This window comes from Marmota flaviventris, chromosome 9 (assembly GCF_047511675.1).
Source record: "Marmota flaviventris isolate mMarFla1 chromosome 9, mMarFla1.hap1, whole genome shotgun sequence".
Taxonomy (NCBI): Eukaryota; Metazoa; Chordata; class Mammalia; order Rodentia; family Sciuridae; genus Marmota; species Marmota flaviventris.
The window spans coordinates 13623389-13695278 of record NC_092506.1 but is presented as its reverse complement, the minus strand read 5'-3'; the positions used below and the strand labels follow the sequence as shown (position 1 = coordinate 13695278).

The 71890-nt window shown below is 36.5% G+C and overlaps 4 protein-coding genes across 4 annotated transcripts; all 4 read right to left on the bottom strand.

Annotated features, from left to right (window-relative positions):
- Positions 1–19634: 19634 nt before the first annotated feature.
- On the bottom strand, positions 19635–20567 carry LOC114099939 (olfactory receptor 5B3-like). Its single transcript, XM_027944486.2, has one exon. It carries the CDS (start codon positions 20562–20564, stop codon positions 19635–19637), a length of 930 nt encoding a protein of 309 aa, XP_027800287.1. The 5' UTR covers positions 20565–20567.
- A 6808-nt stretch (positions 20568–27375) lies between these two features.
- LOC114099937 (olfactory receptor 5B3-like) lies at positions 27376–28299 on the bottom strand. The gene has a single exon (XM_027944484.2). It carries the CDS (start codon positions 28297–28299, stop codon positions 27376–27378), a length of 924 nt encoding a protein of 307 aa, XP_027800285.2.
- Positions 28300–47813: 19514 nt separating this feature from the next.
- Positions 47814–48752, bottom strand: LOC114099821 (olfactory receptor 5B2-like). The gene has a single exon (XM_027944333.1). The coding sequence runs from the start codon at positions 48750–48752 to the stop codon at positions 47814–47816; it is 939 nt and encodes a 312-aa protein (XP_027800134.1).
- An 8521-nt stretch (positions 48753–57273) lies between these two features.
- LOC114099822 (olfactory receptor 5B3-like) lies at positions 57274–58206 on the bottom strand. The gene has a single exon (XM_027944334.2). The coding sequence runs from the start codon at positions 58204–58206 to the stop codon at positions 57274–57276; it is 933 nt and encodes a 310-aa protein (XP_027800135.2).
- Between the last annotated feature and the right edge of the window lie 13684 nt (positions 58207–71890).

The following is a 71890-nucleotide window of genomic DNA, read 5'->3' as shown; positions in this document are numbered from 1 at the left end:
AGATGGCAACAATATGAAATCCCTGACACACTTTGGCTTACTGTAGAAGATGGTATTCAAAGCCTTAGGAAAATTGGACTGGTAGAGTGGATTTGTTATTTTGAACCTGATGAACCTCTATGGGATGGTTGAGAAGTATACCTTTTACCACAGCTAGAAGAAGAAATATTTGTGAGAGGGAACCCAAGCATTATTGAATAGCTCTGTGATCACACTTACCTGTAAACAAGATCTTAAAATAAGATACAAGGCCACTGAATGGAGAAATTTTAAAATAATCAGAGTAATTGAGTCCCAACATGGCAGAGGCTGTCAGCACTCAACTGGCAAAGCCAATGTGGGTGTGATTACTGTAACAAACAGCAGATTCAAATTGGAAGTAAGAATAATATGTGCTATGCATTCTCATGGTATTTGCAAGATGATCATGTTATTCCTGGAGTAAAATAGAAATTAAACCTACCAAATTCTGATTGGTTGTGCATAAACAGAATGCCTAGATCAAATGAAAAACAATTGACCTGAATCTTAACACTAGAGAGTAACAACTTATGAATCAAGTTCCATTTGAGGAAGTTTGTAGATCATGGATCCCAGTACATGGGCTAAAATTAGACTGTTAAAATGTTTTCCTAACCTTGCACAAATTTTCAATGATTTTTTAAAATTGGGGTAACTCTTAATCTGGTAACAAAAATAACTACACTTTTTAATGAGTACTCAACAATGATTCTAGGAGTAGGGTTGTGGCTCAGTGGAGAGCACTTGCGTTGCATGTGTGAAGCACGGGGTTCAATTCTCAGCACCCATATAAATAAATGAATAAAATAAAGGGTCATCAACAACTTAAAAAAAAAACAATGATTCAAAACTACCACTAATTCTAGAAGCTTCCAAATATCCCCACGGCACATCAATAATAGAGGACCTTATGGAGGTGGGGCTACCATTGGAATTTAAGGTCAAGTCAATCTCACGGTGGACTACTTAGATCTCCAATCCCATTCTGTGGCTATTTCTATAATCCCAAATGCACAATTGGAGTATTCATACTTAGCAACTAGAATAAGCCAGGGCCTGGGGTTAGAAATGATGGTGGAAAGTGATGGATATTATTATCCAAAGTACATGTATGAAGACACAAATTGGTGTGACTATACTTTTTATACAACCAGAGATATGAAAAATTGTGCTCTATATGTGTAATAAGAATTGTAATGCATTCTGCTGTCATATATAAATTTAAAAAAAGAAAAGTGATGGTGATTATGATAGGAGATGCCAAGGGGAAACAAATATATAAATGCTTCTTCCTAGGAAAGAGTAAACAAAAATCAATGACTAAACTAAAAGCATATTTCTGGAGGAATTTTTGTGATTGGTGCAAATATTTAGGACTCTAAAGATGTGGTTTTGGTATGTTATATACTTAGCCATTAATAGATATTCAATCTTTGGAGAAAATAGAGGAACTTTAAGAATAAAAGTGAATTATGCAAAGTTAAATCAGATGTAGACTCAAATGGCAATTACATTAACAGAAGCCCTTTTATAGTTTGAGTAATTTTCGTGTCCTTGATATTTGGGATGCACCTATTTTGATCTGTCGGAAAAAAATATTTTTTTTATTCTCCTTGTTAATGAAGACCACCAGACATTATTTGCTTTCAGCTGGCAAGACAAGAAATTGACTTTCTTGTCCTACCTCATCATCTCCTCAGGCCCATGTGGTAATTCAATCCTCAAGGGAACTTGATCACCTTCCCTTTCACAGGATATCACACTGGCCTGTTACATTGACGACATTATGGTGATTGGGCCTAGTGGGCAAGAAGTAACAAATACTCTAGTATTATTAGTAAGGTACTTTAATACCAAGATATGGGAAATAAATGCAAAAAAAAAGTGTTGACCTTGTACCTCAATGAACAGGTAGAAGTTCAATAATGTAGAACATGTTTAGATTTTCCTTCTAATAAAGTAAAGAATAAGGTGCTACATCCTGCACATCTTTCAGCAAAGAAGAAGCATATCACCCCGTGACCCTCTTTGGAACTTAGAGGCATTCTGTTCTTTCTTTGTGTGTATTATCCCTGCCCATATACCAAGTGATCTGAAAAGCTCCTAGTTTTGAGCGGAGATTGAAACAAGAGAAGTCTCTCCAATAGTTCCTGGCTGCTGTGCAAAGTGTGCTGATACATATGAGCCATATCTCCCAAAAGATCCAATGGACCTTGAATTGCTAATGACAGATAGGAATGCTGTTTGGAACCTTTACTCTCTGTATGTGAACTTTAGTTCATAGTCCTAGGATTTTGGAGGAAAGTCCTGTGATTCTTTGTGGATATGTACTGTCCCCTTGACAAACAGAATTTGATCTGCTACTTGGGTTCTGCAGAGACTGAATAGTTAACCACAGGCCACCAGAGTTACCAGGTGACCTGAGCTTCTTAACATAAACCAGGTGTTGTCTGACCTGCCAAGTGATAAAATGAGGCATGCACCACAGGACTCCATTATCAAATGGATGTGATACTGCTTTAGTCAGCTTTGCTTTGCTGTGTCCAAAAGACATGACAAGAACAATACAGAGGAGGAAAAGTTTGGTTTTGGCTCATGATTTCAGAGATTTAGTCCATGATCAACTGACTCCATAGCTCTGGGCTCAAGGTGAGGTAGAACATCATGGCAGAAGGGGTTGGTAAGAGGAATGCAGCTCAGGACATGGCATTCCAGAAAAGAGAGAGAGAGAGAGAGAGAGAGAGAGAGAGAGAGAGAGAGAGAGAGAGAGAGAGAGAGAGAGCGCTCTCTGCTTATCATGGACAAAATATAAACCCCAAAGGCATGCCTTGAGTAACCTACCTCCTCCAGCCACACCCTACCTACCTACAGTTGTCACCCTGTTTTTTCTGTATCAGTGACTTAAGCCACTGATTAGGTTACAACTCTCATGAACTAATCACCTCATCTCTGAATGTTCTTGCATTGCCTCACAAATGAGTTTTTGGGGGACACCATACTTCCACACCACAAGAAGCATACACATGACTAAGAAACAAGCAGGCCCTGAATACAAAACTATTCCACTTTTACGTGGAAAAGTGGCCAAAATGGTCGTGGACACTACTCCTGCTGTAATGCCATCTCTCTCCAGCTACTCCTTTTCCTCATAAGGAATTAACTGCAATAAATTGACAAAAAATAGAAGATTTGGGTCTGCCTTATAGTTGGATGGATCTGCATGATATGCAGGCACCACCCATAAGTGGATAGCTATAATATTAAAAAAAACAATTGGGGACATCCCTGGTGAGCAGTAAAGAAACTTCTACTTGGTGGAAGAAGTTTGGGCAGCACATCCCATTCATTTTTTACAGGGAGAAAAAATGGACAGATATATGATAATATACCAGTTCCCATGTTCTAGTATGTGGTTTGCTTGGAAAGCATGAGATGAGAGAAATATGATTGAAAAATTAGTAAGAAAGAAATCCTGGGAAGAATAGTGTGGATATAACTTTTGAATGCTGAAATACTGAGTACAATGGCAATGTCTAAAAATAGGTAACCTAGAAGGTAAGGGATATGAATATTCAAGTGGAAAGTTTAATTCATTCTGTGGCTATAAATTAACCTTCCCTCATTCACCTCAGCTATTGTCCAGTAGGCTTGTGAACAAATGGCCGTTTGTAGCAGGGATAGAGCTTTTGCAAAGTCTCAACAACATAGGCTTCCTCTAACAGAGGATGACCTCTCTACGGTGAGCACTGAGTATCAGATTTGTCAGCACAGAGATTAGGCCTGTGTTCTTGATATGACATTGTACCTAGCAGTGACCAGTCAGCTATCTGGTGGCATTAATTAAATTCAATCATTGCCTTCATGGAAGGGTGGCATTTTTTCTTACTGAAAAAGACATTACTATAGATAGAGGTTTGACTTCCCTGAACATAATGCTTCCATCATAATTACCTTCCATGGAATAGCACTGTTGCCTATTCCACACTGTGTGGCTTGACCGAAAACTCACTTAGCAGAAAAGCAGTGTTGCAATGGGCCCAGGCTTATGGAATTGACCAGTCTACCATCATCATTTCCCCAAATCCTGAGGCAGTTTGTTTGGAAACAATGGTCGAATGGCCTTTTGGAGTCTCAGTTTTAATTCCAACTGGTGCACTACCTTGGTCTAGGCAGGGTTTTCAAGGAGGATTTGTATGTTCTAAATCATCATCCAACATATGGTTATTTTTCTTAAATCTCTATGATTCATGTTTCCAAGTATCAAGGAGTAAAAATTATGCAGTATCAATGGCTGGAAGGATGTTTTAGAAGGAGATACAACAAGGACCCTATTATATTTGAAGTTTTCTGTTTGACTTCTTTGGGCTCTTCATGTCTCTGAATCAGCCACTAAAGAAAAGATTTACAGTTCTGACATGATTTATACTGACTACAAAGCAGAAAATAGACTACTACTTCATAAGCGAGGTAGGAGAGAGAATATCTGGAATATAAGAGATCCCGTATGTACTGGTTTAGCATCATCATTCTTGGTGATTTTAGTTCAATAGAAGACTACAATAACTCTACTGTGAAGAATGATTAATATTTCAGCTCCTCAGGAATAAAGGCTTAGATCAACCACCAAGTAAAGAATCATGACCAGAAGTAGTTTCTGAAAGCAAGGTTATAACAGAATGGCTAGTTTAATTATATACTTATATAACATCTAATTATGAACACATAACCCATAAAAGACGAAAACCCTCTCCATGTGCATGTACGTGTGTGTGTGTGTGTGTGTGTGTGTGTATTCTTCCTTCTCTTATTCCATTATCTTAAATCATTAGGTATGTTAACTTTGGATCATAGTATTTAGATACTATATTGTTAACCTACTTAAAAAATTATGGGCTGTTGGGATCCCCCAAAAGCTCATGTGTTAGACAATGCATAAATTTTCAGAGGTGAAATGATTGGATTATGAGAGGCTTGACCTAATCGGTGGATGACTGATTCACTGGTATTGATTACACAGGTGTGACTAGAGGAGGTAGGTCACTGAGGGCATGCCTTTGGGATTTATAACTTGTCTCTGGTAAGGAGAGCTCTCTCTCTGCTTTCTGATTGCCATGTTCTAAGCTGCTTCCTCCACCATACCCTTCCACCACTATATTCTGCCTCACCTTGGGCCAAGAGGTATAGAGTGGGCCATCTCTGGACTAAAACCTCTGCAACCATGAGCCAAAATAAAATTATTTCCCCTTCAATTTTTGTTATCAGGTCTTTTGGTCACCTCTATTAAAAAGCTAACTAAAAATGGGATATCAAGAGTAAGTATGAAACCCACATAAATACAGTTACCTCATGCTAGACGAAGACACCAAAAACATAAATTGGAGAAAAGATGGCCTCTTTAATAAATGGTGCTAGGAAAACTGGAAATCCATATGTAGTAGAATGAAGTTAAACTACTATCTCTCACCATTCACAAAATTCAAAGTAAAGTGGAACAAAGACTTAAGAGTTAGATTAGAAACCCTGCAAATACCAGAAAAAAAAAAGTAGGCCCAACACTCTAACCAGCTTAGTAACTAACTTCCTTAACAAGACTCCTAAGACACAGACGTAAAATCAAAAATCAATAAATGGGATGATGTCAAATTAAAAATCTTCACAGCTAAGGAAGCAATCAAGGATATGAAGAGAAAGCCTACAGAATGGGAGAAAATCTTTGTCACCTTTACCTAAGATAGGACATTATTTCCAGGTTATAAAGAACTCAAAAAAAGTACTTAACACCAAAAGTATAATAACCCAACCAATAAAAGGGACAATAACTGAACAGGCACTTCACAGAAGAAATACGAATGGTCAACAAATATATGAAAAAATAGGTAATGTGTCCATCAGTTAGAGAACTGCAAGTTAAAAGTACACTGAGATTCCATCTTACTCCAGTCAGAATGGCAACAATCGAGAATATAATTAACAATAAATGTTGACAAAAGCGTACAATTACACATTGCTGGTAGAACTACAAATTGGTGCAACCACTCTGGAAAGCAATATGGAGATTGCTCAAAAAACTAGGAATAGAACCTCCATTTGACCCAGCTCTCCAATTCATCAGTATAGATCCAAAGGATTCAAAATCATCATACTACAGTGACACAGCCACATCAATGTGTACAGCAGCTCAATTCAGAATAGCTGAGCTGTAGAGCCAATCTAGATGCCCTTCAACAGATGAATGGATTTTTTCAATGAAGTATTACTCAGACATTAAGAAGAAAGACTTTATGACATTTGCCAGCTAATGGATGGATCTGGAGACTATCAAGCTAAGTGAAATAAGCCAATCCCCAAAAAAACAAAGGTCAAATGTTTTTGCTGATATGTGGATGCCAACACACAATAAGGGGTGGGGAGGAGAAAAATAGAAATGCAGTAGATTAGACAAAGGGGAATGAAGAGAAGGTAGGGGGATACGGAAAGGAAAGATAGTGGAATGAATCTGACATAATTTTCCTATGTACACACATGACTACACCACAGTGAATTCCACCATCCTGTACATCTATAAGAATGGGATCCTAACTAGAAAAAATATATATCCCATGATTGAATAATTATATCAAAATGGATTCTACTATCATGTGTAACTAAAGGGAATCAGCAAAATAAAATTAAATATAATTTTTTTAAAAAGAATGAAACTAGTGGAGTAGAGGAAGAACACCAGCAGGAGGGAAGTGGGTATGGACTGGAGAAATACAAGGGAAATAAATTGACCAAATGATGTTCATGTACCAATAAATCTCACTGCTGTGTATAATTAAAATGCACCAATAAATTTTTTAATGAAAATAAATAAATAAATGTAAGACAAAAAAGTTAAGTGTGAACTACATTGCATTTTCTTTGTGTCCTCTAATGAGGAGATATCAATGTGTTTAGTTGTAATCAGGATAGTAGCTTCATGTGAGGTGGATGAATATGTCTGTTGTTATCTTTACTTGGAGAGTGTTTGTTCTAAAGGAATGTGAATAAGTGCAAGATAACAAAGAGTGTTTTTGTAGTTATGATTTTTATGTGTCAACTTAGTAGATGCTTTAGATGATTCACATTAAAGCCAGTGAATTTTGGGTGGGGCAATGGCCCACCAAAATATGGATGAACATTATCCAATCAATTGAAAGCCTGAATCTAAAATAAATATTGGGCTCCATGAGTAAGTGGGAATTCTCCAACACTACCTTAGGACTGATCTCACTCTCAACTCACTCTTCCAGGTCTCTTCCTGTGGCCTTAATCCAGTTCTCATGGGGCTCTCTGATGGCCACACAGCAGGTTCATCTTGCCCATCTCCATAATTGAATATGTCAATTTCTGTCTATGAAGAAACCTAACTAATACTACCATAGGATATTGAATACAAAATTGTGGTGAGAATCAAAAGGTGTACTACACAACACACATTGGAGTTTTATTCAACCATAAAAAATGAAATTATGTAATTTGCAGAAAATGGATGGAACTAGAGATCATTATGATAAATGAAATAAATTAAACTCAGAAGGTCAAGGGTCATATGTTTTCTCTCATATAGAGAGGAAAAAGAAAAGAAAGTATGGAGCAGGGATCTCATGAAAATAAAGGGAAATCAATACAGGAAAGGGACCAGGTAGTGAGGGAAGAAGGAGGGGATGAGCTGGGGAGCAATATGGACCACATTATGTCATTGTATAGTGTTCGTGTGCATATCTGTAACAACAACAAACCATCATTCCCAACCATAATGGACCAATAAAACATGTGGAAAGAATAAATAAATATCAGACTTTGAGACACACAGCCCCCAAAAAATATGCACAACAAAAACTAATCAATAGAAAATAAAGCTGTAATGGTAGATTTATTTGGTGAGAAATATCCAAAAGATGTATCAAAAAGAAATGACAAAATTACCAAAGTCTTTTTCTATCATTAATTACTTAATTGTATGTAGATTAAACTTTCCACATACAATAATAAATTAGAAAACACGATTGAACTGTTAATATTTACAAAAGGCCTAATTACATTAAAATGCACAAATAGTATGAAAGTAAAAATATAGGAAAAAATCTACACTTTGTGGTATTGGTAACTAAAAGAGCATTTTTTAAAGATTTTTTTTCTTTTTTTAAGGAAATATATTTTTAATTGGTTTTTTTTAGTTGTAGATGGACACAATATCTTTATTTTATTTATTTATTTTCTTATGTGCTTCTGAGGATCGAACCCAATGCCTCAAACATGGGAGGCAAATGCTCAACCACTGAGATACAACCAAAGCCCCTAATTGTTTATTTTATATATGACAGTGGATTGCATTACAATTCATATTACACTATAGAGCACAGTTTCTCATATCTCAGGTTGTATATAAAGTATATTCACACCAATTCATGCCTTCATACATGTACTTTGGATAATGATGTTCATCATGTTCCACCATCATTTCTAACCCCTTCCCCATCCTGTCCCCTCCCACCCCTGTTCCCTATCTAGGGTTCATCTATTCCTCCTATGCTCGCCCCCTAACCTCACTATGAATCAGATTCCTTATATCAGAGAAAACATTCGGCATTTGATTTTTGGGGATTGGCTAACTTCACTTAGCATTATCTTCTCCAACTCCATCCATTTACCTGCAAATGCCATGATTTTATTCTCTTTTATTGCTCAGTAAAATTCCATTGTGCATACATGCCACATTTTTTAATCCATTCATCTACTGAAGGGCATCTAGGTTGGTTCTACAGTTTAGCTATTGTGCTGCTATAAATATTGATGTGGCTGTGTCCCTGTAGTATGCTGTTTTTAAGTCTTTTGGGTAGAGACCAAGGAGAGGGATAGCTGAGTCAAATGGCATTTCCATTCCCAGTTTTCCAAGGAATCTTCATACTGCTTTCCATATTGGCTTCACCAATTTGCAGTCCCACCAGGAATGTATGAGTGTACCTTCTTCCCCACATCCTCTCCAATACTTACTGTTTATATTCTTAATAGCTGCCATTCTGACTGGAGTGAGATGATATTTTAGAGTAGTTTTAATTTGCATTTCTCTAATCACTAGAGATGATGAACATTTTTTCATATATTTGTTGATTGATTGTATATCCTCTTCAGAGAAGTGTCTATTCAGGTTGTTAGCCCATTTATTGATGGGGTTACTTGGTTTTTTGGTTTTGGGTTGGGTTTGTTTTTTTTTTTGTTGTTGTTGTTTTGTTTGTTTGTTTGTGGTTTTTTTGGTGCTTAGCTTTTTGAGTTCTTTATATACCCTAGATATTAGTGCTCTATCTGATGTGTGAGGCATAAAGATTTGCTCCCAAGATGTAGGCTCTCTATTCACCTCACAGATTGTTTCTTTTGCTGAGAAGAAACTTTTTAGTTTGAATCCATCCCATTTATTGATTCTTGGTTTTAATTCTTGTGCCAAAGGAGTCTTATTAAGGAAGTTGGGGCCTAATCCCACATGATGAAGATTAGGGTCTACTTTTTCTTCTATTAGACGCAGAGTCTCTGGTTTAATTCCTAGGTCCTTGATCCATTTTGAGTTGAGTTTTGTGCATGCTGAGAGATAGGGATTCAATTTCATTTTATTGCACATGTATTTCCAGTTTTCCCAGCATCATTTATTGAAGAGGCTATCTTTTCTCCAATGCATGTTTTTGGCACCTTTTTCTAATATAAGATAATTTTAGTTTTGAGGGTTAGTGTCTGTGTCCTCTATTCTAGTTTTGAGGGCTAGTGTTTGTGTCCTCTATTCTCTACCATTGGTCTACCAGTCTGTTTTGGTGCCAGTACCATGCTGTTTTTGTTACTATTGTTCTGTAGTATAATTTAAGGTCTGGTGTAGGATGCCACCTACTTCACTCTTCCTGCTAAGGATTGCTTTAGCTATTCTGGGTCTTTTATTTTTCCAGATGAATTTCATGATTGCTTTGTCTATTTCTATGAGGAATGCCATTGGGATTTTGATTGGAATTTCATTAAATCTGTGTAATGCTTTTGGTAGTATAGTCATTTTGATCATATTAATTCTGCCTATCCAAGAGCAAGATCCTTCCATCTTCTAAGGTCCTCTTTGATTTCTTTCTTTAGGGTTCTGTCATTTTCACTGTATAGATCTTTCACCTCTTGTTAAGTTGATTCTCAAGTTTTTGAGGTTTTTTTGAGGTAATTGTAAATGGGGTAGTTTTCCTCATTTCCTTCTCAAAGGATTTGTCACTGACATACAGAAATTCCTTTGATTTATGGGTGTTGATTTTATAACCTGCTACTTTGCTGAATTCATTTACTAGTTCTAGAAGTTTTCTGGTGGAGCTTTTTTGGGTCTTCTAGGTATAGAATCATATCATCAGCAAATAGTTCTAATTTAAGTTCTTCTTTTCCTATACATATCCCCTTGATTTCTTTCATCTAATTGCTCCAGCCAGTGTTTCAAGAACTATGTTGAATAGAAGTGGTGAAAGAGGGCATCCCTGTCTTGTTCAAGTTTTTATAAGGAATACCTTTAATGTTTCTCCATTTAGAATGATGTTGGCCTGAGGCTTAGCATAGATAGTCTTTATAATGTTGAGATATGTTTCTGTTATCTCTAGTTTTTCTAGTGTTTTGAATAGGCTTCTGATGGCATCTTCTATTTCATTGCTTGATATTGGTCTGTTTAAATTGTATATATCATCCTAATTCAATTTGAGCAAATCATATGACTTAAGAAATTTACCGATACCTTCAATATCTTCTATTTTATGAAAGTACAAGTTTTCAGAATAATTTCTAATTATCCTATTTCTGTAGTGTCTGTTGTGACATTACCTTTTTCATCACATATGTTAGTAATTTGAATTTTCTGTCTCCTTCTCTTTGCTAGCATAGCTAAGGGTTTATCAATTTCATTTATTTTTTCAAAGAACCAACTTTTTGTTTTGTCAATTTTTTCACTTGTTTCTTTTTTTAATTCATTGATTTCAGCTCTAATTTTAATTATTTTCTGCCTTCTACTGCTTTATGTGTTTCTTTGTTCTTCTTTTTCTAGGGCTTTGAGATGTAATGTTAGGTCATTTATTTGTTGACTCTTTATTCTTTTAAGGAATGAACTCTATGCAATGAACTTTCCTCTTACTACTGCTTTCATAGTGTCCCAGAGATTTCAATACATTGTGTCTATGTTCTCATTTACCTCTAAGAATTTTTTATCTCCTTCTTGATGTCTTTTTCAACCCATTATTCATTCAATAGCATATTGTTTAGTCTTCAGGTTTTGGATTAATTTTTATTTTTGATTTTGTCATTGATTTCTAATTTCATTCCATTATGATCTGATAAAATGCAGGATAGTATCTCTACTTTTTTGTATTTGCTAAGAGTTGCTTTGTGGCATAATATATGGTCTATTTTAGAAATGGATCCATGTACTGCTGAGAAGAAAATGTATTCTCTTGATGAAGGATGAAATATTCTATATATATCAGTAAAGTCAAAATTATTGATTGTATTATTGAGATCTATACTTTCTTTATTCAACTTTTGTTTGGAAGATCTATCCAGTGTGTTAAAGTCACCCAAGATTATTGTGTTCTGGTTAATTTGACTCTTGAACTTGAGAAGAATTTCTTTGATAAACAGGTGCTCCATTGTTTGGGGCATATATATTTATAATTGTTATGTATTGTTGGTGTATGGTATATATACATACAAAAATCTTTCATTACCCTAATTGATTTCCCCTATATGTAATCTCATTCCTTTCTCTTGTGGCTTTTAATATTCTCTCCTTATTCTGTATGTTGGGCATTTTCATTATAATGTACCTTGGTGTGGATCTATTGTGATTTTGTACATTCAGCATCCTGTAGGCTTCTTGAATTTGGTTTTCCAATTCATTCTTCATGTTTGGAAAGTTTTCTGATATTATTTCAGTGAATAGATTGTTCATTCCTTTGGTTTGGACCTCTATGACTTCCACTATCCCAATAACTCTTAAATTTGGTCTTTTTATGCTATCCCATATTTCTTGAATGTTCTGCTCATGGTTTCTTACCCTTTTCACTGTGTGATCTACATTCTTTTCAAGATTTTAAATTTTGTCTTCATTGTCTGATGTCCTATCTTCCAAGTGGTCTACTCTATTGGTGATACTTTCAATTGAACTTTTAATTTGGTTTATTGTTTCTTTCATTTCAAGGATTTCTAGGTTTTTTTTAAGAACCTCTAAATCCCTGTTGAGGTGATATTTGCTTTCCATATTTGTTTATGTAGCTCCTTGTCAAAATGATCTTTTGTGCCTATATTTGTTCTCTTATATCTTCCATCAGTTCACAGAACATTTTAATCATGTCCATCCTGAACTCTTTCTCTGTAATTTCTTCTGCTGTGGTTGCCATGGATTCTAATAATGTGGTATCTTGATTTGTTTGGGGTACTTTCTTCCCTTGTCTTTTCATGTTGCTCGCGTGTCTTCCTTTCTAGCTCTGTGGGCCCGGGGTATTATTGTTTTTACCCTATAGGTTTGTAGTGCTCCTGAAGGGTTCCAAAACGTCTCCTTTGTGGGGAAGAACAATGTTAACAGATCCCAATATCAACAATATACCACCTATGAATAATTTGTTGCTATTAAGACATTTACAGTTTGGTCACAAAGTACAGAAATGATTATTATCTATAATATCATCAGTAGGTTTGTAAAAGGGTTTATAGTTTCTGATTGTGGGCAATCAACTGGGGGTGAGGCATAGGATGATATGCAGAGGAGGTAGGATGTGAGGATATAGAGTTATTATATCTTAGGAAGTGTGAAAAAGAAATCTTATGAAGAGTGTTAGTAGCAAGAGAATAGACAAGTACATGGGAAGACAGTAGAGTACAAAAAACAAAAACACATATGTATTTAGAAAAATAAAGAATGTTAAAATAGTAAAAATTGGAGGTGAAAAAAAATAACAAAAAAAGGGCATATACAACACCTCTATATTCTATTATTCAGATGTCCCAGTTCTCAAAATTAATTCATGCAATGTTTTTGATTTCACATACGTTGGGGAAATGAGGGTGGGAGGATAGAGGGGGAGAAGGAAAATAAATTATTAAAGAAAGAAATCAGGATTGTTGCTAGTTTTAGAGAACTGTATCTTTCCTGCTTCCCTTCTCATCCAATAGGTGGGGTTACCTGTTGTTAGCGGGTATCTCTGCTCCCAGGATGGTGAGGATAACCAGGGTGGGAAGAGTAGTCCTGGTGCAGGGCACCTGGAAGCGGGGTGGGTGGGGGGGGGGTGGCACCCACAGTCCCTGCAGGGAGACTGCACCTCATAGGTCTCTTTTTGAGTACACTCGTATGACTTGAGCACCCTGTCCTATCTCCCTATCTTGCCTAAAGATTTCCCAGTTCCTGGTCTCTCTTTTAGTCTCCAAACTTTTGCTCCATTTCCCTCTCCACTACAGTTCCCAATCGAGGGACCTCTCTCGGGGGCTCCTGTGGGCAGTGCCCTGGTCACACTGTGCACCCGTCCCACCAAGAGCTGTTTTCTGTTGGGTAGTTACTGTGCTGGGTTACAGCTGGGGAGGGGGGGTGTTGGAAGTCAGGTACCTGGCCAGCTGAAGATTCAATCTGGAAGCTGCCCCCACCAAATATGGCAAGGAAGGCGAGCCAAAATGGAGGCAGTCTGCTTCCAGCGCCTGGGTGTTGAGTGAGGTGGGGGAACCAGGCGATGGCATCGTGCTAAGGGTAGGTAGCAGCTGAATGGCCTGCGTGGAAGCAGAGCGACTTTGGAGTTCTGCAGTGGTGCTGACAGACGATCCTGATAAGGCGCTGGCAAACCCTGCGTTGGCTACAACTTCCGGAGTTGGGTGGTGGAGCCGGAAGTCCTGCTCCAATGCTGAGGCCTGGAACCCCAAGCGGTCACAGTGCTGGCGATTTCTGCGCAAGAGCAGCTGCATAGTGGTCCTCTATCACTCTCAGAGATGCAGTGTCCCCACTAGGTGAGACCCCGGTCACAGTTTGACACAAAAAGTTGCCTTCCTCTGGGCCGCCATCTTGGATTTCCTCAAAAGAGCTTATTCTTAAACAAAATTGACTGTAAGTCAAAAAATTTTAGAAGAGAAAAAAACACCTTTTCATTTATGAGCCAATTAATGAAAAGACTTTTTTAAAAAATATGTTAATCAAATAATAGAAACTCAAAATATATGAAGCAATTGTTGCCAAAACTGAAGGGAGAAATAGTTCTATTATAATAGATGAAGACTTCAATACCTCATTTCCAATACTGAGTAGAATGGCTAGAGAGAAGATCAATAAGAGGGAGATGATGTGAATACCATAACCCAGCAAATCTTTTAAAAAATTTTTTCTTTATTATTTAATTCATTCTAACAGAATGAATACAAGTTTTCAATTGCACACAAAACATGTACCAGAACATATATTATGCAAAAAAAAAATAGCTTAATAAATTTAGAAAGATTCAAATCAAGTGTAATATATTCACCAACCAAAATGCAATTGAAGTAGAAATTGATAACAAGGACATTTGAACATTTACATATATGTAAGAACACATTGCAATCAATGGGTAGATACAGGTGAAAAGAAGTTATGATATAGTTTGAACCAAATGGAAACAACATACCATGTTTTGGTAGCAAGAAAAGCACTGTGTTTAGGGAATTTAAAACTGTACGTGTGCATATTAAAAAAAAAATCAGAGTGTCTCCAGGGAATTCTAATTTTAAGACTTAAGGAAATAATATTAGAAAGTGAAAACTTAACACTGAATGTAGCACAAGGAAAAATTAAAGATGAGAATGCATAAAACAAAAAAAAAAAGAATATATAATTAGAATGGAAAAAAATCAACAAAACCAAAATTGAGTCTGTGGGAATTTCACCCTCAAAGAAAAATGTTTCTACAGTAACTATATATATATATATATATATATATATATATATATATATATATAGCCCAGCACAGTGGGGCACACCTATAATCCCAGATACTCAGAAAACATAAACAGGAGGATCACAAGTTTGATGCAAGCCTGGGAAATTTAGCATGACCTTGTTACAAAATAAAATGGAAAAGGAAATAAAGAGCTTGAAATATAGTTCTTGTAGCACAGCACTTGCCTAGCATAAGCAAGGTCTGGAGTTCAATCTTCAGTTTCTCAGCAGGAGATGAGAGATGGGTGTAGGGGGGACTTCAATTACTGGAATCATAAATGTATGTGATGATACAGCTGCTCAGCTTATGGAAATAAGAATGATGAAAACAGCATAATATCAATTCCTGCACACCAACATATTGGATATCATTGATAAAATACAAATTCCTAGAGAGACATAGGCAACGAAAATTGACTTCAGGGGAAGAGAAAATCTTAATATACCTATAACAAGTATATAAATTGAATTAATAGTCAGGCACAGTGGGCCACGCCTGCAATTCCAGCAGCTTGGAGGCTGAAAGATGAAGATCGTGAGTTCAAAGCCAGCATCAGCAAAAGGGAGACACTAAGCAACTCAGTGAAACCCTCTCTAAATAAAATACAAAGTAGGGATGGGGATTTGACTCAATGATTGAGTGTCCCTGAGTTCAATCCTCAGTACCCCCATTCCAAAAAAAAAAAAAGAAAGAAATTGAATTAATAATAATAATCTCCCAACAAAGAGAAGTCCAGTAACAGATGGGTTCACTTTTGATTTGACCCAAACTCCTATATGATAGTAATGCATGATTATGACAGAGAAGAAACCTGGTGAGGGTTTGAATAGTTTCCTGTGGCTGCCGTAACAAATTACTGCAAACTTGGAGGCTTACAACAAACATCTATCACATTTTTGGAAATGAGAAATCTGAAATCATTTCATTGAGATGGTCTGTCAGTGGAATGGCCTCCACGTAGGTTCTAGGGGACACTTCATTTCTTGCTTCTTCCATTCTCTGATGACGGCAAGCATTCTATGTCATTTGGAAACTTTAAGTCAATGTTGCTTCTCAGGTCACATTGCCAGCTCCTTTTGTCTCTGCACTTAAATTTTTCTGATTTCCTTTACAAAGATACATGGAATTGACTTTGAGGCACACAAGGATAATCCTGATGATATCCCTCTCTTGAGTCCTTTATCTCATCAAACCCATGTATGATTAGATAAAATATCATACCCACTGGGCCACATTGTTAACATTGAAAGGTTTCAAAAATTAGCATGTGAATCTTTTTTGACCAATTTTGAGCTTGACAGAATGTGATATGTCAATCATACTTTGCACTATGTTTGAATATTTTCCATAAATTTCAAATAATTCTAAAATTAAATAATCATTAAACAACAATTAGGAGTGATTCTCTGTGCTCCATTTGTATACAATGTGTCAAAATGCATTCTACTGTCACATATAACTAATTAGAACAATTTAAAAAAAATAGAAGGGAAAAAACAAGAAATGACTTTCAGAGAAGAAATAACACCACAGATTCCAAAGTGAATATTTGTGTTAGGCCAATGTGCTCCAAAGTACCACATGACCATGTTAGCACATTCTGTCAAATGACGTTGAAGCCATCTATTGTATAGCAATGACAAATTACACAGGCAGACATGTTCCAGGGCTTAGTTTAAAGAATATTGAGCTCTCTGAGGATCAGAATTAGAAGTGAAATAAAGCAAGTTCTTACTAAAATTTTGACTACATCTTCTGTTTGCTACCCCAAATATTGTCATATATTATTTTGGACATTTAGACATGTTTCAGTTAATTGTACAGTTGGTGTACAATTAATAATTATTAATTATTTAATTAATAATTTAAAAAAATAACCTTTAAATAATTTTATCATTAACGTGTGATTCATATTTCCTAAGAAGGACTTATTTGATGTGTTTCTTGTCATTTAAAAACACATCATTTCTAAGCAAAAATTATGAGATGATTTGAAATGATTTGCTCCATGGTGGAATTTTTCAAAAAATCCTGTTGTCTTAAAGTGAGGAATGTAAACATTGACTGAGAATGTTTAAATTAAAAAAAAGTGTTTCAAGAAGGCAGAAAATTGGGCTGGGGATGTGGCTCAAGCGGTAGCGCGCTCTCCTGGCATGCGTGCGGCCCAGGTTCAATCCTCAGCACCACATACAAACAAAGATGTTGTGTCCTCCGAAAACTAAAAAATAAATATTAAAAGCTCTCTCTCTCTCTCTCTCTCTCTCTCTCTCTCTCTCTCTCTCTCTCTCAAAAAGAAAGAAAGAAAGCAGAAAATTATTTGTGTCTCTGGAAATGCAGTGAACATTTATCTAAGCTTATCTTTTGCAATACTCACTATTATCTATATTTCAAAGGTCAACTGTGGTGCAATTACACTCAAAGCTCAATTATTTTTTGTTTATTTAACAAATGTGTATTCCAATTTACTATAGAAGACACTTATTCGGGTACAGGTGATCGTGTTGTGTGCAATACAGATAAAGGCAATGCTAACACAGAGTTCACGTTCTGGCCGGAGATTATAAAACCCAAGAAAGCAAATATATACTAGGTGAGGTTGATAAGGACTAAAGAATGACTTAGGTTGAGGGGACAGTTTATTTGGTGAGCAGACGGTGACTCCTTTATGAAGGTGGTCAGGGAAGAACTCTATGGCAAGGGAACATTACTTCAAAGACCTGAATGGAATGAGAGCATTCCACCCAGGGAACAGAAAGTGCAAAGACCCTGAGGCTTGAACATGCTGGAAATTGAAATAGCAAAGAATTCATTTGGAATGAAAAGGGTTGATTTACCATGGGAGTGACAAGAGAGGCTATAATTCAACTAAGGTCAAAAAAGAATGAACAGCATTAATAATTTCAAATAATTTGTAAAATTACAGTATTAGTTCCAATAATTTTTAAATAATCTGAAAAATTGTACCAATATATGAATACATTTAAATGATTATATTGTTTTTGCATTTGTCAGGTCCTCTGGCATTTATTGCCTCAAGAGTTACAGCATAAACATATTTGATGTATACAGTGACACAAACAAAAATATTAATCCAAGTGAGATGGCAGATTCATGTATTGCTTGTTAAAATGTTCAAAGAAAGGGCACATACTTTTTAAATTAAATTATTTATTTATTCTGATTTTTTATACATGATGGCAGAATGCAATTCATTCATATTACACACATAGAGCACAATTTTTCAAGTCACTGATTGTACACAAAGTATTTTCACACCATCCGTGTCTTCATACATGTACTTAGGGTAATGATGTCTAACTCATTCCACCATCATTTCTACCCCCTTGTCTCCTCCTTACCCTCCCTCCCCTCTGCCCTATCTAAAGTTCCTCCATTCCTCCCATGCTCCGCCTCACCCATCCCCATTATGAGTCAGCTTTCTCATATCAAAGAAAACAGTGGTTGGTTTTGGGGGATTGGTTACTTCACTTAGCATTATATTCTCCAACTCCATCCATTTACCTGCAAATGCCATTATTTTATTCTCTTTTAATGCTGAGTAATGTTCCATTGTGTATATATACCAAAGTTTCCCTATCCATTGATCTACTGAAGGGCATCTGGGTTGGTTCCACAGTTTACTATTGTGAATTGTGCTGCTATAAACATTGATATGGCTGTGAGGGCACATACTTTTATATAATGATACATCATGTTTTTTCAATTTAGGACTCTTAAAATAATAGTTGGGAAAGAAATTTTTAAAATTTAGTGATACTTTTGTATATATTCTAGGCAAGTGCTGTACTGCTCAGTTACATCTCCAGCCCATACATTTATATTATAATACACAAATTAAATATTGATATGAAGTTATGGTTGTCAAACACTAGTCTACTAGTCAGGGTTCTCTGGGATTCAGGTGATTATAGAAGCTGAGAAGTTCGATGCTCTGCTATCTGCAAACCAAACAAGGAAGGGTGGTAGAGAAATTCAGTCTGAGTTCAAAAGCATGAGACAGGACGGGTGAGGCTTGGCCACTGTAAGTCTTGGAAGCTAAAGATCTGAAAGTCAGTAGCTCTGATGTTCAAGCATGAGAGAAGACAAATGTCCCAATTTAAAAAGAAGAAGAAGAAGAAGAAGACGACGACGACAGAATTAGAGAAAGAGAGAAATTCCCCTTTATCTTTAAACTTTAAACTATCTGAGTGAACCTGAGTCCAGCCAAATTAACCACCACAAATACCCATATTACATTTAATTCCAACAGATTTAGTCTACTCATGTACATGAGTCCTCATAGGTCACCTGCATGCACTTTTATTCAGAGGCTTATTAATGCAATTGTTTTATATGTATGCATTAATACATGCTAGAAAAAATTGCAAGGAAGAAAATTAAATAATAAATATAATCGGGATTTTGACAAGCAGAACACAAAATATCATAGACATTCTCATTAAGGTATTACAATTCTGAATGCAAGGTTTCTTTTTTTTTCCCTAGACAACGGACTTATGCAAGATAAGGTATCACTTCCATAACTTAACTTCACTGTGGGTCTTAAAATGTGACACTAACATGGAGAAGTTCTGAGAGGACTGAATACTGTTATACATATTTCAAAATGGTTAATTCTAAAACCTAAAGACTACTTTTTCTCTGAAAAATCTTTGAGAATGCACTCTTGACCTCCTTGTTCCTGAGGCTGTAGACCATAGGGTTCAGCATGGGGATGACCATGGTGTAGAAGACAGAGGCGATTTTGTCCGTGTCCATGGAGTGACTGGAGCTGGGCTGTAAGTACATGAAGATAACAGTCCCATAGAAAATGGAGACAGCAGTGAAGTGGGAGGCACAGGTGGACATAGCCTTCCTATGTCCTGAGCCTGAGCGCATTTTTAGGATGGTGATAAAAATGAACATGTAGGATATTAAGATGATAAGGAGAGCAAACAAGATATTGAAGCTTGCAACGTAAATAAGAACCAGATCATTCACATGTCTACTAGAACAAGAAAGAATCATAAGTGCTGGCATATCACAGAAAAAATGGTGGACCACATTGGACTTACAGAAAAAGAGAATGAACGTGTTCCCAGTGTATATTGAAGCACTCAAAAGTCCACAGACATAGCAGCCTATGATCAGACTTGCACACACATTTGTTGTCACAGTGGTGGTGTAGTGCAGGGGCTTACACACTGCTGCATAGCGATCATAGGCCATTGAGGCCAGGAGATAGTTTTCCACAGTAGCAAAACCTGTTACAAAGAACATCTGAGCAGCACAAGCATTGTAGGAGAAGACCTTGTCTCCAGGAAAGAGCCCAGCCATGACCATGGGTGTGACAGCTGAAGAGTAGCAAAAGTCCACCAGAGACAGGTTACCCAGGAAAAAGTACATGGTAGTGTGGAGACGGGAGTCCAACACAATCAACAGGATTATCCCCAGGTTCCCAACCAGAGTGATGGTGTAGATGAGGAAGAAGGTCACAAAGAGGAGAAGCTGCAGACCTGGATCATTGGTCAGTCCCAGCAGGATGAACTGGGTCACTTCTGTCCTGTTCTCCATCAGGGTTACCTAAGAATTTCTAAATGTTCTGTAATCATGAGAAGAAAGGAACAGAGTGATAAAGAAACTGAATTGAATAAGAAAGTATTGAGTGCAAAATGTATTGTTCTATTGTAGCAGCAACTTGTACCCTAACATTCTCCAGAAATAGCATGGGCTTAAAAACCAAACTCAGTGTTTTTCATCATATAGAGAAAATAATATTTTGAATCTGGGGACTCATAGGTAATTAAACTCCCTATTTGGAAATTTTATCCATTTGTTAACTGATATGTAAACAATTTAATAAAATAAAAAATTGATTTTTCTGGATGAATTTATGGGCCAATCCATTTCTCCTAAGCTCAATAAAAGCTGATTCTTCTGTATTTCCAACCTGACAGTTTAGGTGTGCATTTCCTGTCTCCTGCCAACAACATTATGAGTCTGTTTGGTTGTTATACTCATGCAAATTTATTAGGTAAATTATTCACATCCACACAATATTATTTTTCCGTCTCTGCTCTAGACCCATGCTAGCATTAAACCCATGTTCAGAGGTTCCTAAAGCTAAAGGTTGAAAGTGAATTTCAATTAGTGTTTGGGGTTTCATATTGAACTGTGGGAGTAATTGATTAGGTGTAATCTAATTTTGTTCTGTATATGAAGGTATATTATCAGATAATCTGACACAGGATTTAGAAAGAGACATAAACCTTCCATTTACTAGCTAAGAGTCATTGGTCCTAGACTAATTCCTCTGAACATCAAATTTCCATTTGCAAAATGAATACAGTAATGAGACCCACTTTGAGCACTATTGTGATAGCTAACAACATAATACATAAGGAAAAATAAAAAGCACATCTTTTTAAAAAATATTTATTTGTTAGTTTTAGTTGGACACGATACCTTTATTTATTTATTTTTATGTGGTGCTGAGGATCGAGCCCGGGGCCTTGCATGTGCTAGGTGAGCACTCTACCACTGAGCCACAATCCCAGCCCTAAAAAGCACATCTTGATGAGTGCTAGCTATCATTTTATTATTAGGAGGGGATAATGGTTCACATTTGGTTTGGGGTTTTTTTTGTGGAAAATTTTTTTGGATTTTTTTATCAAGGTAGATGCTGACATGCACACTTTCACTTGTGGGTGACTTGGAAGTCTCAAAGCCTCTCTTACCAATTTCCCTTTTCTCTCCCACTTGGACCACCGAGATTTTTTTGTGTGTTCTCCAATGTTTCTCAGTCTCTCCTTAACCAAGCATAAAATTACTGCTCTTGCATCTCCATGTTGGCTGATCTTATTAACATTTTCTTCCTTGATTTGGGTAACAGAATCCATTGTGATTAAAACTTTTTTCTGTCATTACTTATCAAACCATGATCAAATCACACGAATCAATAAAGACTCTGTGATAGACATTTTGATATTCGTACCATAGACTCATCTCATCTTTTAGAAATATTTTGAAGATATTTCTTTTCTTTCTGTTGTCAAACAACTCACATGTATGGGTATTCCACTGCTTCTGCATGACTTAATTTCTCACTGACATTTATGTCCTTTAGAGCTTACCATTTTGCTAGAAGTTAAAGAAGAGTTCATCCAAAGTGGTGATTTTGAAATGACAAAATCAGCCATGGAGTATTAGTGCTATCATAAGAGGTCCCATTCAAGTTCCAAGTTCTCTAAGGCAGAGAAAAAAGGAGGAAAGATAATTAACATGGATCCAGTTCCAAATATACCACGAATTCTTTCTGTACTATGGATAGAATCACTTACCTCCTTGTTCTATGAAAAGTAAACATGATAATAATATTTCTCTCACACATAATGTATAGGTCTTGTTTGTAAATAAATGAGAGATTCAGGATATTTCATGAAGATGTTATCATTTAAAATCGATCAGTATGCCATTTATATTTGGGTGTTTTCTCTGACCACGGTTCAAAGCTCACAGAAAGTCCTCAGGTCAGAAGAAGGTCTGTATGTACTAACAATGATTATCTCCCAGATGAAAGAACAACATTCAATGGAGCAAGGTGTACAGTGTACACCTCTTAAAACAATGTTATTTTGAGTCATTTTGGAATTTCAGAAGCTATTTCATGAAGATCTGGAGAGGATTACACAGACATGGAGATCTCTAGAGGTTTTCCTCATGAGACCATCTCCAGATCTACATCTTATTTTCCTAAGAAAGAAGTAATTAAACTGCCCTTGGAGATTAAGCTGGTATTATATTTTTAATTTAAATTTATTTTAACTAATAAATGGAAACCTAAAAATCATACAAAATGATTAGTTTCCATGTCATTTCTCCATACATGTATACATGTCTAATGTTCAAATCAGGTTAAACAAGTCTGCTTTCTCAAATTCCCATATTTACTCATGGTGAAACCCCTAAAAATTCTTTCTTCTGAATTTTTAGATTGTACAGTGAATAACTGTTAGCTATTGTCACCCTACTGTGCAATGGCACGCAAAACTCTTGCCCCTACTTAACAGTACATTAATACCAAATGATCAACTTTACCATTCTTCCTCCAGCACCCCCACCCACTCTAGCCTCTAGTAACCACTATTCAGTTCTTACCTTCTAAGAAGTCAACTTTTCAAGATTCCACATATGATCAAGGTCATTCAGTAATTGTAATTTTAGACTGACTTATTTCACTTCACATAATGATCTCCAGTTCAGTCAGTGTTAGGCCTTTTCCCCTTCCTTGCTTCCATTACATAAAGATGCAGATTCTCCAGTTCTAAAGAAGGAATGCAACAGCATTACCCTCCCACCTCCCCACCATGTGAAATTATAGCAAGAAGGTGCCTTACAAGGAACAAGACATCCCAGACACCAAATCCCTGGCAGCTTGATGTAGTACTTCTGTTCTTAAGGACTGTTGAGTAATAAGTTTCTATTCCCTAAAAAAATACTGGACAAAGACACCATGTTTGTGATACTTTTGAATATTTTTGTCAAACTAAGGAATAAAATAAAAGCACAGATTACTCCTAATATTGCTGGAGAAAATGGGGGGTGGCATGAACTCAGAGGGTTGAATTCTGATGTTTAACCCTAAAGAAATGACCTAAAATCTTCTGGGTTTTGTCCTGAAAGAGATCCTTTTCTTCTGTAGCTACATATTGAAACTACTAAAACCAGCCCAGTCTTGTAAGTGGATGATTAAGATACAAACTGAACTCCTAGCATAGTAGTGTGTGCAGGGTACATTAGGTCATTGCTTGTGAAGATATACGATCCTAGAAGTTGGAATGTAGACATGAGGACAGCCCCGATGAACCTGGAGACATTGATCCCTTAAACTCTGATGTCTTTTTTAATATGTATTTTATCAATTATTTGTTTATTTATATATAACATTATGATTTATTTTGACATAATATAAAAGTACGAAATATAATTTGCTCTAATTCAGTTCCCAGTACTTCCCCATCCTCCCCTTCCTCTCTCTCCCGTTCTCTTACTAAACTTTCTGCTATTTACTAATTTTTTTCTTTAATTTGTGTCTTGTGGATATACAGGATGCTGAGATTCACTGTGGTGTGTGTGTGTGTGTGTGTGTGTGTGTGTGTGTGTATATATATATATATATATATATATATATATATATATATATGTTTAACCCTACAGAAATGACCTAAAATACACACACACACACACACACACACACACAAGAAAGTTAGGTCTGACCCATTCCGCTGTTCTTCCTTATCCTGTCCCTTGTTCCTCCCCGTCAATCCTCCCCATCTAGTTTACTGATCTTTCTTCTATTTTGATGGAATGCCACCTCTCTCTCTCTCTCTCTCTCTCACCCTACCTCTCCCCACCCTCATCTCTCTTTCCTGTTTTAGACTAACTTTTGGCTGTCAGAAAACATTCAACCTTTGACTTCTGGTGTCTCATTTATTTCACTTACCATGATAGACTCCAGTTATGTCAATTTACCAGCAAATGCCATATTTGCTCTCTTTCAAATGGCTGAGTAGTACTCTATTGTATAAATGTGTGTGTGTGTGTTTGTGTGTATCACATTTTCTTTATCAATTCACTAAATTCTGATGTCTTTTTGCAAGTAGAATTAGACCTACTACTCAGAGTAAAGCCAGCCTCAGCACGCTGTCTTAGCTAATTAAGTGATTAAGTTTACACGGCTCAATGAAAGTTCAGTGGAACTCTATGTCACCCAAGGTAAGTTTAATGGCCTACCCTTATGTAGTAGCTGTGCAAGACAGGGATGGTTCTTTTCAGGACCTACCCCATTGCTCTTTGCTTCTGATTTCTAACTAAACTCAAGTCCCAGAAGGCCTCTAAACTGTTTGTGATCTCTGAAGAGATGTGCTAATCTCCAAAGGAATTACTTACGTTTTTAATTTATACAGAAAGAAATCTTAAGCATATATGTGGGAATAGATATTGAGGGTGTGGAATTATGGAAGGAAGAGAAAGCTGATTAGGTCAAAATAAGTTGTATATTGTTATACCATGTGCACTTACAAATGTGTAACAAAGAATCCCACCTTTATGTAGAATTATAAAGCACCAATAAAAATATTGAAAAAAGAAAAACACAATTAAAATATTTAATAAAAAATAAGTATAAGAGGCCCACAATCCAGAGATTTCATATTAAATTTTGTGTTTGGGAAGTTAGAAATGGGTCTAACAATTAACTTAGTTGTCTAAAACATAGAACAAAGGTGATCATTAATATTTGAAGTAGAATTACCCAAAGACTTTTATTTAATGTAGAAGAAATTATAAACCTTGAATAACTTGGATTTACTATTTTACTGTATATTCACTGTAGGATGTTGAGGAAAAAAAACATAGCTTTTACCATGGCTATGAGAATAAAGGATTTTTTGAGAGGAGTCCAAGCATCTTTGAAAAGCTGTGTGATCACACTTCTCTGAAGACTACATCTTAAAATGAGAGCTCAGGCCACTGATTTGGGAAAATTTAAAATAATGAGAGTCACTGGATCCCAACGAGTCAGGGGTCAACCACCAGGATTCAATTGCCAGATGGAATGTGGGTGTTGTTATTTTGGGGAATAGCAGATTCAAACAGCAGTTAGAATACTGACGTATGTGATTGTATCATATTGACAAGACCATTCTGATGTTCCTAGATGTTAAGCAGAAAGTAAGCTTAATAAATTCTTCTAGGATATGCATAGAGAAAAATTCGAAGTCAGGTGAACAAAATCTAACTGAATCACAGAACTATAGCCTCAACCTGTGAACCAATTCCCAGATTTGAACATGTTTATAGACCAAGGCTTTCAGTTGTCAAGGCCAGAAATACACCGTCAATGTCTTACCTGAAGACTACATCATCTCCTCAGAACTTTGTGATCATTTAGTTCTCAAGAATCTTGAGTACCTTTCCCTTCCATAATATACAACACTGGCCCTTTGCATTGATGACATGAAGGTGACTGATCTAGTGACCAAGAAGCAACAGATTCTCTAATATCATTTCTATTCAAATGAGCACTCAAGGGATAGGATAATGACCATCCACACTGATGGTGGTTGATCTTCTTTACTTAAGTCTACTGCCTCAACTTGTATTCTCTTTCAGAAATAACCCCACAAACACAGAGAGAAAATGCCTTACTGGCTCTCTGTGTATCCTTTAATCTATTCAAAAGAATGCATAAAATTCACCACCAATACAGTCACATTTAATAATAATAAATATCTTTAATAAGGGTTTGACAAGGAGAGTGCAGGAAATCATAAACATTCTCATTCAGATATTATGATTCTGGATATAATGTTCCTTTTTTTCTAGGCAACACACTTTTTAAGAGGTAAATTACTTGAGTAACTTAGATTTAGTGTGGGTCTTAAAGTATGACACAGCATGTGGAGAAGATCTGAAGTGAATGGTTTCAAGTCTTGTGTATCCCACAAATTTTAATCAAAATCATAAAGATTATTTTGCCTCCAAAAAGTATGTGGGGGACAAGTTACACTCAGACATTGTTCACAGGACTGAAAATTGGTGTAACCACTCTATAAAGCAGTATGGAAATTCCTCAAGAAACTAAGAATGGAAACACGATATGACCCAGCTATCCCAATCCTTGGCATATATTCAAAAGATTTAAAATCAGAATATTATAGAGATGTGGCACATCAATGTTTACAGAAACACAATTTACAATAGCATTGGAACACATCTAGGTGCTCTTGCACAGATGAATGGATAAAGAAAATGTGGTATATACATACAATGGAGCACTACTCAGCAATAAAAAAGAATGAAATTATGGCATTTGCCAGTAAATGAATGGAACTGAAAACCATCATGCTAAGTGAAAAAACCCAGACTCCAAAAGTTAGATAGAACTCTGTTTCTGATATGTGAAAGCTAGTCCAAAGTAAGGGGGAGGGGCCAAAAGGAAGTAGAGATTCCACTAATATAGAAGAAAGATCAGTGGAATTAAGGAAGGGGTTCAAGGAGAAGAGAAGAAGGATAGGATGAGAGAAGAACAGAGAATGAATCTAACCAAACTTTCCTATGTTCATATACGAATATATCACAGAGAATCTCACTTTTAAGTATATCCACAGGCACTAATAAAAAGAAAACACGTAAGTAAATAGCAGAAAGATCAGTAAAATAAAAGAAAGGACACAGGGAAGAGAAGAAGAGAGAAAAGAAAGGGGAAATACTGAGAATTGAATTAGAGCAAATTATATTTCATGTTTTTATAATTATGTCAAAATGAATTTTAATGTTACGTGTAGCTAAAAACAATGAAATAAAATAAATTAATTTCAAAAGATTATTTTGCCTTCAAAAAAATCTTTGAAAATGCACCCTTGACCTCCTTGTTCCTCAGACTATAAACCATAGGGTTCAGCATGGGGATGACCATAGTGTAGAACACAGAAACAATCTTGTCAGTGTCCATGGAGTGACTGGAGCTGGGCTGTAAGTACATGAAGATGGTGGTCCCATAGAAAATGGAGACTGCAGTGAAGTGGGAGGCACAGGTGGACATAGCCTTCCGATGTCCTGCACCTGAGCGCATCTTTAGGATGGTGATAAAAATCAATATGTAGGATATTAAGATAACTGAGAGAGCAACAAGGATAACAAAGCTGGCAACATAAATGAGAACCAGCTCTTTCACACGTCTGTCAGAGCAAGAGAGAGCCATGACTGCTGGAATATCACAGAAAAAATGGTGGACCACATTGGACTTACAGAATGTGAGACTAAAAGTGTCTCCAGTGTAGAAGGAGGCACTCAAGAATCCACAGACATAGCAGCCTGTTACAATACATGCACACACACGTGTTGTCATGGTGGTGGTGTAGTGCAGGGGCTTACACACTGCTGCATAGCGATCATAGGCCATGGAGGACAAGAGGTAATTTTCCACAGTAGCGAAGGCTGTGAAAAAGAACAGCTGAGCAGCACAAGCATTGTAGGAGATGACTTCAATTCCTAGAATGAGTTCAGCCATGACCCTGGGAGTGACAGCTGAAGAGTAGCAGATGTCTGCCAGAGACAGGTTACCCAGGAAAAAGTACATGGGAGTGTGGAGACGGGAGTCCAAGAGGATCAATAGGATCATCCCCAGGTTCCCAACCAAAGTGATGGTGTAGATGAGGAGGAAGGTCACAAAGAGGGGAAGCTGCAGACCTGGGTCCTTGGTCAGTCCCAGCAGGATGAAGTGGGTCACTTCTGTCCTGTTCTCCATCAAGGTTGTCTGAGCATCACTAAATCTTCTACAGCCATGAAAAAAAATTGGAACAGAATGATAAAGAAATCGAAACTAGAAAGTATAATAAACATTTCTTTGTTCCAGTAATTTGTACTTTGATATTTAAAGGGGGGAAGGTCTTGAAAAAACAAATTTAGTGTGTTAATTATAAACAGGGTAAGTTCTTGAATCTGAGAAATTTTAATTTATCATATACCCTATATTAAGTTTTTATATGTTTGTTGACTGAGATTTAGACATTTTAACAATTTGATCAAAATGATACCTGGATGAGTCTATTGGTCCATTCTCCTTTCCATAACTGCCACTTCCATGTTTCTCACCTTCAAGAACTACAGTGGACACTTCAGATGGGCATTTATGGGGTTCTTTCAAAAGTTTAGTTGGTTGTTACACTCATGTAAATTATCAGCACAAGAGGTTGAGTAATTTGTTAATATTCACCCAAGAATGTCTATTCTGGACCTGTGGCAACCTTTAACCATAATGAGTCTAAGTATAATGGTTTAAAATTAATTTAAATCAAGTTGAATTTAACTCAAATTTATAATTAATTACTCCATGTCTCCTCTGGTTCAATCTCAGTGTTTGGTGTTTCACAGCGAATGGAGTGAGTGACTGATTAGGTGGTAATTTCATCTTGTTCACTAAATATCTGCCTCTCTCTAGAGGAAAAATAAGCAAGCAAAAAAGCAACCATAGATGGAAATGACCCATTCAACTTCAAAAGGATCCTAAAGGAATTAACAAGCTGCTGTGACTTACATTTTAACCTTTCCCCCACAATCTCATGCTGTACATAAACAGCACATCTATATGTTGACAGAGATAAGATTAAAAGCATAAACTTTAGCTTAGGGTGAAGAAAGGTTTAATTCACATCACTCAATGGCACATCTCTATGCACATCGGATTTGTAGGGAATAACTGGTGGTGAGAGTCTGCTCAAACTGCAGAGGCAATTCTGAGAAAAAGCACATCATCAGATTTAGTAGATACAGAGATTAGATTTGGCGGGAGGAAATGCATTTCCATGCTACCATTTACCTCCTAACAATCATTGGTCCAAACCTAACTCCCCTGAACATCATTATTTTTATCTGCAAAATGAAGATGGTAATGAGATCTACTTTCAGATATTATTGTGAGAAATGAGTAAGATAATTCACAAATAACTGAATAGCTATAATGTTATTATTATAATGGGATAACCATCTTTATGTTGGTTTGATCAAGGTGAGTGTTGAAATGCAGACCTTCAGTCATGGGTGAGTAGGAACTCCCTCAGCTTCTCCATCCAATTTGGCTTTTCTCCTGTGCTGGGTCTACTGATTTTCTGTGCTGTTTCTCAGTCTATCCTTACTCCAAGCCTAAGGTTACTGCTCTTGAAATTCCACCCAAGCCATTTCTTTCCAACATTTCTTCCTTGAAATCCATATTTTAGTTTGGGTAAAAGAATTTATTTTTCTTACACTCATTATTTCTCTCATTACTGTCATGTCATAACCAAATCCCAGAGACAAGCGTTCAGAGTTCCCAAATCATAGTCTGTCTTTAACTCAGATATGTTCTCAAGGGCACTCCCATATTGTAAAGTATTTTATAAAATTTATGTTTGTGTAGTAACAGTATTTAAAATGCCTTTATTGGAACTGTAGTTCTGGAAGGAGAGCCATCCAACACTAACACTATTTCTTACCATCTTTTTCTTAAGTCTCCCTCAACGTCATTTTACAAATCAGCCACTGACCACGACGTTGCAACCTTTAACACACATGACACCATTTATCACATGTTCTGTTTTACAACCAATGAAAAGGATTTTGTATACATATATGCTTAAAAGTAGACATCCTCATCCTCAGGGAATTGAGGATTTGAGAAATTCTGTGTTACTCTAAAATTGCACAGCTAGTAACAGAAAGACTCCACATTCAAGATTTAAGGAAACCTCCAACCTAATTAAATTTTTTATCCATGTCACTGTCAGCATGTGTACATGTGACAGCAATACTAAGCATGCGATTATGCAGGAAAGATTTAAATGCAGTTCAGAGTTTAGTAGTTCATTTAAGACCCTTTTGTGGTTTAAAGCATGATAATTTCACTGTTCCAGAATTTGTTTTTCTTGTTCATGTACCTCCAGTGAGAAACAAAAATGTAGTTAACAAGATGAAATTGTTACCTAATCACATGTCTTAAATTTTTTTCATATTTTTGGAGATAGAGCTATGATTTGTTATGAGAATATCTAAATGCTCTCTCTTGGAAGTTTTCTCATTTATAACTCCCAACTCACCTCCATTTCTTTGAAATATATTAAAACCATCTATTTCTCTTTTAAAATAACTCATAGTAGGTATAGTCACCCTGCTTTTTTTATGATTACACTTCTCACTAAAATGTTTATGGAATATAGAATCTTACCATTTTGCTGGAGAAGAAAGAACAGACAATCCAGAATAGTGTGTTTGAAATCATGAAGTCAGCCAGCAAATATTGCATAAGACTATTGGAGTCTCTCAGGTAGAGGTAACAACGTTCCAATTTCTCTAACCCAGGGGAAAAAAATGGAGGAAAGAACAATAACACAGATCAATTCCAATCTACCACGAATTCTTTGTTTCTTTAGAAGAGTCGATTACCTCTTCCTTATTTACATAGTAAGCATGACAATATTACATCTTTCACAGAATTGTGCCTGTAAATAATGAATAAAAGAGGTCTACAGAATCTCATGTAGTGGATATCAATAAAAAGTCTGCCAATGTCATTATTATCTTTGAGGGTTTGCCTGACCATGGTTGAAGGTTCATGCAAATGTTCAGGTCAAAAGAAGGCCTCTATGTACTAATAATGGTTGTCATTTATATAGATAAATGAGGTCCAATTAAGCACTGAATGGAGTGTATGTCTTCCAAAATAGGTCATTTGGAGTCATACTGGGATTTCAGAGGCTAACACATGAAGATCCGGAGAGAGTTATATAGAGTTGAGACCTCTGGAGACTGTCCCCATGAGACTATCTACAGCTCCTGATCCAACTTTCCTATGGAAGAAGCAATTAAACTGTCTATGGGGATCAAGCTAGTTAGCCTTAAGTTGTACAGATTTGGGGTATTATTTTCATTTACTATCAATGCATAACTCACATACGGTAATACCCTCATTTTTTAGTGTATAATTATAATAATTTTGTCAAGTGCATGGTCATCTAACAACCACAATCACCTACAACAATTTATCTTTAATAAACTTATCCAATCCTCTGCCCCGAACTACAAATAAACCATTTTATACAAATAGTTTTCCATCATTAGAATGTCATAAAAAGATTATAAAAGAGTACTATGATTAACCATCACGACATGTTGGATAACATAGATACAATACAAATTCTTATAAATACACACATTGTCAAAACCAACTCCAGATTCAGAGAAAATCTGAATATATCTGTAACATGTGAAGAGATTGAACTAATACTAAATAACTTCCCCAAAGAGGAAAGCAAAGGAACAGATAGCTTCACTTGTGAATTCTCCCAAACCTACAACAGCCATGTAAGATTGACAGAGAAGAAACCAGACAAAGGTCAGTATTAGTTTCCTATGGCTGCTGTAACAAATTACTGCAAATACTGAGGCTTACCACAACAAGGTTTTATTCAATCTCAGATCTAGAAATTGAAATTCCATAACCACTTGTGGAGAGCTGAAACCACAGCCCCTTCCTGGGCTCCAGGGCACTTTCAGTTTCTTGTCTCTTCCTTCTTCTGGTGGTTGCTGGCATGCCATAGCTGCTTGTTTCTGAGGTCACAGTGTCAGCTCCTCTTTTTCTGTGTTTAAATCTTCTGACTCTATAAGAATACATGGATAACCTTTAGGGTACACATTGATAATCCTGATAATTTCTCATTATTTTTTTAAATTTTAAAATCCTTATTTAATCGCATCTGCATAGTCTTCTGAGCCACACAGAGTAATACTGAAAGGTTTCCAAATTCGGACTTGTATCTTTTAATGAGCCGTTATTGAGCTTGTCACAGGGTCATGTGGCAACAGTCTACACTGCCTTAGAAGTTTTTCGTTAAATCTAAAATTAAATAACAATTTAAAATAACATTTAGAAATGGTTCCAACAGGAGAAATATCTCTATGTAAATGAGAATGTTTGTGTTATACTACACTGTTCCAAAATTGTAATATAACACAAGACCATCTTAGCATATTCAAGAACAATATTACAAATCTTTAGATGTTGAGGCCTTCTATTTTATAGTTACAATAAAGTAGACATGGAATCACATTGCTCTGCTTAATTTTCCATAATATTAAATGTTTTAATTAGTTTTTTAAATTAATTTTTTAATTAATTTTTAAATTAGTTTTCCATAATATTAAATTTTGACTCTGTGGGTCAAAACTTAAAGAAAAAAGATAGTACAGTGTAGAAGAATATTGAATACATGTTATCTCTATTACTGACATATATTCTTATATTTATATTCTACATGGATGGTTAGAATCATTTTAGTTAATTATATAATTCAAATATAAGAAGACATTTTTAAAAATATAATCAGATATGAAAACTTTTAAATCATCTATTTAGTGCATTTTGTGGTTTGTTAAATAATATTTCATTGATAAGTTCCTTGTCATTTAATGAGATATCAGTTTTAAGTAAAAATTATGAGATAGTTTCAGATGATCTACTTGATAATGGGATCCAGAACATCACTATGAACAGAATCAAGGAGTACAAGAACTGAATTTGGATATAGTCAAAAAATATTTCACCAGAGAGTAGAAAGCCACCTGGGACTATTGAAATGCTCTCAAATTATATACTGAGAGGTTTATATTATGGATGGTGCACTATGATTATCACTGGTTCCAAAATTCAACATATTAATACAAATGGAATGAAAGCTTGCTTGTTTTATTCACTCATTTAACAAATGCTTGTTGATAATCTGCAATACATCCAACACACTGGTAAGAACCATGAGGGATAAAGCAGAGGGAGAGAGAACAGCTTATTTGCTGAGTGGAGGGTGATGACGTTAGCATGGGTGATCAGGGGTCAGCTCCGTGACAGGGCAATGTTTCAGCAAGGATGAGAATGGAGAGAGAACAGCAAGTTCAGAGGCTCAGAGCAGAAGCCCGCATGGAGCTGAGGACAAAGAGCAAAGAGTTCAGTGCAAACAAAGTGGGGTCAAAACAGGAGTGACAAGACAAAATGTGACTCTGGAAAGTTAAGAAAACAAGATCAGCACTGGCCATTTCATGTACTTACAGAGAAAAACACTGGCTTTATTGGTTTCTTAGTGTGAAATTTAGTCATGATACACAAGAGAATTTAAAAATATAGTATTATTTTTTCTCAATTTTTCTTGTATGCCTAAGAGTTCATTACAATATGAACATGTTTGTTCTATACAATGACATGGTCAAACCAGAACTATTAATTCATTTAAGATGTTATATGTTTCTTTACATAAAATATTGCAACAAAAAGAAAATGCTTCCACTCTAAGGTATGCAATCTTCTCTCAAATTAGGACTCATAGAATATTCAACTAAAGAAATTATTATTCAACTAAAGAAATAAATATTAGACATACGTTTATATTATAAAAGCTGAATTAAACATTTTGATGATGATGATGATGATGATTATATCATTGCTGCATTCCATTTAATTCTGACAAATTCACTATACCTGTGTGTGTGTCCTCAAGAGGCACATGCATGCACTCCTATACATGCGCCCATTTGTGCCACTGTTTTACATGCATCTTTGCATGGGTATGTGGTATAAAATAATACACCTAGAATGAGTATATATCAAAACTGTTAATAAAGTTTTTAGCAGGGCTAGAGACATCTTTACCATTCTTCTATTAGTTAATAGATCTCTGAACACAGTGTTCTCTTTTTTCTAGACAACAGACTGCAGATATAAGGGTATCACTGCAGGAAGTTAACTTCAATATGGACCTTAAAATGTGATTCAGTGCATGGAAAAGATCTGAGGGGGGTAAATCCAGGTATTGTGCATTCTACTGTTAAAATCACCATCCTAAAGACAATTTTGCTTCCCAAAGATACTTTTTGAATGCACCCTTCACTTCTTGTTCCACAGGCTATAAACCACAGTGTTCAAAATAGGGATGACCATAGCATAGTACCCAGATGCTATTTTGTCTGAGTCCACAGAATGACTGGAACTGGGCTGAAGGTATTCGGGGATGAAGACTGAAGTGAGGTGACATGTACAAGTGTACAAAGACTTCTTCTATTCTGAAGTTGAGTGCCTTGTAAGGATGATGATAAAAATGAATATATGGTGTACCAAGATAAACAGGTGAATAAAAAACAGATTGAAGGTCATGACACAAACAAAAACCAGCTCACTAACATGTCTACCAGAACGAAAGAGAACCATGACCGCTGGAATATCACAGAAGTGATACAGCACGTGGACATTCTGAATGAGAGGCTGAATGTGTCCCCAGTGTGGATGGAAGCCACAGAAAAGTCACAAGCTATGGCAGACAAGCACACAGACCTTTTGCCATGATTGCGGTGTAATGTAGGGGTTTGCACACACAGGTCATTGAAGCCAAGAGGTAAATTTTCACAGTAGCAAAGGCTATACAAAAAGAAGATCTGAGCATCATAAACATTGTAAAAAAAAATGACCTTTTCTTCTAGAAGGAGCCCTCCATCACTGTGGGAGTGGCAGCTGATTTTAAAAAGGCCACCAGAGACATGCTACTGAGGAAAAACTACAGGGAAGGAGAAGATGAGAGTCCAAAAGACTAATGCGTTACTTTCCAAATTCCCAGACAATGAAGTAGATCAGGGTGAATGTTTTAAAGAAGGGACATGCGGTCATTCATTAGTCTCAGCAGAATGAGTTGTGTTACTTCTGTCCTGGTCTATATCAATATTATTTGAGAATTATGAGAAGCCCTGTAATAATGATGATTATTAAACAACAACAACAACAAAAGATTGAAGTAAAAATAGATGTAAAATATAGTATGCATTATTTCACTACAGCAATAATTTGTTCTACAAGGTTCACTAGATAAGGATGGACGGAAAGCAAATTTTAGTATGTTATGCATATTTAGAGTTATGAATTACTGAATCTGAGAAATCTGCAAAAAATATTCTTCTAATTTTTCAGTTTTATAAATTTTAAAGCTGAAATTTAGAAAATTAAATGGTCCAAAATGATATGTCTGCTATACTTTCTAATTCCCTTTCCCCAAATCTAGTAAAGTCTTCATCTTCAATTTTGTTCAGCTGCCAGGAAATTGTCAGGACAATTTACATACATATTCATTAACTCTTCACAATAATATTACAAAGTTAATCACTTCTTTCATTCATTCGAGACACAAGATGTTGAATAATTTATTCATGTGTACACAAGTAGTAATTGCAAGCCAAGCTTTAGGCCCAAGCCATAATTTAAACCCAGGCAGAGTGATTTTTAAGTGCGATGAATGGTCTTAATTCAATTTAAATAAAATTAAATTTAACTCAATATGTAATTAATAATTTTCTCCACTGATCCAAACTTAGTGTTTAGGATTCCCCAGTGAAGTATCTGAAAAGATATATGAATAGTGAATGCAGTAGGATGGAACCTCAGGGGCATGTTCCTCCAGCAGAAGCCATCTGAAGAGAAGGGTAAGCAACTGTGCTATCAAACCTGGCTTTTTTGGAGGGGGGCTGGGGCTGTAGCTCAGTGGTAGAGCACTTGCCTAGCATGTGTGAGGCCCTGGGTTCCATCCTCAGCACCACATAAAAATAAATAAAATAATAAACCTGGCTTTTTGGAAAAGGTGCGTATCAATCCCACCACTTACCATGAAGGAATTCATTCTATATTAAACACCCCGAACCTGGTTGTTTTATCTGCAAAATGAAGAGAGTAATCGTAAGCAAAAATAACTGTCACGGTTTCAGCACCGTTATGAGAAGGCAAATAACAGGGATGGAAGCAAGCTTTCCTTGACTCTGCAGTGCAGTCAATCGATCAGGCACTGGAGGGGCTCATTTGGGGGGTGAAAGATGGCTGCCAGTTACACAGGGGCTCTGGGTTTTACAATGAGAGTGAATTATTCATTGAAGACTAAAGCAGATGCGTCGATTTGGGCAATCAGGAAAAAAGTTGTAAAAAGTCTGAAACTTATTGTTTTACTGGGAAGAGACAAAAGCTCAGAACTCGGTGTTCACTGCTTATCTTCCTCCTCTGGGACACACTGTGACCCAGAGCCTCCCTATTTGCTCTTCTCCTTCTAGGACTCTTCTGCGATGGGAAAGGGTAAAAGTCCAGGGCCCAGCATTTCAGTATCTGCCTCCTCCCTTCATGACACATTGTGGCTGGGAAGGGATGAATATTTGCTTTTGGTGGAGATGCTGGAGATGAACGCTGGAGGGGATGAAAATTGGCTTTTTCCCTCGAGACCCACTGTTGGTGGGGGGGAGGATTTACTGGCAGAGGATTAATGATTGCCTTCCTCTTCCTCCAGGTCAGACAGTTTTAGAGGGTGGTCATTTCCCTATCCTGGGGGTTGTCATTTCCCTCATCCATCAGTAATGAACCCTACCTTAAAATATTATTGTGAGAATGAAATAAGTTAATGCATAAAAACTGTGAATAAAACACGGGTTTCGTCATGCTTATGATGGGGAAAATTTCAAAAGCAGTGTTTGGACTGATGAATGCTAAATATTAACTTGTTATTAGTATGGATAATGACCTTTTTTTTTTTTTTTTTTGGTTTCAGGAAAATGGACAGTGACAAGGAGGGTCGACTTAGGCAGTCTGTGGTTTCCAGCCTTTGTCTACCTTTGCTCAGCTGATGCAGCTGGCCCATCCAGCCATCCCACGTGAGCCATTCCTTTTTGTAATATATTTCTTGAAATCCACCTCTTAGCTTGGATGAAAGAGTCCCATGTTTTACACCCAATTTTTCTCACATTCTCATAAGTTAATCAGAAATTAAAAGTTGCAAGTCCCGAGATTTTTGTGGGCTGTCTTTTAGCCTACAGACTTATTGGCAAGCTCTGGGCTGTATTTTATGAAGATTTTTGTATAGGGATAGTATTTTAAATATTTCCATTTGAGTTTGAAGACTTTTTAAAATATTTTTTAGTTGCTGATAGATCTTTATTTTTTTAATATATGGTGCTGAGAATCAAACCCAGTGCCTCACACATACCGGGCACGTCCACTACCACTGAGCCCCAGCCCCAGCCCTGAGTTTGAAGACTGTTTTGAAGGGCTCTGTCTTCTGCTAACTACTATTCACTACCATCCTCCTCCCAAACATAGGCAACTTCTCTTTCCAAGCCAACTCCATGAAAATATACTTGTCAGTATTAATACACATAACCTCTTTTTCCTGCACTATCCAACCAATGATAGCAGCTTCGTATATAAATGTTGTGGGTGTATGTGTACTTATGTGTAAGAATAAGGTAGGTTGTATTATAATTCATATTTTACCATTGATTCATGAGGATTTGAAAAGTTATACAAATTGCTGAATATGAGGAGCAGTCAAAATTCAAGGACTAAAGTCAGTTTCTGTCTAATGAAAAGTCTGGGATTTTGTTTCATTACTATCTGCTTCTGAAGATGCACTAGTAATAATAAGCTTGAAAACATGCAGGAGAGGTTAAAAGGGCAGTTGGACTTTGTTCATTCATTTAAGAATCTATTGTAGTTTCAAGATTGATTATTTCATTCCTTTGTTTTCTAACCTCTGGTGACAGGAGAGTACACAGCAAAGGAGAAATGATTGTCTGCTCATCCTCATGTCATCCGCCTTTGTGGTCATTGGCTTTCTTTCTCTTTGAAATGCAGCAGGATGTGTCATAAGAACTGTGAAACTCTCTCCTGATGAAAGTTTTGACATTTATACCCCTGACCCAATTCAGTATGTTTTTAAAAGATTCAAAATATTTATTTCGGTTTTCAAATAATTCCTAGTGAGTTTAGCTATTCCCAAAGCTTTTGAATAAATTATAATTCTCACTATATACAGGGCAGTAATCAAAAGACTCTAAGGCGTCTAAGGCAGGAAAAAATGTAACTAAGAACACTAACATGAGTCCAGTCCTGAATCAACCATTTCTTTGTGTGTCCTTAAAGAAATCACTATCTGTTCCTTAATTGTAAAAGAAACACAAAAAAATGACCTCACATCTATATATATAAAGAATTTTTTAAAAAGGGACCCCCAGTGGAGACCAGACAGGCCCAGAACAGCCCCATCCATCCCTGCAGAGCCCAGCAGGCCTGAGACAGTCTTGCTGACCCCCACAGAGACCAGGCAGGCCTGGGACAGCCCCAGTCACCTGGGAAAAGATCAGGCCCAGGCCCAGGCCCAGGCATAGGACTGTCCACCTCACTGAAGACCACACCCATACACCACAGCAGTGCATCTCCAAACGGGTTGCCCAAAGTCATCATTTGGCTTGCCCATTCAGCACCATCCCTAAAAGTGGTTGCTGCCATCTTGGGACACTTCCAACACCATCTCAGGTTACCTCAACTGCTGCCACCACCATCTTTAATTGTAGCAACTTCTATCTTGAGATACTGGCCAGCAACTGGAAGCCCAACACCAAGGTATTTACAGGTTTGACGATACACTGCCACCAACTATGGACATGGCTGCTTCCAACTGGGATAACATCCAGGACCCAAAAGACCATCACCATGGCTTGTGTGTACCAGAGGTATCCCTGCTAAGTGTGCTAATAGCCACCATCTTGTTGCAGGGGCAGGAGAGCCTTGCACTGAGTAACCTCTTTCTCTCTTTTCTCCTGTTAACAGCCAACTTCTTTTGACAGATCTTTCACTCTTCCTATGATCTAATACCTCTATATTCTCACTCCTACCTCATGAACATCACATCCTAAAACCTCTCCCTACACCATTTCTTGTTTTTTCCACCATTAGAATCTGTAGGCCCTTTTGCAAACCTACTGTTTATATTTCAGATAATAATTGAACACATCATTCCTGTTTATTATAGTAAAACTGTATAGTCTAAATAGAAATCATTTGATTTAAGGCTGTATATCATTTGCAATGAGTGCTGTTCATATTGATCTCCCCCTGAAAGGTGAGACATCAGTAACATGCAGGGACATTGTAAGATTATAGAGTAGAAACTTTAATACCTCAGATATGTACTGCTAGGAGGGAAGACAATTGGAAAGCATGAAAAGACAAGGGAAGAAAGTGCCCCAAATAAACCAAGATGATACAATAATAGAATTCATTGACAGCACAGTAGATAAAATGTCAGAGAAGGAATTCAAATGTATATAATTAAAATGGTCTGCAAATCAAACAATGACATAAGAGAGCAAATACAGGCAACAATTGATCACTCCAACAAAGAGATAAGAGAGCAAATACAGGTAGCAAAAGATTACTTCAAGGACAAGATAGAGATTCTGAAAAAACAAACAGACAGAAATCGTTGAAATGAAGGAAACAATAAATGAAATAAAAAACTCAATAGAAAGCATTACCAACAGACTAGAAATTGCAAGACAGAACCTCAGACAATGAAGACAAAATATGCACTCTTGAAAATAAAGTTGAACACACAGTGAAGATGGTAAGAAACCATGAATAGAACATCCAAGAATTCTGGAATAACATCAAAAGACCAAATCTAAGATTTATCAGAATAGAGGAAATCACAGAGATACAAACCAAAGGAATACACAAGCTATTCAATGAAATATTATCATAAAATATCCCAAACATGAAGAATGAATTGGAAAATCAAATACAAGAGGCTTACAGGATACCAAATGTACAAAAGAACAACAGATTTACATCAAAGCCCATTATAATGAAAATGCCTAGCATACAGAATAAGGATAGAATTTTAAAAGGTGCAACAGAGTTTACATATAAGGAGAAATCAATTTGGGTCTCAGAAGAGTTCTCAACCCAGACCGTCAATGCTAGAAGATCCTGGAACAACATATACCAAGCTCTGAAAGAAAATTGATGACAACCAAGAATCTTATATCTAGAAAAATTAAACTTCAGATTTGATGACAAAATAAAAACCTTCTATGATTAAAAAACAAAAAGTTAAAAGAATTTATAGTGAGAAAGCCTGTACTACAGAATATTCTTGACAAAATATTTCATGAGAAGAAAGTGAAAAAAAATAATAAAAATCATGAAAGGGAGGAACTACACTAAAGGAAAAACCAATCAAAGGAGAAACAAAGTCAAGTAAAAAAAATGACTGGGAATACAAACCATATTTCAATAATAACCCTGAATGTTAATGGCCTAAACTCATCAATTAAAAGACATAGACTAGAAAATTTGATTTAAAAAAAAACATGCAACACTATGCTGCCTTCAAGAGACTCATCTTATTGAAAAGACATCCACAGACAGAAAGTGAAAGGATGGGGAAAAAACATACCACCCACCTGGACTGCATAAACAAGCAGGGGTTTTCATCCTCATACCAAACAAAGTGGACTTTCAGAAGGGATAAAGAAGGACATTTTATATGGCTTAAGGGAAACAGAAAAGGAGAGAACCCTTCCAAACTCCTTCCATGAGGCTATTATCACTCTGATAACAAAACCAGACGAGGACACATCAAGGAAAGAAGACTTCAGACCGGTATCCCTGATGAACATAGATGCAAGAATTCTCAATAAAATTCTGGCAAAGCACATACAAAGCATATTAAAAGGACAGTGCACCAATTGGGGTTCATCCCAGGGATGTAAGATTGGTTCAACATACGGAATTCAATAAATGTAATTCATCACATCAATAGACTTAAAGATAAAAATCATATGATCCTCTCAATAGGTGTAGAAAAAGCACTTTATAAAATACAACAACACCTTTTCATGTTTAGAACACTAGAAAAACTAGGAATCACAGGAACATACCTCAACATTATAAAAGCTATCTATGCTAAGCCCAAGTCCAACGTTATTCAAAATGGGGGCGGGGTGGGGGGCAGATGGAGGCATTTCCTCACTGGAACAAGACAAGGATGTCCTCTCTCACCACTCCTATTCAACATAGTCCTTGAAACTCTATTGACTAGACAGAGGAAAGAAATTAAAGAGATATGAATAAGAAAAGAAGAACTCAAACTATCACTGTTTGTCAATGACATGATTCTATACTTAGAGGATCCAAAAAAATTCACCAGAAAACTTCTAGAATTAATAAATTAATTCAGCAAAGTAGCAGGCTATAAAATCAATACCCATAAATGAAATGCATTTCTATACATCAGTGATTAACCCTCAGAAAGAGAAATTAGAAAAACTACCCCATTCACAATAGCCTCAAAAAAATAAGATACTTGGGAATCAATCTATGGAAAGCATGGAAAGACATACAGAAAGCATGAAAAGAAGTGAAGCACCTCTTAAATGAAAAATACAGAACACTAAAGGAGGAAATTGAAGAAGACCTTAGAAGATAGATCTCCCATGTTCTTAGATAGGAAGAACTAATATTGTCTGTAAGGAAAATAAAAAGAGACACAGAGACAAGATGCAGAGGTCATGTTTATTTACACCAATAGGTTATATTAGGTCATTAGTACAATAACTACATTATTGTTTATTGTATCAGTAAGTTTGCTTATTCTGCAGTTACATTATGCAATGTTAGGAACTTTGTGTAGCTTTCAAGAAACCAATTGTCTGAAGTTACCATTAGGTGGGCAGGTCTAGGAGCACCAGGGCTTGTTGAAACATTGTAGTTATCTGGCAAACAAGTTCCTTTATTCCCAGGAGTTATGTGCCTGAGATCAAGGTGGAGGCTGATAAAAGTCTAACATAAAGTCTCCTAAGGCAGGGCATTGCCACAGCAGCTAGACATTGCACATGTATTAGCTATTTTACTAGTTCCTACGAGAAACTGCAGAGCATTCTAAGCATTGGAAACAGGGTGCCTATTACCCCTAGGAGTTTACTCACCAGAGAAATGCTTCCCTTCATATTTCCATGGTCAGAATCACTACAATTGTTAAAATGGCCATACTACCAAAAGCATTAAACAGATTTAATGCAATTCCAATTAAAATCCCAACATTTCTCATAGAAATCAAAAAATCAATTATGGATTTATTTGGAAAAATAAGAGACCCAGAATAGCCAAAGAAATCTGTAGTAAGAAGAGTAAAGCAAGAAGCACCACAATACCAGACCGTAAACTATACTACAGAGCAATAGTAACAAACTTGGCATGGTTTTGGCACCAATATACACATGTAGACCAATGGTACAGAATAGAAGACACAGAGACAAACCCACATAAATACGGTTATCTCATAAAAGACAAAGGCACCAAAAACAAACATTGGAGAAAGGATAACCTCTTCAACAAATGGTGCTGGGAAAACTGGAAATCAATATGCAACAGAATGAAATTAAACCTGTATCTCTCACCATGCACAGAACTCAATTCAAAGTGGATCAAGAATCTGGGAATTAAGCCAGTCACCTGTGCCTAATAGAAGAAAAAGTAGGCCCAAATCTTCTTCACGTCAGATTAGATCCTGACTTCCTGCACCAGACTTCTTTAAAGCACAAGAAATAAAATCAAGAGTTAATAAATGGGATGGATTCAAACTAAAAAGATTGTTGGAGACAACCAATAATGTGAAGAGAATGCCCACAGAGTGGGAAAATATATTTATTACACACGTATCAGAGCACTAATCTCCAGGATATATAAATTGATAGGGAGCACAGCTCCATGGGCATGTGCAAAGAACATGTCCAGTTGCAATCACATCACCTCACTGGACATAACCAATGGACATTGACTGTCACTGGGTGTAACCAATCTACCAAGGTAAACCACCAACTTGGAACTGTATTTAAATGGCTGGTCCTGCCACATTGAAGAGTTTTGCTCCAAGGACATTGGGGAGAGTGGCCGCCTTGCTGTCCTTTCCTGGACTGACTCCATCATTCCCTGATGTCCAGCCATTGGCTTGAGAGAACCTCCAGACAAGAACTCTTCCTCCTCTAAGGAAAAAAATGTTTAAAAGCTGTCTACATCAATGGATGTTTCTATATCTCTCAGTAAAGTGCTAAAATACAGTCATTTATTTAAAAGGTCAACTCTTTTTGCTTCTATTGAAAATTAAGATTTTGAACAGTAGTCAACTTAAGAAATAATGAAAATTAGACATAAATTTATATTCTGTTTCAGAATGGAAGAAAACATTTTTAAACTGTGAATCTGAAATGAAATTAATAACTGTGCTAACCAGATTTCTATAGTTGTAACAAAATACCTGTGATGATCAACTTCTAAGGAAGAAAGATTCTGTTAGCTCATGGTTTCAGAGGTTTCAGTACATAGTCACTTGGCCCTGTTGTCAGTGGGCCTGTGATAAGGAAAAACTTCATGGTGAAGAATGCATGTCAGATAAAGTCTGTTCATCTCATGGTGACCAGGAAACAAAGAGAGAGAAAGATCAGGGAAGAGAGAGAAAGATAGAGAAGGGGTGGGGGGTGCAGGGTACCAATATCCCTTTGAAGAGCATCCTCCAATGATGTAACTTCCTTCTATAAGGCCTTGTGTCCTAAAGGTTCAATCATCTCCCAACAGTACTGTTGGCTGGGGACAAAGTCTTCAACATATGATCCTTTGGGGGACTTTAAATATCCAAACCATAATGATAACCAAAATATGTAAGGAACTCCTACTTCTCCTTAGCATAAAAACAAATAACCAAATTTAAAAATGGACAAAATATTTGAATGGACATTTCTCCAAAGAAGACTGACAGATGGATGGTTGGTTTAAGAAGAGAAGCTCAGCATCAGTAATCATCAGGAAACTGCAAGCCAAACCACAATAAATCAATCAATAAAGCAGCAAATAAACTAAACAGACATTTCTCAAAAGAAGAAATGCAAATGGCCAATAAATACTGAAAAATGTTCAACATCCTTAGCAATTAAGAAAATATAAATCAAAAGTACATGGAGATTCCATCTCACTCTAGTCAGAATAGTAACTATTAATAATACAAATAATAATAAATATTGGCAAACATGTTGTGGGGCAGGCTATCATCCTGCATCGTTGGTGGGACTGCTAATTTATACAATCCCACTTTGGGAAGCAGTATACAGATTCCTGGAAAGACTAGGAATGGAGCCAACATTTGACTCAGCCATCCCACTCCTTGTCATTTATCTAAAAGAATTAAAATCAGCATACTACAGTGATACATGGATATCAATGTTTACAGCAACACAATTTACAATAACTAAGTTATAGAACCAGTCTAGGCATTTCTCAATAGACAAATGGAAAATGAAAATGTGATATATAGACAAAATGAAGTTTACTCAGTCATAAATAAGAATAAAATTGTTTATTTTTTGGTAAATTAAGGGAAATGGAGAACATCTATGTTAAATGTGAAAAGATGCAAAATGTCAAGGATTGAAGGGTTTTTTATATGTGGAATCTTGAGAAAGAAAAAGATGTAAAAGGAATTAAAAATGGAGATCTCATGAAAAAGGAACACAGTGAAGTAGAGGACAGTGATCAAGAAAGAGAGGGAGGATGGGAAAGGGAGGAACTACAGAATGAAATTGACCAAATTATGCTCTGTGCATGTATGAATATTCAACAAGGAATCCCACTATTACATATAACCATAGTGCACCAGTTAAAAAATAAATTAATATAAGGAAGACAGATAGAGTAGAGGAAAGGAATCTGGGGGAAAGAGAAGGAGAGAAAAGGGAATAGTACTGGGCATTGAAATGGAACAAATTATTTTATAAGCATTTCTGAGTAGAACAAAGTGAACCACAAAATTGTGTACAGTTATAATATTCCAACAGAAACAAATTTTAGAAAACAATGAAGTAATAAAATCAAATTAAAAAATTATAAACAGGATTACCTTAAGATCCAACAATCCCCCTCTTTGGAATATATCCAAAAGACTTGAAATTAGAGTCTTGTTTGGACATAGGCACTCCCATGTTCATTATAGCATCATCCGTAAGAGTCAGGGATAGAAACAATGTAAATTTCATCATGGGATTAATGACTTTAAAAATCCATGAGGATACATGATACATATACATGAAATTCAGCCTTAGATAAGAAGGAAATCCTGTTATATGTGACAACATAAATGTCACAGTAGGACAAATTCTATGTGATTCTATTATATAAGGTATTCATAAAAAAGAGAATAGGATGGTAGCTGTTGAGGTATGCAATGGAATGGGGGTTATGGAAGTGGGGTTATGGGTGTGGTGAGCTGCTCTAAAATTACTGTAAAGTTGCTATTATTCAACATAAATAAATTCTAGAGATTGCTACATAGCAGAGTACCCTTAATTAACAATATTCTACTATGAAAATAAAAATTTGAAGATAGTAGATCTCATATTGTGTTCTTATCAAAACCAAAAGTAAAATCACACTAATGTGTATAATTATAATGCATCCATAAAATTTCTTTAAAAAGAAAAAGTATATCTGATGAATGTGAGGGATGATCATTTTATATGAGAAGTTAAATTGGGCTTTCTGAGTATATTAATAACCAATATGAGACAAAGAAGAACACAAAAAGAAAAGAGGTCAGGATGAACAGTTTCCTGCATTATGAATAAATGGACTTTCTATTTAACAAATAAACTAAAATAATATGCTGCTATACCATATGGATCAAAAAGTTTGGTAGGAGCCAGGTGCAATAGCACATGCCTGTAATCCCAGCAGTTCAGAAAGCTGAGGCCAGAGGTTAGTGAATTCAAGGTCAGCCTCAGCAACTTAGGGAGGCCCTAAGCAACTCAATAAGACTCTGTCTCTAAATAAAATATTTAAAAGGCTGGGGATGTGACTCAGAAGTCAAGCACTCTGTTCAATCCCCAGTATAAAAAAATATATGTTTGGTAGTATATGATGAGTGGTGGCAGCAGAGTTTATATACCTCTCAAAGGCTCTATCAGTAGATTCATTCTCAGTGCAATCAGAATCTGGATTAGGAGAATGAAACCAAGAGTTTAGATTTATACATATTACTTTTAAGATGTCAACTAAAAGTTCAATAAAAACATAAAAGCATTCCCAGGGTAGAACATTGAAGAGGATCTACACTGTATAAGTGACCACAAAAATCAATAGAACTTCCAATGAGGTTGAAGAACATGAGTGAAGCAATAGGTGTTTACAGAAGCTCTATTCAGAATTGTCAAAATTTGGAAGCAACCAAAATATCTTTCAGTAGGTGAATGTTTGGTCCATCCAGACGATGCAATGTTATACAATACCAAAAAAAAAAAAAAAAAAAGATCTATTAAACCATGAAAAGATATGGAGAAAACAAATGCATGTTATTACTAAGTAAAAGAAATCTATGTGAAAGGCTACGCCTCACATTTGTAGGTTGGCAACCGAGTCTATGAATGCCACCCCAAACGCAAGAGTTCTGGTTTTCTTTATTCCGTTTACTGTTGTAAGCAGTAAAGGGTGTTTTGACTCTCAGTTAAAAAAAAAAAGAGGAGGGGGGAGCTATGTATGTGCCCAACTATGTGACATTCTGGAAAAGGCAAAACTAGACCCCAAAACATCAGTTGTTGCCAGAGGTTAGGGGAGAGGATGAAATAAATAGGCAGAGCACAGAAGATATTTTGGGTAGTGAAAATACTCTGAATGATACCACAATAATGGACATGTCATTATACATTTCTTCAAACCCACAGAATATCAATACCAACATGGAATCCCAATGTCAGCTATGAACTTGAGGTGATGATGTGCCTCATCACTTGTAACAAAGGTATATACAACTTTGGTGGGGAAGAGTAATAACAGAGGAGGCTACATGGGAAATATCTGTACCTTCCCCTCTCTTTGGTGTGAATCTAAAATTCTTCTAATAATAAAATTTATTCAGAAAAAAATAAATTTATACTGTAACATCCAATCAATTATTAACTTTTATTAAAAACTAGCCCTACTCCACTTACCTCTGACAAATTTTTCACTCCAATATGTAGATGCCCACAAAAAAATATACATATATAAGTTAGTTTCCCTGTTCAACATGTATACTTGTACAGGAATATAGTAGGAAAAATAAAAATGGAACAAGTCAATAAATCAAATGTCATTACTAAGGTTTGATAAGCAAGTTCCAATATCATTACTAAGGTTTGATAAGCAAGTTCCAATATCATTACTAAGGTTTGACCATTCCCCTTGGCCTTCCCCATTCATACTTTACAATGTTTTCTTTTTTTTACTGGACAACAGACTTCTGAAAAAGCAAGCATATTACCACAGGAATTTCTACACATTATGGAGTTTAAATGTGACTCATTGAAAGACGAAGGTCTGAGAGCAAAGAAATGAAATTACTGGGCACACACAATGTTAAAATCTCAGTCTTGCATAGAAGTTTTCACCTTCTCAACCACTTTTCTGAATGCACTCTTGACCTCCTTGTTCCTCAGACTGTACACCATAGGGTTCAGCATAGGGATGACCATAGTATAAAACACAGACGCCATTTTGTCTGTGTCCATGGAGTGACTGGAGCTGGGTTGTAAGTACATGAAGATGACTGTCCCATAAAATATGGTGACTGCAGTGAAGTGGGAGGCACAGGTGGACAAAGCCTTTTGGTGGCCCTGAGCTGAGTGCATCTTCAAGATCGTGATAAATATGAATACATAGGAGATCAAGATAATCAGAAGAGCAAAAAAGACATTAAAGCTGGACATAAAAACCAGAAAAACTTCACTAAGGTGTGTAGCAGAGCAAGACAGAGCCATGACTGCTGGAACATCACAGAAAAAGTGATGGACCACATTGGATTTACCAAAAGAGAGACTGAATATGTCCCAAATGTGAAATATGGCATTCAGGAAGCCACAGACATAGGATCCTATGGCCAGACGAGCACATACACTTGGTGTCAAGGTCGTGGTGTAATGTAAGGGCTTACACACGGCTACATAGCGGTCATAGGCCATGGAGGCCAAGAGGTAATTTTCCACAGTGGCAAAAGCTATGAAAAAGAACATCTGAGTTGCACACGCATTGTAGGAGACAGTCTTGTATTCTGTAAGGAACTCGGCCATGACTGTGGGAGTGACAGCTGAGGAATAGCCAAAGTCCACCAGAGACAGGTTACTGAGGAAAAAATACATGGGAATGTGGAGACGAGAGTCCAGCAGGATCAACATGATCATCCCCAGGTTCCCAATGACATTGATGAGGTAAATGAGAGTGAACATGATAAAGAGGGGAACCTGCAGCTCTGGGGCATCGGTTAGTCCTAAGAGGATGAACTGTGTCACTTCTGTACAGTTGTCCATCAAATATTTGGGAATCCTGAGATATCCTGTGCCAATGAGAAATAAGGGAATAGAGGAATACACAAAAAAAGAGACAAATTGCAAATTAAAACAGCAATGAGATATCATGTCACCCAATCAGAATGGCTGTTATCAAAAAAATTAACACATGCTGGCAAGGATGCGAAGCAAAGAGAACTCTTAAATATTGTTGGTAAGAATGTCAATTCATATAGCCATTATGGAGTACAGTATGGCAGTTCCTCAAAAAGTTAAAAATAGATCTTCCATGTGATCCAGCAATCTCACTTCTGAGCATATATCCAAATGGGATCAGCCTATCAAAGAAACACCTGAACTGCCACGTATACTACATCACTATTCACACATTCAGATATGAAATCAACCTACAAGACCACCAGCAGATAAACAGTATAAAAAATGATATATATAAAACTATATATATATATATATATATATATATATATATATATATATATATATAAAATAAATTCATGTCATTTGCAACAAAATGGGTGGAACTGGAGGACATTATTCTAAGTGAAACAAGCCAGACACAGAAAGTCAGGTACTTCATGACCACTCACATGTGGGAGCTAAAAAGCATCTACTAAATCTAGAACCATGATTACTGCAGCCTGGGAAGAGAGGAGGAACAGGGGACAGAGACACAGAGGATATTTAATTCAAAAAGTGTAGTCAAATGAAAGTAATAAGCTCTAGGGACTATATTTCATAATAACCTGCTTTATGACTATGAAGAACTGAAAGGAAGGAGCTTGAAGTCTTCAAAGAAGTGCTAAGGAGATGGAAATACTCATTACCCTGATTTGATCAGTATATGCTTTATACATGTGTTGAAGTATCACACTACTCCCCACAAATATGTACAATTACTACGCGTTAATCAAAAAATTAAAATTAAAAATGGACCACCTTAAACTTCAGTAAGTAACTTAAAAATTCATAGTCTGCCTTGCATATTTAATGGGTGATTATTTTAACAAATGTTTACTCTAGATGGGTCACATTTGTGATGTAGTAGAGTAAGAATTTTAAAAATAAGTAAATAAAAAGCTGAAAAAGAGATTTAGGGAAATTGAGATGTATAAATACCACGTGCATTATTTAATTACAGCATAAATTTACACTTCAAATTTCCATAGATCTCAAAGCATAGGATTAAACAATATTGCACTAATTATCTATACAATCTATTAAATCCAAAGGATGTTTATGAATGATCTCCCAACTTTTAATTTTACTTTTATCAACTGATATGTAGAATATTCAATAAATTATCCAAGATGAATCATTGGGTTGAATATATCTTCAAATTCAGTTTTCTGTACTCTAGTAAAAGCTCGTGTTCTGTGTTGTTCATGTACTGGATACTGTTCTGCAGATAATTTACTTGCATATTTATTAATTCCTCTCAACAATATTATGAGATTGATTAGTCATCATGTTTATTTAAATTATGAGACAAAAATTAAGTAACACATTCATATTTACATAGTATTAATTAGAAAACTACGCTTTGGGCCTAGGAGAGTGATTCTTAAATTCAGTGGTCTTCACTGAATCCAAATCAAGTTGAATTTGAAGCAATTTGCTATTACTCGTCATTTCATAGTCTCAAACCCAGTGTTTGTTTTCAAGTGTGGTAACTGAGTTACAGTGGGAGCATGCACAATGGGCAGGGGCAGTTCTGAAGGCCAGAGGCAGCAACTGTTTACTGACCACCCCCCATTACTATACAGCCAGCCCTGATCTGATCCCAACTTCCCTGAACCTCATTTGTTCCACCTGAAAAATAAAAATATCAATGAGAACTACCCTCAAGGTATTGTGTTGAGATTAAATAATTTTTTTACTGGGGGAGGGTATCGGGGATTGAACTAAGAGGTACTCAAACACTGAGCCACATCCCCAGCCCTATTTTGTATTTTATTTACAGACAGGGTCTCACTGAGTTGCTTAGCCCCTCATCATTGTCAAGTCTGGCTTTGAACTCGTGATCCTTCTGCCTCAGCCTCCACAGCCACTGGAGTGGTACAGACGTGCACCATTGCGCCGGCCAAAATAGTCCTTTTTTAAACAATAAATACAATTCTGTATGTTTGGTACACCCTGATGAGAGCTTATTAGGGTGGAATCAGGGTCTGTATGTTGGTTTGATAGGCGTGGACAGCAGCATGCAGGTAACTTGGAAGTCTTGTAGCCTCCCCTTCAATTGGCCTCTTCCCCCTCAGCAGGGCCACTTCAATTTGCTATTACTATTCTTGCTCTGCCATTTCTCCATGCATGTGATTGGATGCTCTGTTGAGTCTACAAGTCTAATTTTTCCCAGAAATTCATATTTTAGCTTAGTTTGAAATAGTCTTGTTAAACCATTTTCCTCTTACAATTACCATCCATTAGTTGAATACATGTACTTAGGATTTAAAAAGCATAGTTTGTGGTTCACCCTTAGCTTACAGATATGATTTGCTGGGAAGCACCATTTGTAAAGTTATTTGATTAAGTTCTTGTGTGGGAACAGTGTGTCAATTTAGAAAAGGTATCTATCCTCTGCTGACTACTGTTCCTGAGTGTCTTTCCACACCACAGTTTATAATCTCTGTCCCCGAAAGCATTATTTTCCAATCTTAACACACATGACCACTGTGTTCTAGAACTAATGTTAAGAGCTTTTCACATGAGTGAATGTGCGTGTGAATGTATGTGATAAGTATTATTATTAACTGTTGGAATTCAAGATTTATTTTTTTTTATTTTTTTTTTTATTGGTTGTTAAAAACATTATAAAGCTCTTGACATATCATATTTCATACATTAGATTCAAGTTGGTTATGAACTCCCAATTTTACCCCAAATACAGATTGCAGAATCACATCAGTTACACACCCACGTTTTTACATATTGCCATACTAGTGACTGTTGCATTCTGCTACCTTTCCTATCCTCTACCATCCCCCCTCCCTCCCCTCCCATCTTCTCTCTCTACCCCATCCACTGTAATTCGTATCTCTCCTTGTTTATTTTCCCATTCCCCTCACAACCTCTTATATGTAATTTTGTATAACAATGAGGGTCTCCCTCCATTACCATGCAATTTCCCTTTTCTCTCCCTTTCCATCCCACCTCATCTATCTGTTTAATGTTAATCTTTTCTTCCTGCTCTTCCTCCCTGCTCTGTTCTTAGTTGCTCTCATTATATCAAAGAAGACATTTGGTATTTGTTTTTTAGGGATTGGCTAGTGGAATTCAAGATTTAAAAGGTCGGTGTTATGGTACACAATTGCACAGCTAGTATGAAAAATGTTCCAGACTGAAGACTGAGAGACAGTTTCAACTTGATCAAAATCTAGGCTCCTAGCCACTGCAATATCATCATGTTTAGATGTGCTAGTAATAAAAAAGGATGAATTATGGGGGGAGGAGTTAAATTACGGTTCAGATAGTGCTAATCCAATTACTTCCCTCTGAGGCTTAAAGAACAGTCAGTGTACACTTGTTATTTTTGTCCATTTATCTTTGATGGAAGGCTAATGGATACCAAATAAAATAAAACTAAACTTAATCAGAGCATCATTTATCTAATGTTTTGGTTCAACTTCTTGAGGAAAGCAGTGTGATATTTCGTAAATATCACTCCCCTCTCTACTAATGGAGATTTGGACATGTATATCTGTCCCTCTGCTTTTGTATGAATTAAGCTTTCCACTAAAAATACCGACTCAGCGATTTATGTGCCAATTATACCTCAATGAAGTGGTTTTTTTAAACTTTTCACCAACATGTACATGGAATACAAAAGCTTACCTCACTGCTGGAAAATAAAAAATAGTCAATCCTAAGTAGAGAGTTTGAGATCAGAAATTCCTCCATGGAATAATGCACACATGTTGTTAGAGAAGTTTCTCCCACAGATGGAGGTCTTTAAGATAAAGAAAGATGCAGGGGGAAACACCAACATAGGTCCAGGGCCCTGCATTCAAGTCTTGATCTATCATTCATTCTCACTGTGCCCAGAGAGGTGTATTGCTCCTTCTTTGGAAAATAAACATAATAAGATTACCACTCGTACATAGAAAAAAGTCTAGAAAAAGAAAATGGGGGAAGGTTTGTAAAACAACTTGCTAAGGCGTTATCATTTTAAATTAATTCAATATAATTTTTATCTTGAAGCCATGCTTGCAGACCCAGCAAATCCTTAGTCTAGAGAAGGCCTACAGGTTCTGACAACTCTTAGCATTCAGATAAATAAAGAGGCCCAGCACATAACTCTTCTCCCTTCACATGATGTCATATGGGGTCCTGCTGGGATCTCACAGGTTGATGCAAGGGAGTCAGGAGGGAATTATAGAAACATGAAGCTCTCAGGAGACATCCTACAGGAAGGCACCTACTGCTCCCCTCCCCATTTTCCCATGAAGCAATTAGACAAAGCTGGGTAGGTCGAGTATGCATACATGTTTTTTGTATTGCTTATTGTTACTTTCATATTTTATGATTATTGTATAATTTACAAACAATAATACCCCCAGTGTAATAATAATTAACTATTAGAATATCATAAATATGTGATTATATGTTAATGTGATATTAGAAATAATAATTAGAATAAAAATTCTAAGAGTTTGATCAAATGTGTATAGTGAGGTCACCACTACCACAACCAAGATATTATAGGACACTTCCCTTACCTAAGCAAAAACCCCAAGAGTCTTTTTAATGAACCTCTTCTTCCACATTCTTCTCCAGGAAACCACTCAACTTTTTCTTTTTCTTTTTCTTTTTTTTTTTTTTTTTTGTCCATATAATTTGACCTTTGGAAGAAACCTAGCCTAAGTGTTCTTGCTTTTTTCACTTAGAATGCATTTAAGATCATCAATATTATTACCTTTGTCAATAGTGGAATCTCTTACTGCAGGATAACATTTCATTTTAAGGACGTTACAGAGTGTTTATCCATTCTTCATTTGAGGTACATTATGTCAGTTCCACGGTTTGGAGATTATAAATAAAGCTTCTGCAGCTTTATGCATGTCTAAAGTTTTTAAATTGACACATAATTGTATATATGTGTGGGTTCAATGTGATAATTTGATAAATGTATACAATATATAATGAGCAAATCAAGGTAGTTAGCATTTCCATTTTTTAAAAAATACTTTTCATTTCTCTGTGTTTTTGGGAGCCTTAGAACCTCCCTTCCAATGAGCATAGGTTTTATTTCACTGGGGTAAATCAATGTGAGAACAATTGCATTTAGTTGTAGAGCAAATGCAAATTTAATTGAAAAGAAACTGCCCAAATCATTTTTCTAAAGATGCTGTATCATTTTGTTTTCACTTGCAGAGCATTGCCAATTCCTTCACATCTCCATCAGCATTTGGTATTTTAAGATTATTTTAAATTAATTTAGTTTTTATTTTTACTTCTTCTTTTGCAGAAATGTATCAAGAAATATCCTCAGCAAAAAAATTATTTTCAGAATCCTTGTTTGTCTTTATTACTAGATTTTGGGGCCTGGGATTTTCTTTTTCCAATACCAGGAACAGATCCTTTCTGTTCTCCATACAATCACCTCTAGATCATACTTACAAAGAGACCTAACACACCTTGCTCAGCTGGGCAAGTTTATTGGTTGCAAATTTGGTTTTATGCACACAGATGGCTTGTCCTCATATTCGGCTAAGTGACTTAACCCCTTCAAACATAATATTCTCATTTGCAAAAAGAAGATAATAATATAATGTAACTTTCACACAATCAAGGAGACTATAAGACGATATATATACAAAATAGAGCAGTTTTTGGCACATAGAAAGTATTTCATTAAGTTTTATTATTTTATTACTTAGTTATATAAAGTTACTATAGTATGAGTCACAAAATATTGCTCAAACATCCCATTTGCTTCTCTTTGGGCACCTATTCCACTACAGCTCAAAAGAGACATGTGCTAGTTATAGGCAATGGATTGTGGAAGAACTGGCATGTGCCATTTTGGGGAGGGCTGAAGCATAGGCACAATATTCCTATTGTCTCTGCCATAGAGAAGGAGGCTGAATGTTCCAGCAGATGCTGATGGGCATGTGGTGAAGATTTGATTAGCTATCATCTTTCAGAGACCATGAATAAATCGTCCTCCCCTTCCCAAGACAACCTGTGTGAGAGACATAGATCATATATGCGAATTAAAATACAACATACCAGGTAACTTAAACAATAGAAACTTATTTTTGCGTAGTTCTGAAGATTTGTAATTCTAAGATCAAGGAACAAGCCAAATCTGTTCCTGATGAAGTTTCTTCCTGGGCTGTTGATGACACTTTCTTGTGTTCTCCCATGGTGGAGCTCTGGTGTCTGATCCTCTTCTTGTAAGACACCAACACCACTGGATTAGAGCCCTATTCTACCCTCATTAACCTAAGTTATTTCTCTTTTACCCTGTCTTGAAATACAGATGTTGTTAATGTACGCATACTAACACATGCACAATGGTAGTTTCAACATGGGAGAAGAAAGAAAAAGAATATTTTAAGAAATGGAGCCAAATCTTTCCCATTTTTGAAAATTTATATATATATGGATATTAAAAAATAACTCTTACACAACCAATGGGTTAAAGAAGAATTATTTTTAATGAAATAGAAAATAATTCAAGATATAGGAAATGCAAACATAACATACCAAAATTTATGGCAGTCAGCAAAAGCAGTGTTCCTAGGAAAATTTGGGGCTATAATTTTTTTTTATATAAAAGTGAATAAAGAAATCAATAAAATAACTTTACACTTAAGAAACCAGAAAAAAAGAAATGCAAAGTAAATCCACAGCTAAAAGAAAGAAAATCATAAAAGTTTAGAGTAAAGGTAAGTGAAATGGAAAATAGAATAACAACAAAGAAATCAGAGGCTGGGGCTGTTGCTCAGTGGTAGAGAGCTTGCCCAGCATGTGTGAGGCACTGGGTTCGATCCTCAGCACTGTATACAACAAAAAATTAATTAAATAATTAAAAGTCCAATAACAACTAAAAAAAAAAAATTAAAGAAATCAGTAACCCAAAGCTGATTCTTTGAAAAGATCAACAAAAATGATTCCACAGATCAATCATGGTAGAAAAAAGAGAATACACAAAGTCAAAAAAAATAATAAGAAGAAGAAACAAAAATGAGGATATCACTACCAACCTTATAGAAATTTTTTAGAAGATTTTAATAAAATATAAACTAACTGTATAGAAGCAAATTGGGTAAACCCAGATTAAAAAACAGAAATTCTTAGAAATACACAAACTACAAATAATAAATCAAGAACAGTACTAAATCTGAATGGCCATTTAATAAGAGAAGAAATTGAATCATTAATAAATAATCTCTCAATAAGTGAAAGCACAGGATAAGAAGGCTCAACGGGTGAATTCTAAAAACATTTAAATGAGAATTAACATCAGTTTTTCTTAAATTCTTCCCCCCAAAAAGAATAGAAGGCACTTAAGAAACATGTCCTGAATCATTCTATGAGGTCAGCATTACCCGGATGCTGGGATGAGACAAAAACAATACAAAGAGTCATCAGGGAAATGCAAGTTAAAACTACAACAGTTAGGACCTCGCACCTTTTAGAATGCCATCCATCAAGAAGACAATAAGTGTTGGAGAGGACATGGAGAAAAGGGAACTCCTGAACACCACTGATGGGAGTTAACTTTGTACAGCCATTACAGAAAACAGTATAAGGATCCTCAAAGTTAAAAACATAACTACCATACTATGTAGCAACAGCATTATGGGGTATATATCCAAAGGACATGAAATCAGTCCATTGAAGTGAAATCCATATGTTCATGTTTATTGCTGGACTATTCACAATAACTATTCACATAACTAAGATATGAAATCAGTCTAGATCTCCATCAATGGGTGAATGGATTAAAAATGTGTTTCATATATGCAATGGAATATTATTCAGCTGTAAAGAAAATAATCCTGTCATTTACAGCAAAATAAATGGAATTGGAAGAATTTATCTCAAGTGAAATAAGCCAGATATAGAAAGACAAGAACTACATGTTTTTTCTTATATTTAAAATTTTTTTAAAAATCAGAAGTTGACCTGATGCAAGATAGTGAAAATAGTGATTTCTGGAGGAAACGAGGTGGGGAGGGAATGGATGAAGGGAGGCTGCATTTGGTCACTGCGTGCTACATGCATGTATTGAAATGTCACAAAGAATCCCATTGATGTATACAATTAATGCATGGTAATAAAAAATTTTAAATGCCATCAATAAGTTTTATGAAAAGCAGAACCCAAAATCTCTTATGTTCTCCCTGACCCATTTTTATTCAGGTATAAAATATCTGGATATGTTTTCTTTTTTACTAGACAATAAATTTTTCAAGTGATAAGTATATGGCTTTAGGAATTAAACCCAAATTGGTACTTAAAATATAAATGAAGATGATCCAAGAGACATGAGATTAGTTATATGCATCCTACAACATTAAAATCCCATTCCTAAAGATGATGTGGCCTTCTGGAAAATCTTCTGGAACGCACTTTTCACCTCCTTGTTCCTCAGGCTGTAGACCATAGGGTTCAGCATAGGGATGATTATCACATAGAAAACGGACGCCATTTTGTCTGTGTCCCTGGAATGACTGGAGGTGGGTTGGAAATACATGAAGATGACCGTCCCGTAAAATATGGAGACTGCAGTGAGGTGAGAAGCACAGGTAGACAGACCTTTAGCTGAGTGCATCTTCCAGACGGTAATAACTATAAGCAGGTAGGAAATCAGTATAACCAGAAGAGCACAGATGACATTGACACTTGAAGCCACAATCAGAACCATCTCACTAATGTGTTTATCAGAACAAGAGAGAATCATGACTGCTGGGAGGTCACAGAAGAAATGGTGGACCACATTGGACTGACAGTAGGAGTGCCCAAATGTGTTCAGAGTGTGGACGGAGGCATTCAGGAAACCACAGAGGTAGGAGCCCAGGACCAGACGCACACACACACTTTTGGTCATGATGGTGGTGTAGTGTAAGGGTTTGCACACTGCTACATAGCGGTCGTAAGCCATCAAGGCCAAGATGATATTTTCCAGAGAAGCAAAGGCTGTGAAGAAGAACATCTGCACAGCACATGCATTGTAAGAGATGGCCTTGACTTCCTCAAGGAACCCAGCCATCACTTTGGGCGTGACAGATGAAGAATAACCAAAGTCCACCAAAGAAAAGTTGCTGAGGAAAAAGTACATGAGAGTGTGGAGGCGAGTGTCCAAGAGAATCAACAGGACCATCCCCAGGTTTCCCAAAACAGTGACGAGGTAGATGAGGCTGAACAAGACAAAGAGGGGGACCTGTAGTTCTGGAGCATTGGTTAGACCCTCCAGGATGAACGCCTTCACTTCTGTGTTGTTAAGCATGGTGAGTCAAAATTCTCTGTAGTAAGGAGGAAGAAAGGAACAGTGGGTCAAGGGAAGAGGAATAGCACTAAAACACATAAATTCTGTTATTTCATCCTTTTCTTTCTTCTTCGTGGTTTGCTGATATAAAGCAAAGACTGGGACCAAAAAAAACTAAGGGACAGATAATCTATATAGATTGTTGGATCTAAAGTATCCTTGCAGATCACATGACCCAAATCACACCAGTGTGAATGAACAAACTGAGGTCCAGGAAGATGATATATTTGCCTAAAGTCACATAGTTGCAAAAAATACATCTCCCAAATCATATCACCTGAGTCTATTAAGAGTTTGCATCTTTATAGTGCACACTTACATTTCACATGGCTTAAATGTGGTTGACCTTCTCAACAAACCTACAAAAGGTTTGTGCTCATTTACATGCATATCTACTGGCAAAGCCAAGCCTTCCATTTGCTCAGACTGATTCCCAAAAACTCTATGCTTAAAAGAAGTTTCATGGGACTTAATTCAGTTCTATTCATATTTATTCATGCATCCATTAGACCAAAGAGTAGAGTAACTGAGAGGTGCATATAAAATAAGACAGAGTGTTACAGCAGCTTTGTGAGAGACAGGTGCCATCATCAAGCAATTTTGCAGAGATCTGGTGGTCCTGGTATGGCTTAGCCTCTGCAAAGAGATGCACGTGAAATTAAATAGTAGCTCCACCCCACTCCCTATCTAGGAGACATGGTCCCTGACTTCTTTAATACTGGTTTTCTCTTTTTTAAAAAATATTTATTTTTTAATTTTAGGTGGACACAATACCTTTATTTTTTTAAGGTGGTGCTGAGGATGGAACCCAGTGCCTCACACATGCTAGGCAAGTGCTCTACCTCTGAGCCACAACCCAGCCCCACTGTTTTCTCTATTTATAAGACAAAAACAATAAAAACGAGGCCTCTCAAAGGGATTGCTGTAACAGTTAAATTAGATAATACATTTAACAAAAGAGTGCAACATGAGTATCCAGCACAGTCCTGATGAGTATTTCCTGTGAAGTGAGGCTTGGGCTGGGAGGATGGTCTCCGTCTTAGCCTGGGAAAGCTGAGTGCTTACTCTGGAGCTTCCAACTTGTGGTTGAACTTGAAGTCTGGAAGGCTCACTCTTGAATTTGCTTTTCCTCATTTGCTGAGTGTACTGTCCTTTCTGTGCCCTCCAGTGTTTCTTCCTCTCTAACAACCATTTGTGGGAGAATACCAGGGCATTCAGCCTATCTTTTGCTTAAATTTACTTCCAATTCACAGATAAAGTTTGAATTTCTTTATCTAAAACCCATTCTCACCCATATTATTCTCATCCATCAGCTGAATCATGGAGTTGAGCATGGAAAATTCACAGGATCATGGGTTCCATGTTTATAGATTTTAAATTTGATTTTGGAGACTTTAGTATGACATCTATTCTCTGGTAACAACTTCTCTCTTCAGCCTTCTGGCTACTTTGCAAAATGTATTTGGCATCGCTCTCCGCCACAGGCATTTGTGTTTACAGATTTCTAACATACAAGATAATATAACCTAAAACACTTCATCGCATATGCTATGGTCTATGAACACTAATAAGAGAATTGTAGATTCAAATATAAATTTCACTTAGTTGTTACAACAACAAAGGTAACGCTCCTATCGATATTTACAGATAAGAAAGCTCAGAGTTTTAAAAGTTAACTTATTTACTAAAACCATCTGTTGAATATGAAATGGATTCAGAGTTCCCCTGCAGGGATGAATGATTTTACAAGATGTACTCTGAACAGCTTCTCGACCGACTTTTCTAGATGTAATGATAAAAAAAAAAAAAAACAGGTGAGATTATGCAATAAGACCTTTGAAATGGAGTATACGTCTCTAAATAATTTCACAAGGTCCTTTCTGGAGTGGAAAGAAGTTTCAGTTCAAGCTGTTCTTCTTTGCTTCCTCCACAATGACAAAGGAAGAGAGTACACAGGATGAAATCACCGCCTACGCAGTCGCAGCATCATCTGCCTTACGATCTCTCCCATCTTCAGGGATGTCTCCTCCTGGTTCATAAGCATCCCTGAACTTCCTACTTGGAGAAATATTTTGCTATTGGGACTCTAGCCTGTTCCCCCCCCCAAAAAAGAAAAAAAATGCTCATGACATCCTTTCCTAGGCTCATGTAAATCATAATATCAAGTTCCTTATTGCTTTTACATATAATTCTCACCAAAAAAAATAAAAGTATGGAAAAATAAAAGCTTACTTTGCTCCTTAAATAAAAGTGCTGGAACTCCTACACTTTCTGGAATCTGAACCTCTGCCAGGGAAGAGTGTATACAATTCCTTTAGAAAAAGCTCTTTCTTTTAGGGGACTGGTCAAAAAAAGCACTCTTGTAATTGTCACTTACTTTATTCCAACCTCGGTTTCTTTATTTGTGATATCATCAGTGTAGCTGGGCAGGTCGCAGAAATGTGTCTGTAAAATAGCAAATAAAAGAAAACGGATAAAACAACTCCGTGGTGGGTTACAATTTTAACCACACGCAATATAATTTTTACCTTGGGATGTTTTCCCCTGTAATGATTGTAGACTCACAGAAAATCCTGCTTGGAGAAGGCCACCCTGTGTACTAAGGATAATTCCCATTCAGAAGAGGGAGTAAGTGACCACAGTGGCTCTGCTCCTAGTTCTACTAAAAAGATGTCAAAAGGAAGGATGGTGTTGGGAGTTTAGAGGCCAATGTATGGGACCCAAGAGATATATGAAGATCTCCGGGGAACAGGTCCCTTGTGAAAGCATCCCCAGACATTACTCCACTTATTTAAAGAAGCCCAATTAAACTGCCTGTGGCACCCAGCTTGACCTATTGAGTGAGCACACAAATGTATCTGTGGGTTTGTTTTGGTTTAATTGGGGCATAATTTGTGTACAGTAAAAATTCTGTATTTGAGGGTACAGTTCTGAGTGTGGACAAATGTGTGTATATGATCATGTCCCCACTACCACATTCAAAATAAAGAACAGTCCCATCAGTCTAAAAAATTTCTTTATTCTTTCATAATCCAACCATCCTGTCACCATTAGCTCCTAGAATCTACTGGTTTTGTCCAAATAGATCTTTCCTTTGCAAGAGAGAGAGAGAGAGAGAAATCAGATAAATAGAATATACAATGGAATACACCCTCTTGAGTCTAGCTTCTTTCCCCTAGTAAAATGTATAAGTGAGTATCTATTTGTTTCATTTATAGGTGGTTTGTTCCTTTTCCTCGTCGAGTAGAATTATATAGATCTAGGCAGATTTTTATTGCTAGCTTTTATTAATTATAATTAACACTACACAGAAAAATTAATACAATCAACAAATATATGAAGAAATATTCAACATCTCTGAAAATTAGAGAAATACAAATCAAAAATACTCTTAAGATTTCATCTCACACCATCAGAATGGCAGCTATCAAGAATACAAACAACAATAAGTGTTGGTGAGGATATGGGGGAAAAGGCACACTCATATATTGCTGGTGGAACTGCAAATTGGTGCAACCACTATAGGAAGCCATAAGGAGATTCCTCAGAAAACTTGGAATAGAACTACCATTTGACCAGCTATCCCATTTCTTGTTTATACCCAAAGGACTTACAATCAGCATACTACAGTGATGTAGCCACATCAATGTTTATAGTGGCTCCATTCACAATAGCTAAATTATGAAACCAAACTAGATGTCTTTCAACACATAAATGGATAAAGAAAATGTGGCATATACACACAATGGAATATTAGTCAGCCTTAAAGAAGGGTGAAATGATAGCATTTGCAAATAAATGGATGGAGCTGGAAAATAGCATTCTTAGTAAAATAATCAATCCTCCAAAACCAAAGGCCAAATGTTTTCTCTGATGTGTGGATTATGATCCAAAATGGGAAGGGGGGGCTAGGGAAGAATGGAGGAACTTTGGATTGAGCAGAGGGGAATGGGGGGAGGGAAGGGGTTAGGGTTGAGAAGGAGGGTGTAATGAGACAAACATTATTACCCTATGTACATGTCTGATTGCAGGACTGGTGTGACTCTACAGAGTGTACAGCCAGAGGAATAAGAAGTTGTGGTGCATTTGTGTATACAATGTGCCAAAATGCATTCTGCTGTCATGTATAAATAATTAGAACAAATGAAAAAAAAAGAAAACAAAAAATTAAATCTGCTATGAATATACAGGTTTGCATATGAACACTGGTTTACACTTTACTAAAGTAAGTACACTGAAGTGGGGTTGTGGGCTGACATGGTAAGTTTATGTTTAACATTACAAAACATTGCAAATACTATTTTTAAAGAGGTACCATTTTACATTCCACTGATAATGCATGATAATTTTAATTCTTTTATATCTTTACTAACCTTTAGCCCTACCTGCTAGAGTAGAGAAAGTATATTCCTGACAGAATTAAGATTCTGGGTGAAATATATTCAGGCTTCAAGGAATTTGTGCTGCTTAAGGAACTTCCATTGATATTAGAGGAAAATTAGGAAAGGTTAAATCACAGATGCCTAAGGCATGGTACTCTGGGGAAAGTGGAAGAGGACAAAATTTTATATCTGTGGAGTGATATAGGCAAGTTGGTATTGCAAAGCTCTGAAATATCCAAGAAATTGTATCAGCATATCACAGGGATATCTGCATCCCATGTTTATTCCCAATAAGTAAGTTATGGGATTAACCTTGATGCTCATCAATGGATAAATGAATTTTAAAGAGCTTCTATATATGCACGTGGAATACTATTCAGCCATAAAAAGAATGACACCCTATTGTTTTGTGCAAAATAGATGAAACTGGAGCTCATCATGTTAAATGAAATAAGTCTGAAATAGAAAGACAAATTCTTCATGTTTTATATGGATTCTATATGGATGTTTAAAAAGTCAACCAGAGCAGAGCACAATGGCTCATGCCTATAATCCTAACAGCTCAGGAGACTGAGACAGGAGAATCACAAGTTCAAAGTCAGTCTCAGCAAGGGTGAGGCGCTAAGCAACTCAGTGAGACCCTCTCTCTAATAAAATACAAAATAAATGCCCCTGAGTTCAATCCCTGGTACCCACTCCCAAAGAAAACAGTCAACCAGAATATATAATAGTGATTACCAGAGGTTGAAACAGGAGTAGGAAGGATAGAATAATGAACTAGGTATATCATATTTCACAATTTGATTCAAGTGGGTTATGAGCTCCCATTTTTACCCCATATACAGATTGCAGAATCACATCAGTTACACATCCATTGATTTACATATTGCCATACTAGTGTCTGTTGTATTCTGCTGCCTTTCCTATCCTCTACTATCACCCCTCCCCTCCCCTCCCCTCCCCTCTTCTCTCTCTGCCCCCTCTACTGACATTCGTTTGTCCCCCTTGTATTATTTTTCCCCTTCCCCTCACTTCCTCTTGTATGTACTTTTGTATAACTCTGAGGGTCTCCTTCCGCTATGTAATGTTTTGAACAGCCAACAATAAAAAATTTAAAAAAAAAAAAAGGTGAGTTTCCAATTGGAATTTATAAATACTATTTGTACATTTAATATTATTTCAAAGTAAATAAAAATAAGAAGTTTTAAAAATATAACCTAACACATGTTAGTTTTGAATGAGAAAACACAATTTAATCAAAATGTATCATTGTATGAAATATTGTTTTAAAATATTTTATTACTATCACTATGAAAAGTACATTCTTTTAAAAGTATTATTTAAATTTACAACTACAAACAAAATATCACACACTATTAGAATGAATAAAATAAAAACTAAAACACTTAAAAAAAAAAATGAACTAGGGTACTTGGCAGTAGAAAAAGTTAAGTAATGAAGTGTTGGGGATACTGCATGTCTTCTCTAAACTGCTCATGGAAAAATATATAAAGAGATAAATATTTAAAGATGGAATTTATAATGAAAAGGGAATTAGAATGTAGACATTTTGGAAAGTCTCTGACTATTCATGTAAAGAATTTTAAAAGCATGCTTAGGAAGAAATCAAGAGTGTAGCCCAGAGACGATTTGACAGGGAGATTAGTATTGCCAGGAGGAAGTCAGATGCCATTCAGCAAGGTAATGGGACCTTGATCCTGAAAACATTTTTAAACTCATGGAGGCCCCCAGTGTCCCAGACCCATACAGCCAAGAGTGCAAATGTAGCCTGGGAGAGTCATGGGCATCGAAAACCACTCCTGGACAGCTGCTGTGTGGGCTAGACCCAGCAAAGTAATGAGGCCTTGGGGGCTCCAATAGGACTCCAGGGAATGGGAGAAATGGGCTCTTTAGGGTCTTGGGAACCCAACCCCCATCCCAGTGTGTCCAGATGGTGGGACTTAGGACACGTAGGATCAATGGGAGACTTGAGATTTAATGTTTGTGTTGTTGAATTTTGTTCTGACTTGGAATCTGCTATTCCTGTTGTCATGACTATTTTTCACCTTTGGAGTGGGAATGTCTATCCTACAGCTGTCCCATCACTGTAGTTTCAAAGAACATAACTTGTTTAACTTCACAGGACCACAGCTGAAGGGGGAATTTGCCCCATAATAAATTGTGCCTTGAGTCTTACCCATATCTGATTTCGATGAGACTCTCGACTTTAGATTTTCAAGTTGCTGCTGGAATGAGTAAGACTACTTAGGGACATTGAAATGGAATGAATATATTTTATATGTGAAAAGGACATGAATGTGGGGGTGGTTATGAATGAGTACTGTGATGTTAATGTGTCCCCTTCCAGAACTCAGATGTCGCCAATGTGATAGTATCAAGAGTAGGACCTTGAAGATACAATTACATCAGGAGCGTTCCTCTATCGTGGATGAAATTAAGACCCTTATAAAGAGGGTCCACACAGCATTTGTCAACTTTGCCCTTCACCTTCCATAATGTGAATACAGTGTTCCTCCTCTCCAGAAGACATAGTCCTTGCCAAACAGCCGAACTCACTGGTGTCTTGAACTTGGACTTCACAGCCTCTGCATCTGTGAGAAAATAAAATTTTGTTCTTCATAAATTACTTAGTCTCAGACATACTGTTATAATCCACAAATGGATTAAGAAAGTGCTCAATTAAGCAGTCATTTTAACTGTACTGTTTTTAATATACCAATTATTTAGAACAGAGGTTCTCAAACAGAAGTGGATTTGTCCTTCTCGGCACCATTTAGTAATATCTGCATCTGCAGAAGTTTTTTTTGTTACACATTAAAAAGGCTGGACTGCTGGCATCCAGTCAGCACTAAGAACACTTCATAGAAGAAGAAATACAATCAATCAACAAATATATGAAAAAATGTTCCACATCTCTAGCAATTAGAGAAAAACAAATCAAAACTACTCTAAGATTTCATCTCACTCCAGTCAGAATGGCAATTAAAAAGAATTCAAGCAATAATAAGTGTTGGTGAGGATGTGGGAGAAAAAAGTGCACTCATACATTGGTGGTGGGACTGAAAATTGGTGCAACCACTATGGAAAGCAGTATGGAGATTCCTCAGAAAACCTGGAATGGAACCACCATTTGACCCAGCTATCCACTCCTTGGTTTATACCCCAAAGACTTACAATCAGCATACTACAGTGATGCAGCCACATCAATATTTATAGCAGCTCAATTCACAATAGCTAAATTATGGAACTAAACTAGATGCCCTTCAAAAGATGAACGGATAAGGAAAATGTGGCCTATATACACAATGGAATATTACTCAGCCTTAAAGAAGAATGAAATTATGGCTTTTGCCAGTAAATGGATGGAGCTGGACAATATCATGCTAAGCAAAATAAGCCAATCCCAAAAAACCAAAGGTGAAATGTTTTCTCTGATATATGGATGCTGAGGGAGGGAGTGTGCTAGAGAAGAATGAAGTGACTTAAAATTAGACAAAGGGGAATGGGAAAGATGGTAGAATGAGATGGGCACTGTTACCCTATATTCATGTATGATTGCACAACCGGTGTGACTCTGCATCATGTACAGCCTGTTGAATGAGAAGTTGGTCTTCGTTTGTGTACAATATGTCAAAATGTATTCTGCTGTCATGTATAACAAATAGAATAATTTTTTTTTAAAAAAAGAGCAAACTACATGATTCATAATAAATGGGTAAATCCTAGGAACATGCAATCTTTGAAGCCTGAATCATGAAGAAATATAAAATCTGAACTAACCCATAAGGATAAAAGAGATTGAATCAATAGATTTTTAGAAAATCTATCCAAAATCTAAGGATCAATTCTTTCACTGTTTAATTCTTCTGAACTTTTAAAGGAGAAATAATCTCAATACTTCTTAAACATCTTCAAAAAAAGAGAGAAAAATGAGTTACAGTAGATGGGGTAGAGAGAGAAGATAGGAGGGGAGGGGAGGGGAGGAGGATAGGAAGGGGATAGGAAAGGCAGCAGAATACAACAGACACTAGTACAGCATTATGTATAAACGTGGATGTGTAACCAATGTGATCCTGCAATCTATACATGTGGTAAAAATGGGAGTTCATAACCCACTTGAATCAAATGTATGAAATATGATATGTCAAGAGCTTTGTAATGTTTTGAGCAACCAATAAAAAAAATTGAAGAAGAGATAATGCTTCCAAACTCTTTTTATGAAACTGACATTACCTTGTTATCAAAACCAGAAAAGGATACTACAGGAAAAAAACATTACAAACTAGTATACCTGATGAAGACAGGCACAAAAATCTTCCACACAATGCTAACAAACTGAGTTCAAAAGCACATGGTAAGGATCATGCACCATAACCTAGTGGGAATTTTCCCCTGAGATGCAAGGATAGCTCAACATTCATAATGGAATGAAAAATATATTGTCATTTCCATAGATTCTGGGGGGAAAAGCATTTAACTTAATTCAATAATTTTATGAACAAAACTCTCAACAAATTAGGCTTAAAAACACAACAAAAACCATTTGTGACAACTCACAGCTAACATCCTACTCAATGATGAAAGTTAAAAGTTTTTACTCTTGGTTCAAAAATGAGATGAGGATGTCTATGCTTTTCACTTCTTTTCAATATGGTACTGGAAACAATATGGTATTCAGAGCAATTCAGCAGCAGAAAGATATAAAAGGCATCCGAGTGAGAAATAAGGAAATGGCATTTTCCCTGTTTGCAGATAACATAATCATTTTAAAGACCCAATTAAAAATGTTAGGATTAATAAATAAATTAAATGAAGCTGTAGGATACAAAATCAATGTACAAAAAGCAATAATAGCTCTCTACATTAGAAACAAACCACATAAAGAATAAATCCAGAAAATAATCCCTTCTACAATAGCTACAAAAATATTTAGGCATAAATTGAACTCGGGAGGTGAAAGATCTATACACTGAAAACTATAAAACCATAAAACATTGATGACAAAATTGAGGAGGACACAAGTAAATTGGAATTTTTGAATACTGAGTATTTAAACATGAATTAGAGCAGTTCATATTGTTGAAACACCCATGCTACCCAAAGGAATCTACTGATTGAATGCAATCCCTATCACAATTCTAATGACATTTTTACAAACACAGAAAAAAACAAATCTACAATTTGATTGAAACCTCAAACTACCCTGAATAGCCAAAGCAATCTTGGATAAAAGAATAAAGCAAAAACTGTTTACAAAAGTAAAATCCAACAGCAATGGATTTAAGGTGACACCTGAAAAATGAAGCTAAGCTGGTAACATCAAGGGCCACAAAAAAGCGCTTTCCAGGCAGGAGAATAGCAAGAGAAGAAGTCTTCTGGGTAGAAGAAATTGAGGGGCTCACTGAACTGATGAAGGCCATGGGTACTGGAGCACAAAAGCAAGGGGTGGGGCTGGGGTATCGCTCAGTGGTAGAGTGCTTGTCCACCATTCTTGAGACCCAGGTCCAATCCTTAATACTGAAAAAGAAAAACACAAAAGAGGCAAAAAGACGAGTTTGCTGGAGGTTATGGTAGAGATGCAGGTGATGGGACAGTTGCTGGGACTAGGTTCATAGCACTGAAAATGAAGAACGAGGACACACTAATGACAGTTGAGTACATGCAGGCACAATATAAAGAATATGCTTGTTAGCACAAAAGGACCAGGCCGGATGCAAACTTCACGGATCAGCACAGCTTTTGTTCAGGAACCGAGTGACGCTTCTGAAAGACCTACTTTCCTGGTGGAAAATGAGCCACTGGAGAAAGGGGGAGTTTAGGCTTGTATAGGTCACACTGAGAGGTGTCTCCATTAATGAGCATGTCAGTTTGGGCTATCTTTACTGAGCCAGATGGAGGGTGTAAGGTCAGTGGGTGTGGGGGTCAGTGGTCAGTATCTGGGATTAATCTTTACTAGGCCAGATGGATGATGTAAGGTGGGGCAGTGGTCAGCAGAGGGGAAAGAATTTGTTTAGGGTGGGATCAATGCTTTGGCCTCTTCACAGAAGCTGCCATTTCAGACTTGATGGATATCTCCTTCCCAGAGCCTGTCTTGTCCCTGGGAAATAATGTATTAGGAAAGGATTCATGTATTGCTTTCTCCCTCTTTCCTTCTCCCTGGGCCACATATTTTGGGGTTTGTCATTTTCCATATCTAACAATGCTGATGGACAGAATGCAGTAAGTATGGAAAAGGAAGCACTCAAGAATAATTCAGTATCATTGGGTTGGTGTTGCTGCCATTCACTGAGTCATTTACAGTAATGACTCAGGAGAAAAAGGCTAAGAGGACACACAATGAGAGTTCTTTTGAACTGGTGTATTTGAGATGCCTTTGAAATAGCAAAGTGGTGATATCAAAGGAGACATCACTAAGAGTCTGGCCCATGCTGGGTAAGGTGGCATGCACGTGTAGTGCCAACTACTCAGGATAATTAGTCAGGAAGATTACTTGGGGCCAGGAGTTTAAGGTCAGCCTAGGCAACATAGCAAGACTATCTCTAAATAAATACCTAAATAGAATCTTGTCCTCAGCAGAGAAATCTGGGCAATCTATTTAATTCATTAGATGTATGCATTCATTAAGTGTCTACTATAAGCCAGCCCTCCTCTAGAATTTGTGAATAGAAAATAGTTGAAGATCTGTACCATCTTTAAGCTTATGTTACAGAGACAAATAGACACATGCAAACACACAGACCGTCCGTGGTTTAACAATGATTCAATTTGCGATTTTTGTGATATTTGATGGGTTTACTAGGATGTTAAATAAAATTTCAACTTAGGCTATTTTCGACTCAGGTTTATCAGAATGTAACCCTATTTTAAGTCATAGATTTTGTGTGTGTGTATGTGTGTGTGTGTGCACACGCGCGCACGCTATACATGCTCAAAATGGGTATGGTGGTAAATGTAAAGAAGAGAAAATTTAATATTCTATTTTAAAATACTATAAAAGGATAACTACAGATGCCACTGAACTCTATACATACTATGTTTTTTCCTATACATGCATACTTTTCATAAAGTTTAATTTAGAAATTGGGCACAATAAGAGATTAACAATAGTAAGTAATAAAAAGATGATTATAACAATACACTGTAATAAATTTATCACCATCACTACTCTTGTATTTTAGGTTATTATTAGATTAACAAAGGGTTACATGAACAAGCACTGTGATACTATAACAGTTGATCTGAAAACCACAAAGACCACTGAGTGACTAGTGAACAAGTAGTGTATACAGAATGATTAAGTTGGACAAACAGATGATCCATGTCCTTAGGGAGATGGAGCAGGACAACATGCAATTTCATCATGCTATTCAGAATGGCATGCAATAAAAAACATGGATTGTTTTGACTTCTATAATTTTCCATTCAATATTTTCAAACTAGGATTGACTGCAGGCTACTTACTATAGAAAGCAAAACCATGGATAAGTGGGGACCAGTGTAATTGGATGCATTTTAGGGTCCACAATGAATGAATGGAGAATGGACAGGCTTATTGCCTCCATTCAATTCAATAATGTATCAACAAAGATGGAATTGTAAGAGCCAGTCCAGCTACTTGGGTTCTACTCATAAATTTCCACTGGAGAGTTGTATGACCATAAGCAAATTCCTCAACATCACTGGGTAAATGAATACAATATCATTTAGAATGTATATTGGGACACATGAGATGCCAGAGTAGACATTTTTATAGAAAAAAAATAATGGATGGACACCCATGGGAAATTGGAAGATGTACTTGGTATGTATCTTAGAGCTCAAAGAGCCCCAGGTAATCAGCCAGTGGCCAGTGGAAACACATTTTTCTCATTTATAGGAGTGAAATGTCCAATTAGATGATCCTGAATGTTCCTTCCAGATTTAAATTTGCTTTACTTGTAGTTCCTAGCTCCTTCAAAAATTCTGAGTCTGGTGGTTGGTAACACCTGACTGTGAAGGCAACACCCTAAATTTTTGTAGTTCTTGTTCCAGTATGACTCTACCAAAATAGGGATGCTTAAAGTATTCTTCTTTAATGGAAGTTTAAGACCATCTCATCTTATTGAGAAAGCTCTTCAGGTCTCAGCCCTTGAGCCACCTCTCTGCCTATGTCCCCTCATGCATAGCACTCATTCTTGTGGCAGTAAATACCAGTTACATGCTAATAACTCCCAAATTTATTTCTTCATTGCAGTTTTAAACTTCTCCTGTAGTATCCAACAGACACTTCAAGATAAGAAAGCACCCAAAGGAGACTCACGTCCTCCTCCCACAGCAAACCTTCTACTATCACAATCTCACATCTCACATAATGGTCTTGTGGCTTTCTAATTGTTTAGGCAACTGAGCTACTATTTTTCCACACTTGTAGCTAATACATCAGCAAATTATATAATCTCTGCTTTTCAAAAACACAAACAACCAGGTTATTTATGCATGATTACACATGACTCACAAGACATAGAAATTAAGTGTTTGAGCCAATATGAAATATAATTTCAGAGATTTGTTTAAATTTTGTGACAAAGAGGAGGGTGAGGGATTACTTAGGAGAGCATCTTTGATGGAAGGGTCAAGAAAAAGTTATTTGGAGAAGCAATGCAAGGTCTAGGAAAAAAAGTTCCAGGAAGGGAAAAAACACACGTTAGTTCAGACTCAGGAACAAATCATTTGGAAGATGACTAGTTTTCTCCAAAAACTCATCCTCTTTTTCTTCCAGAGTATTGGCATTTCAGCAAGGCAGTCAGCCTTGCAACTGGTTGCATCCAAATAGATGAATTCTTGACGATAGAATGTGCTCAGAAGTCATGAAAGCTACTACATCACTTGAAAGAGAAAACATTGCTTTTCTTTCATCTTTTCTCCTTCTGCTTTCCTCCAGGTCGAGTGTTTATGATGAAGAAATATTTCAATACGCTATTCAATTCTCCATCCAAACATGGCAAGAGGTCATAGCCATCTAGAGAGTTCATTTTACCCTGCTACATCAGCTACTGCCACTTGAGAAATAATTTGTGATTTATGTCACTGTATTTTTGTTACCACAGTTTACCTAATTTCTGACTGTGCTGGATTAACTCTGTAGCCACAAAGTCTTTGAATCTCCTTTCCTGAAGAGGTGATGTCTCTTTCTTCCTACTCAAATCTGGGTCAAACTTTTGACTCACATCGACCACTATAGTGTGCTAAAGAAATGTATGAGT

What these genes read in the sequence shown, in the direction of transcription:
- LOC114099939 (XM_027944486.2), bottom strand. Translation starts at nt 20,564, where the DNA reads ATGGAGAACAGGACAGAAGTGACCCAGTTCATCCTGCTGGGACTGACC.
- LOC114099937 (XM_027944484.2), bottom strand. Translation starts at nt 28,299, where the DNA reads ATGGAGAACAGGACAGAAGTGACCCACTTCATCCTGCTGGGACTGACC.
- LOC114099821 (XM_027944333.1), bottom strand. Translation starts at nt 48,752, where the DNA reads ATGGACAACTGTACAGAAGTGACACAGTTCATCCTCTTAGGACTAACC.
- LOC114099822 (XM_027944334.2), bottom strand. Translation starts at nt 58,206, where the DNA reads ATGCTTAACAACACAGAAGTGAAGGCGTTCATCCTGGAGGGTCTAACC.